A 72,089-nucleotide genomic window follows, 5' to 3' on the forward strand; every position below is an offset into this window, starting at 1 on the left:
TTTGCCTTTTTTCGGCCTGTTTTTCAATTAATTTTTTTTCAAGGAAAATGAATAGTAATGCGCCTAACTCTTTGGGATTCTTGTTTATTGAACATTAAAGTTTACAAATAAATTTTTTTCGACATAAAAAAAGACATTATTGACGTCACAAAATGGTGGCAAACAGACTCCTGTTCGCCGCAAACGCCTGGACGGGCGAAGACTTTTCTCTGGAACAGCTTCATCTGAAACAGATTTCGTGATGAAATTATAATCTGCATAAGATTCTCTGGAGCTTCTCCCGTTGGCAGCAAAAAATCTTGCAAATTAACAAAATGGCGGCCATATGAAAAAACAGGCGATTTTTAGCCCGCTTTTTTGCAGCTTTAAGGTGCTTCAAACAATGTTAAATGTTAATATTTTTGGCTGAAAGTGGGAGAAGCTCCAAAGAATTTAATAAGGAACAAAATGCGCAAAGATTCAAGTCAATATCTCTTATAGTTTCCGAGAAAAATCTTCGCCCGATAAAAAAAATGTGGTTTCGAGAAAAACGCGTTTAAAGTTTTGACTTTAGTTAAAACCATTTGGGGGTTCTTACCATTAGTCAGCTATGCCTGGACACCGAATTCGCTGATCGGAAAACGGCTTGGGGGGATGAAAGTTTATAGTCTAAAGTACAAAAAAACGTGAAAAAAAAAATTTGATTTTTTGAAAAAAAAGATCGGGAATACCCCCTTAAAAGCATTTGGAGCTGGTGGACGACTGTCGAACATGATGCATATATTTGAACATAAATAGTTTCTACGCAAACATATAATAGAACACTCTAAAATTGCTTGGATTTAAGCTTGGAACACAGTTGGTCAACTCCCTATAGGAACTCATATGTCTATCCCTGGGCCAGTTACTCCTGCTTCCACTTGATTGTTAAATCTTAAACCATCTGCATAAATAACAATCGATCCTGGACGAAGAACCGGGCCACCAAATTACCATGAATTACGCCCAGGGTCAAATACTTGAAAAAGTCGATTAAAATTGTATCTTTTCTCCATCCAGTCTTCGTTGTTCCTTACTAGAGAGTTAATACTAACAGTTTTTAGAATCCTAAGATGGCCTCTAAGGCCTCCTTTAAAGAGTTTCACTGACCTTTTAATCCTTAGAGTAGACTTTTCGGCTGTTAATTGTACAAATTGATGCAATGGTTTCATATAAAGCAAAGCATCCAATGCCTTCGATGGTGGCTGATCAGTCCGTATTTTCGTACGAGTTCTTGTTTCGATTTTGATTCGTTTTGTGCTGTCGCGTTAAGCCGTGGAAGTGTCACCACCTTCTCGCGTTCTGGCAAATGTTTACTTGAAACTTGCAAACACGAAACAAATGGTGCGTAAACGTGCCAATGAGACAGCAGCGGGCCCTTCAAAGAAGGTTTTAATCAAGCCCAGCGCGTCGCAGGATGGCGCCGGAAATCGGGTATTTCAAGCCAACCAGTATGCAGTACTCCCGGAAGAAAATGGCGATGGTGACGCCGTTCCCATTGCAAGAAGAGAGCTTTTTTCCTCCGCTTTTCACGCCGGTGAAGGATGTTGCCAAGCTGGGTGCTGAACTGGCAGAACACAAGCTGCTGCCACGCTTCAAACTTTGCAATATTGGTACCAAAATCTTGTGCTCCAGCCTGGATGAGTACAAACAAATAGGATGTTTCCTGAAGGACAACAACGTGGACTTCTTCACGTATCATCTGCCATCGAGCAAACCACTGAGGCGGCTGCGGTGAAATCCGAGCTGGGGCGGCTTGGGTTAAAGCCTGAGGCAGTGTACCCGATGAACCGGCGTTCCAACCACAACATCAGCTTCCGTAACCAGTTGTTCCTGGTGCACGTCACGAAGGAATCCACCAATCTTGCGGCTCTGAGATCCAAAATCCGGAACCTGTTTCAGGTCATCATCAGTTGAGAGCATTACAAACCCCCAACATCGTGATGTTACGCAGTGTATGAGCTGCTTATGGCCATGGCACCAAAAACTACCATATGAAGACAAACTGCGGCAAGTGTGCTGGAACTCACTCAACTGCGTTCTGTGAGCAAGATGATGACATCGAGCCAACGTGTGTCCACTGCGGTGGAAACTATCAAGCCTCCAATCGCGGATGTCCCAAGCGTGAGGAGTTTATGAATATCCGTCGGAAGGCTACAATCAACAATCAGCCCGGTCGCCTCCGTAATCATCGTTCACCTCCTGTACTCATGGAAGTCCAGTACCCAGCTCTCCAGCCCCGTCAACATGTTCCGAACCTAGCCCCGCTTCCGCTCAACAACCAACAAGCCAATCCTGTGAGTATCAAAATGGTTCCCAACAGTCGGACAGTTCAGCATCGTCTCGCTGCTGCTGCGGCCCAGGCAATTCCAGGTTCATCCACCGCCCCTGCTTTATCATACGCTGGTGCTGTCTCAGGTGAGCCTGTCGACGATTCTCCGTTCACCTCGGAGGAACTTTTAACGCTCGTGGCTGAGGTCATCATCATCATGCGCACCTGCAAAACTCGATCTGAACAGCTACATGCTGCCCTATCCCTTGTCACTAAGTATGGACCGTGAAGCCATCAAGATCCTAAATTGGAATGCTTGCTCCTTGAAGAGCAAAAACATCGAGTTTGTTGACTTTCTCAACGAACGGCACATCGACATAGCCGTCATCTCCGAGACTCACTTGATGGCCGAGCTGAACGTCTTTCTTCCTGACTTTAACATCTCTTAACCTTTCGCCTATCAGGAACTGAGACCACTATCCGGTGGTGGCCGAAGTAGGTTCCTCGGCCGATAGGTTTCAAGTTTTCCGGCGAAATTACCATCGTGTGAACTGGCAGCAGTATCAGCGCTGTGTGGCATATAAATCGACTACGACATCCTACCGGAGTCGTTCGAAGAAGTCCATCGGTGTTTGCAAACCATCGAAGAGGCGATATCCCGTGCCAGGGAGCAACACGTACAGGTGAGTCATACTCTGAACCTTGACAGCCCAACCAAAGATCTTATCAGGCTCCGTAACACCATTCGCAGGCAGTTCCAGCGTTCTGGACTGCCCCACTTGAAGACCAATGTCAATAGGCTAACCAAAATGATCCAGGCCAGGATGGTGGAACTCAGAAATGACGATTTTGCCAACAAGATTCGCTCTCTCCCAGATTATGCAAAACAATTGTGGTAGATGACCAAAATTTTGAAAAATAAGTCGAGTCCGATCCCTCCGCTTCCCTCTTTTGACCAGAACTCGGACCCATCCCTACTCATAACCCCAGTTGAAAAAGCCAATGCATGTGATTTCACATAATCTTGGCAAAACAATTGTGAAACCCCATGAGCCTATCGTACTGGAGGCAATGACACCCCCGTAGTAGTGCATGATGATAGTAGAATATCGGCTGATGGGGTGATAGCAGCTGCTAGAAGCACATAAAACTTGAAGGCCAGCACTAAAAACTATGTTTGTTGTAGTCAACCTCGAGTTTAAAAACTTGAGTATTGACTGCTTCAACCATCTTACCGTTTTCTTCAACAAATGTTTGGAGCTTGGCTACTTCCCTGCATGCTGAAAGTTAGCCAAAGTGATTCCAATACGCAAGCCTGGCAAAGATCCTACCAGCACCAAAAGCTATCGCCCCATCAGCCTCTTGTCTTCCATATCGAAGCTATTCGAAAAGTTGATACTCAGCCGGTTGCTGGAGTTCTCCAACGAAAATAACATCTTACTCAAGGAGTAATTCGGGCTTAGAAAAGGTCATTCAACGATCCAACAACTAAGTAGAGTTACTAAAATCATCAGGCAGAACAAGTCCGTTTCAAAGACATCTGCTATGGCATTTTTTGACGTTGAGAAGGCGTTTGACAATGTCTGGCATGATGGCCTAGTGTACAAACTGCACAGATACAACTTTCCGGTCTACCTCGTGAAAAATCTCAAAAACTATTTGTCGGGCAGAGTATTCCAAGTCTACTTGAACAATGTCCCCTCTATACGTTCAACGTTGATGCAGGACTGGAATGTTCTATCCTAGAAGCCCCAGAGCCTTTGATTGGCATCGACACCAATCATCTTGCGTTGGAAGTTTCCATCAACCTATCTGTTCCTGTTCGCTACGATAACCCCCCTGTTGATGTACGTGAGCTCGACTTTCGTAGAGCAGATTTCGTCGCGCTGAGTCACTCGCTTGCCCAGGCAGATTGGCAGTTCCTTGACACGTGTTCATCTATTGATGAAGCCGTTAACTACTTCACTGAGGTCGTCGGCCGGGCAATAACTGATTTTGTCCCATTGAGGAGACCCTCTCCCAAACCCGTATGGTCCAATGCTCGACTACGGAATTTGAAGCGTCTGAGATCGAAGGCCCTCCGTAAATACTGTCGTACTCGTAACCCATTCACCAAACGATTATTTTCAACAGCGAGCAACGAATATCGCACATATAACCGCATTCTTTACAAGAGCTACACAAGGCGTGTGCAGGCTAATTTACGGCTTAATCCAAAGCAGTTCTGGTCATTCGTGAATATCAAACGAAACGATGAGGGGCTACCAGTCGAAATTCACCTGGGTGATAGAATCGCCAGCAATTCCCTTGAGAAATGCAATCTTCTGGCAGAACATTTCAAAATCATTTTCAATTACACTACGGCTTCGTTGTCCCAAGTTGCTGAAGCGGTGAGGGACACTCCCAGTGATGTTTTCAATTTTTCGATTACCTTGGTTACAGTAGACCTCGTCGAATCCGCCATCAAGAAGCTGAAATTTCCTAATGCTGCTGGCCCTGACGGGATCCCCTCAAGCATCCTGAAGCGATGCTGTTAAGAGCTTACAACACCGCTTTCGAAGCTGTTCAATATTTCATTACAGCAGGGGGAGTTCCCTACGCGTTGGAAATCGTCATTCATGTTCCCGATCTACAAGAAAGGAGACAAGAGAAACGTCGAAAATTACCGAGGGATCACATCACTCAGGGCCTGCTCTAAAATTTTCGAAATCATCATCAACGACGTATTATTCTCTAGCTGCAGTAATTACATTTCTTTTACATTTTTATCCCAAGAGATAAGTTTCAACAAATCTAGCTCCGTTCATTTCTTTATGTCTTCGGAGTATGGAAGCTGAAGCGCAGATGGACGTTGTATATACAGATCTTAAGGCTGCATTCGACCGGGTTGACCATTCCATACTGCTAGCTAAACTTTAAAAACTCGGTGTATCCTCGGGTTTAACTCGTTGGTTCAAGTCCTATCTGACCAATCGGGAACTTAGTGTTAGAATCGGATCAGAGCAGTCGGACTATTTTACAAACAGCTCCGGTGTTCCTCAAGGCAGCAACTTGGGACCATTGCTATTCTCGATTTTTGTGAATGAGGCCGGACTGATCCTCCCAACTGGTTGCCGATCGTTCTACGCGGATGATGTGAAGATCTATGTGATTGTTCGTAGCTTCGAATCGATACTTTCGAAGAGTGGTGCTCAAGAAACAATCTCACGTTGAATGTACAAAAATGTAATATTATCTCATTTCATCGCAAGCTGAAACCAGTGGCATTCAACTATACGATAAATCACCAACTTCTGCAACGTGTGGAGAATGTTCGTGACCTAGGAATCACGCTGGACTGCGCCTTAACATTCAAGCTTCATTACTCGGGCATCGTTGCGAAAGCTAACAGGCAACTCGGGTTCATTTTCAAGATCGCTGACGAGTTTCGCGATCCTGCCTGTCTAAAAGCTCTAAACTGCTCTCTAGTGCGATCGATTTTGGAATTCAGCTCAGTAATATGGTGCCCGTATCAAGCAGTTTGGATAACGAGGATTAAATCTGTTCAAAGGAAAATTGTTCGGTATGCCTTTCGTCACCTTCCTTCGAATGACCCTGTGAACCTTCCGCCGTACGAAGATCGTTGTCAACTCCTGGGTCTTGAAACACTAGAACATAGGCGGACGATTTGTCAGGCCGTGTTCGCAGCGAAAGTACTTATTGGTGATATCGACTCTCCAGGAATCTTGGCTGAATTCGAAATCTACGCACCCGAACGAGTTCTTCGGTCGAAGAGTTTCCTGCATCTTGGACCTCGTGCTGCGAACTACAGCTTGCATGACCCAATACGGTTCATGTCTGGGCGTTTCAACGAGTTTTACGAGTTTTTCGACTTCAACTGTACAGCGGAAACCTTTCGTCACCGTATTCAACGCAGACTCCTGAGAAGGTGAGTAGCTGTCCATTTAATGTACACGTGAAGGATTGTGCTACCTGTTTATTTTTTGTTTCCGGTCCAACTGCATGACGAGGACTTCTACCTGATTCACGGACAACTCTATGCCATAGGAGGATAACTTTTTTTATGCTATAGACTTGATTAATGTTCGTTGTAATTGTATTGTATTGTATTATTGTGATTCATGTATTTCGAAAAGATATGGGGTTTTTACGCCTTTTCTAGGCTTTCCCCATCAGGCTTTATTTAGGCACGTTAAGTCCGATGAAAAAAAAACAAAATAAATAAATAAATAAATAAATAGGGGTTCATCAGGACTTGGGCCTATCCTATTCAACATCTTCACGTCAGACGTTCCTCCCCTGCCGGGTGGTGGTATCCTGTCAATTTTTCGCAGATGACACCTCTATCATCTATAAGGGTCGATTGATCCGTGCTCTGGCGAGTAGACTACAATCAGGCCTGGATGTTCTGTCCGACTATTTCAAGAGCTGGAAGATGTGTATCAATGCAGCTAAAACACATACCATTCTGTTTCCACTCGAAATCACCTCGGATTGTTCCGCCTGCTAAGGTCAAGATCCATACATACATACATACATTCTGCCGGCTATTGAGTAGGGTATGCCAATCTGGGATAGTTGTGCTAAGTGCCACCACCTAAAGCTTCAGAGGATCCAAAACAAGATCCTCATAATGATCCTTAACAGTCCACCGCGAACTCGTAATTCTGAGATTCACACTTCAAACACTCGAGGAGCGAAAGACGTCCACGCTGGAAAGGTTCAGAGTCGCCTGTCTGCGATCAAAGCACCAGATCATTCGTGATTTAGCAACCTAGTTTATGTAGTTAGGTTGGTTCCTGTGCTCAAGTATGTAGGTAATCAAATTGTTAAATTCAAACGAAAACAAGCCCTTAAAAGGGTATCCTGTAAATTAGCGCTAAACGCAATCATCATATTAGAATAACCAATTTACTAGTACATAGCTGAAGAGCCAAAGGCTAACCAATTGAAATATTGAAACCACTTTCAAGGATTACTCCAAAATGTTTGACAGCATTAGAAAGTGCCAAAAGTGTGCCTATCCTTCTTATGTTGTCTAATGAACATTTCTTGCTTCGCGTAAATTACACAATAGTAGTTTTCAATCCTTCCCTATCACACCACGATGAGACAAAATGTAAGGCAATTTGCTTTCTGTTAGCGATAATACAATCATATTTTTTTTCTTTGATTTTTTTTTTTTTTTTTTTTTTATTAATTTATTTGTACAGGCTTAATCGAATAAACTTTACAGAGCCGAGTTATCATTTGCATTATACATGATTCATGTCTTAAATCTAGAGTTAAAGGAATTGAACCGATTACTCGCGGTCGTCTCGAGGTTAGTGGAGATTTACAATTTTTTGGATGGGGAAAGGGAGAAGGAGGTTTGAAATATGATTTATTATACAAATATTTAATTAATCCTAAAACATGAACTTATTTCTATTCATCTTGAAGACAAACATAAAAAAAAACTACACGCACAATACACAAACTAAACACAAGGTTAATCAAACTTACAATCTAAGGTTAGTATTCTTAAAGTTAACATATATGAGTTTCATAAACTCCAGATCACGTCTAGCCAAAATATCCCGAACTGGAACATTAGGTTGTCTACCTCGAGCCCGAAGGGAATCGCATAGCTCAGATCTGACTCCACGATGCTCAGCACAAGACCAAAGGATGTGATCGGCGCACAGTGGTTCCTGGCTGGCCAAAACCTCAAAAATTAAAATTGATATTTTTTTATTTCAATATTTTTTTATTATTTTTACATGTTAAGAGTATCTTAAATTGAATGATTTGTGCAGTTATGTTGATTAAATATTTTTTTATGGTTGTTATAGTGTAGAGATATCAAAAAATTTTGAAAGAAATCGTAATGTTTCTTGTTACTGTTTTGCTCAAATATAGCCAAAACTAATGTGTTTATAAACTTGGTTGCTTCAGAAGAAATGTTCCTCGGCTTATTTAACGTCAAATGGATGGCAAAAAAAATGTGTCTTAGTGTTTTTAGAGACAGTTTCTGATATAAAAATTAGCAAAAATATACTTTTTTCGCATTTAGACTAAGCAAAACATATGACGGACACATCCGCCCACTATCATTTAGTAACCAAAAGATAGCTAAAAAAGTTAGCTTTCAGATAGGCTTTAATGTGTTTTGCGATTTTTTGCGAAACATGTTGAAATCAGGAATAAGAAGTAAAGTGTTCTTTGAAAATATCTGTTTCTTAGTTATATAATCTGCGGTGTATACCGTAGCAAGCTTTACAATGCCTTTTTCAAAGCACACCAATACGCACACACATACACACACGCACCATATATCTATCTCTTATGGATCATGAGTTATGATTTTATTAAACAAGCAGGTTAGGGTGGCCCCTAGACAATCGGCATTCTTTAAATATCTTTTTATACGTTAATTTCTCGTGAAATTTTTACAAGACATACTTTAAGAACTTTTTATGACGCATATTTTGCTAAGTTGTTATCTCTTTTATTTGAAAAGTTAAGACTACACGCAAACCAAAAATCTATTACAATGAATGTTAGTTCCGTTTCCTATCATCCTATGTTCATGAACATCGCAGCGAATGTTAGAAGTTGACCTTACAGGCGATGTAATGGTTTTTTGTCTTTTTCATTTCGTGTTGTATCTACGCTTTCGACTATACCAGTAAGCCTGTAGAACGACGCACACACTTGTCTCGAATCTCTCCAGCAGAAAAAGCATACGAAGTCGAGTATGCGAGAAAATGAGCGCTTCATGTTTGCTTTTAGGCTGCCCATATTCAGAAGCAAGGAGAGAGCAGTGGAGAAAGCACAGGTCTGATGGTCGCAACGTCCGTGGTTCGAGTCCAGGTGGCAACCTTTTTTTCTATTTTTTTCGACATAATTAATTTCACTCACTAATACACTCCACATTTTTCGGTCTCCAATTTTCTTACATCGGACCGCAGCTAGGTATATCGCATCTTTGGTTCATGCGGTCTCCACTTACATCCTCTGATGATGAATCCCACATAATTGTAAGCGAATCTTACATCCACCGGTTGGGTGTAGTTTTGTTGAAAAATATTACCTTTTTTTTAATTTAATTAAATGCTTTAAACACAAAAAGCTCTTGCAGTTTTTTTTTACCAAAAATGAAAAAAAAACGATGTTTCCAATGAAGTTAAATGTTTGAAAGTCGGTTTGCTCCATTCTGAGATATTGACAATTGAAAAGAGTCATTTTTTCGAAGAAAATAGCCTTTAACTTTCTAATCAAAAAAGATAGTAACCTAGTTGCTTGACCAAAAATATGCGTTATCAAAAGTTCGAAGTGTAATCACAACAATGTTTTTGCAAGAAATTAACGCCTGAAAAGATATTCAAAGAAAACCGATTTTAGTGGCCACCCTAAACTGCTTGTTTAAAAAATCATAACTCATGAACCATAAGAGATAAAAACGTTGTGTCTTCTACAAAGTTGCTTTGAATTTAATGTTCTACAACTGTTTAGAACACTGCTTTGGTCTATCTCAAATAATAAATAGTTTGTATTTTTAATTCACCAATTTTATGGACCACCCTAATTTTACGAACATAAAAAGATTGAACAAAAAATATGAAGCAACTTTCCCTAAGAAACCATATACCTAAAACTGACAGTTTGGACACAAACATTTTTGTCTTCCTAGGTAAATACGGCTGAGACCATTGTGCATTGGTTTTCGTTCTACTATACTCCTTTTTGTGACGTCTTGATTGTCAAGTTTTCTTCGTACAGCTAAAAAACATCTATTTCAACTGTGTTTTGCCTATTAGCAACAATTTTGAGGTTTTGGCCAACTTTTGTTCTAAGGGGAACCACTGTGCGGCGTCTTGGTAACCTTGTCCACATTCACAGAGATTGCTGTCTCCCAGCCCAACACGAAACAAGTGAGCGTTTAACGAATAGTGATTGGACATGAGGCGAGACATCAGACGAATGAAGTCTCGACCCACATCCAACCCCTTGAACCAAGGACTCTTCGACACCTTAGGGATGATCGAGAATAGCCATCGTCCCAAACTTCCTTCACTCCATTTATTTTGCCAGCTGGCGAGCGACTGTTGACGATAAATGAAGAAAAATTCATTGTAGGCGATTTGTCGATCGTAAATATCGCCTTGCATAGCGCCCACCTTAGCAAGTGAGTCCGCCTTCTCATTGCCCGGAATCGAGCAATGAGATGGGACCCATGCAAAGGTGATGACAAAAGATCTTAAAGATAAAGCACTCAGAAGCTCTCGTATTTTCATGAGAAAATACGAGGAGTGCTTTACCGGCCTCATGGATCGAATAGCCTCGACAGAACTGAGACTATCCGTAAAAATAAAATAATGATCTGGTGCAAGTGAGGCGATCGTTTCTAGCGTATAATGTATTGCCGCCAGCTCAGCAACATATACGGAACAAGGAGCTTGAAGCATTCGAGAGGCGCTATGAAATTCGTTATAAATACCAAAACCAGCGGACGCCTCTATTAATGATCCATCTGTGAAGAACGATCTTGCGGAATCAACTTGGCCAAACTTTGCAGCGTAAATTGACGGAACAATCATGGAACGATGATGTTCTGGGATCCCACGAATCTCCCGCGTCATGGATAAATCAAAACTAACTGAATTGCCGAAGTCGGAGAAGCATACACGATGAGGATTATGCTGTGAAGGGCTGACATCCTGAGTTATGTACACGTAGTACAATGACATAAAACGAGTTTGAGGGTTTAGCTCAAGAAGCTTCTCAAAGTTTTCGATTACCAGTGGGTTCATAACTTCACAACGGGTGAGGAGCCTGAGGGACAATTCCGAAAACCGATCCGATAGTGGCAACATGCCCGCCAACACTTCGAGACTCATCGTATGAGTCGAGTGCATGCATCCTAACGCGATACGAAGACAACGATACTGGATACGTTCCAGTTTGATGATGTGAGTTTTAGCCGCCGACTGGAATTTTTCTTTGATTTGTTTTCCGTCGATCTTGTTTTCCGTACAGAGTACCAATGCTACCAACGCCAGGAAGGCAGCTCCCACACCTGTACACTACCTTTTGACCTATCAACTCATGAACCGGGGACCAACGGCTTTACTTCCCTTCCGAAGGAAGGCGTGATCAGAGATTTTATGCCTCAGAAAATCCCGGCGGCGCCGACTGCGATTGAACCCAGGCCTTTTGGGGTGAGAGGCAATCACGCTTACCACCATACAATTCTTTTTGCCACGTACAATTATGACTATACCACCTGCGAAGCCAATTATTGCGAAGCGTTGTTGTTTATTAATTTATTTGATAAGGCTCAAACGAATTAACTTTACAGAGCCGAGGATTCTTGTTCACTATGCAATACATCTTAAAACCAGGCTTGCAATCGCTCATTTCAGCTAAAATGCTATTTTTCAGTATTATGAAACACTGGGATACTTTAATAATAATTTTTATTTGTAAGATGCAAGAAGAGGTGGTAAAGTTTGTATATGACATATAAAATTTGTCAATTTTGCTTTCAGAAGGTCACAACTAGCGATTTTAAGATCGCTGATTGCTCGCTCATCGCTTTGCTCATCGTTCAGCTAGTCGCTATTGTGACCCTCTGAAAGCTAAAACTTTACCTTCTGTTCTTGCATCTTGTAAATAAGAATTATCATCAAAATATCTCATAGCTTCATAAATCCGAAAAGTAGCATTTTAGCTGTTATGAGCATTTGCAAGTTTGCTTAAAACTATAGTCCACTAGCGTGCACAGGAATATTGTGAAGGAGGGGCAATTGTTTTTTCTATGGTGCATTTAAGCTTGGGATGGAGAGTACTCCAAAGTGTGTGGGAGATGGTGATGTCCACCCACCACTGATACCCTACTGTTCAATTTAGCTAATTTTATTTAGTTAGTGAACAAACAGTATATTGCTCTTGATCAATCCAATCTTGACAAGTGTTGTTAAGTACTTGGCACTGATGAAGTCTGCAAGTAGTAGACGAAATACGCGTATCTGTCAAAAGAAAATAAACCAACACACTCAAAGCTCTTCATAAAAGCATATCGCTGTTTTCGTCCTTGTACTTGGCTTGTACTGCAGCAGTGCTGCCAGCCATAAGGCTGGCACCGTAAAAATATACTGCCAACACCTGCTCCCAAAAAATCTGCATCGCTGTCAGGACCTCAGCAATAACATTGAAGATGGTCGTCGCGTCTGTTTTCGACACCCGTCTCACACCCACGAATGTTCCCGTCGGCCGATCATTATCAATATACCTGATGACAATCGCAACTGCTCATGGTGCCCACAATCGCTCGTCTCATCTGCAATGATTAACAGTGGTTTTCATCGCAAGGATTTCGCAATGTTCCGCAACATTACATTTTGCAACGATGTAATCATGCCATTTTGAATACGGTTACTTGTGTACTGGCAATTTTTGGTGTTTTTCAAGTGTTTTTCCAGCACAGGAACGTAGTTAGCCACCAACTGGGTGGCACACTTTCCGCTCCTTCCGAATGTTCACGAAGTGGTCGGCCACCTTTGCAAAGTATGCGCATAATATCGATGAAACGTTTCATTATATAGCGATTTTGCAGCCGTTTTGCATTACTAGCAGCAATCATACCAGTTCTTCGGCGATACCCTTCCTGATTTTGAAATTCTTCGACGCGTCCATACTATCAACATGGGTATCACTGCGATTGTGTTTGCCCAGAAGCTCGGTCGCTTTCTTCCAAATTCTGAACCCTGAAAGAATCGTTGTAATAATGTTTTGCGGCATGCTCTTCTTTACAGGTTAAAATTATAAACCAAAGAAAATATATTCCTCAAGGTCACCATCTTTTATGCAGTTACCTTTCTGAAATTTTGTGCAGTACGTTTTTGTATATTTTGAAGTTATCGTTACAGTTTATTTCTGACTATTTCAAGGTTTTGTAAGCTTTATATGCTGTTTTGGTTACACTCAACTATTACCGTTACGAGTACGTTGAACTTGGTCATTTTCAGTGAAAATTATAGTTCTAATTTTTTTCAAATTTTGACCTTAATACCAAGGCTAATACGATCCTTAAAAAGGTTTAACAAATATGTAACGACTGGAACAAACGCGCACAAAACTATTTTGACTAGCGAGTACATGATTGTTAACGGAATGACGAATTGTGCGAAGGATTTAGCATGTCAACCCTGTCCCAATGTACCGCCAGTCGGGGTGACAGAAAGTAATGCCGAACATTCAACATATTTTTAATATGATATAAAGGACAAACCCGAATTTATTGCAACGCACATAAACAGCTGTAACTTTTAAACCACGGTAACAAATGACTTTAAATTTTCAGAGAAGATTCTTAGACGAATTTTTAGTAACACAACAATAGACCAAAGTTCAATAGCAAACTAATACCCAAATCCAAAAGATGTATTTAGACTTTGTACAGTTGCGAAAAAGTCCATCCTCAGAATTTCTTGAGGTTCTTTTCGAAATTTTTAGAACTCTATGAGCTTTTTTGAAATTCTTCTTAGAAGTCCTCTGGAATTATTTTTAGAACTCTTCTTGACTTTTACTCAGAACACCTTGGAACTTAAATTCCCTTGGAGTTTCAGAAGAATTTCCTCAGTATTATCCAGCGATTATTCTCGGAATGAGCTAGACATTATCGGTACTCTCTTGAAATTGTCCTCAAAATCCCTTTAGAATTTCACTCAAAATTTAAGTTTCTTGGTATTCTTTTCGGAATTATGTTGGAACTATCTGCAGGATTCACTAGAAATTATTCGCAGAGTTTTCTTGAAATACTCCCCAGAAATTCTTTGGAACTTTCCTCAAAATTCAATATCAAAAGCTCTTTTAATGTTCTTCTCAGAAGTCCACTGGAATTGTGCTTAGAACTCTTCATGATTTTTTCTTCAGAACACCTTGAAACTCCAATTCCTTTAGAGTTTCAGATTTTTTTTTTCCCCGGAATAAGCTGGAAATTATCCTCGGAATAAGCTTGAAATTTTGTTTAAAATCCCTTTGGAATTTCACTCCAAATTTGATTTTCTCGGTATTCTTTTCGAAATTATCTTGGAACTATCTGCAGGAAGCACAAGAAATTATCCGTAGAATTTTCTTGGAATTCTCCCTAGAAATATTTTGGAACTGTCCTAAGAATTCAATATCCTTGAGGTTCTTCTCGGAATATTTTAGAGCATTTTTTTTCTCAGAACACTTCGGAACTGAAATTCCTCAAAAGTTTCAGAAGAATTTCCTCTGTATTCTCCATAAATTCATCTCAGAATTAGCTTGAATTATTCTCGGAATTCTCTTGAAATTTTCCTCAACATCCCTTTGGAATTTCATTCAAAATTTGATTCTCTCGGTATTCTTTTCGAAATTATCTGGGAACTATCTGCATGATTCACTAGAAATTATTCGCAGAACTTTTTGGAACTGTCCTCAGAATTCAATACCCTTTAGGTTCTTCTCGGAAATCAAGTTTAATTTGTCCGTTCATTCACCAAAACGTTGTAGTTTTTCTACCAGAAATGTTCAATAAAGCTTGCCCCTCCATTCACCAGAACTGTGCAATTTTTAGATCAGGAATTTTCAATTCAGCTTGCCCCTCCATGTAGCAGAATGTTGCAAATCTTACACCAGAAATTTTCAATACAAACTTGCCCCCAGGTAATTTTACACCAGTAAATTTCAATTAACCAGAACGATGCAAATTTTCCACCGTTTATGTTCAATAAACATTGCTTCTCCAATGTTCTGATTGGTGCAGATTTCCTTTTTCTATTTTCTACCAGACCCCTATCATCAGAATGTTGCAGGTTTTCCACCAAATAAAGCTTGCCTCTATTTCCAGATTTTTCATCACAAATTTTAAGTAAAGTTGCTTCCCTCCAATCATCAGAATGGTGCAAATTTTACACGAAATATTATTATTAAAATTTGTTTCTCTATTTAGCAGCAGGATCTAAATTTAAGACCAAAATTTGTCTGGAAAGCTTGCCCATTCGTTTACCAGAACGGTCCACCACAAATTTTAAAAATAGCTCAATTTTAAATAAAGCTTGTGCCTTCATTTACCTGACTAGTGCAAGTTTTCCATCAGAAATTTTCTTTTCATTTCATTTATCAGAGCGATGCAAATTTTGCACCAGTTATTTTATTTTCAAAATTGTCATTGAAGTTTGTTTCACCATGCACCTTTGTGGTGAAATTTTCAGGCTTGCCTCTTTATGCAGAATGGTGCAAGTTTTCCACCATAAATTTTCAATGAAGCTTGCATTCATCAGAACTATGCAAAGTATGCACCAGAAAAATGAATAAACCTTGATTCTACATTCACCACAGTGCTGCGAACTTTCCACCAGAAATTTTCAGTTAAATGTGAACCTCCAAATTTTTAGCGTGATTCAATTTTTCCACCAGAGTTATTCATTTTGATTAGTCCCTCCATGCACCACCTTTTCTTTTAATCCTCCATGATTAACCTTAAAAAAAATTACACAAGAATTTTTTTGTATTCACCAATGTGGTGCAAATTTTTGACCAAAAAATTTCAGTGAAGTTTGTCCCTTCATGCACCTTTGTGGTGCAATTTTCAGGCACCATCTCAAAGGAATTGCCGCAATAAAAGGGTTTCAATTTTACCTTCAAATCAAGTTATCAAGAAATCTAGATATTTTTTATCATAACTTTGTAAATGTGGAAATAAAAATCTTATTTATAAAATGTGGGGCAATTGCCCCACCTTGCCCCACCCTGTATACGCCAGTGCTATAGTCAAAAGGTACAACGCAATAAACACTTTATCTTCCGCTATGCAAAAAGCATCCTCCATTAGAACTGGAAACGCATCCAGTGGTTTCATTGTATGGCAGTTACGCCATCGGGGGGCAGAGTGCTTCCATTGCAGCAATGGACGCAAAACGTGGTCAGCATTCACACATTCATCACGAAACGGTTGCTTTCCACGCATCGACGACGCATGGATTGAAAGAACTGCTGATGAAGAACAATGAGGAGGACCACACAATGGTTGCTGCCGAGAAAACAGACGATCGCGTGACACACATCGAGAGTGGCCTGCTTTTTTCGACAGCCGAATGAACACCATTTCGAAGCGTGGAGCTATTAAATTTTTGAGAAGATCATCAACTATTGAAGACCACAATAGAAGTGATAACACGCCTCCTAGCGGGCGTCCTTTGGTTGCTCTTACACTGAGTAGCGAGCTTCGAAGGCTTGCTGATATTTCTCCTTTTTGATAACATCTCATTGATTCAATTTACAATGCTTTGTTCGAAACCCCGTTTTATCATAGCTGTAGTCATTGATTCGTGAGATAAATTGTCGAATGCACCTTCAATGTCAAGGAATGCAGCAATTGAAATTTCTTTGGCTTCAAAAGATCTTTCTAGTTTTGTAACAACCGTAGGGAGTGCTGTTACTGATGAAGATTTGCATAGGTGACCATCGCTTTCTTTTCCAGATCCATTGATGTATTTTACGACGTCTTTATATATATGTAACTTCTTGAACAATTGTAAAGAGGCGCATACTGTAAAAGGATAAGAAATACAATCTTAGCAGAAGGAACCATAAGAAAAATAAGAAGCTCAAAACGATAAGTGTAAGCCCGAAGTAAGAGTTTCCATCATCCTTATTCCCATGTAGCTATGTAGGAGATACTGCGAAGCAGGAAGGGATCAGGCAAACGGCAAACTGAGGAGAACAACTGAGTGTGTGCAACCACATAAATATTTTTATCTCGCTGGAGTGTGAAATTTTAATAAGACCGAGTTTTTCAACAGTTTTTTTTTCTTTTGGTTTAGCTTTCTTCATTCAGCTGTGGCTGATGGTATGTAGGTGCCTACCATCGAGTGTTCGGTTCTGCGCATGCATCAGTAGCAAACAAAAGCATAAATTATGTTGGGTCGGGAGTCGTTGCTGTTGTGGGGTGTGATTTTTTTGCCGTAGTTTTTCGGATGTTCTAGTCTGCTGGCAGCATCTTGTTATCTCTTGTTTGTTTCTGTTTCGCCTATATCTGTCAGAGAGCTAAGAAAAGCCAAATTTGTTTCAATTTTCCTCCGCTCCTTCCGACTGCGACTGCGAGCTGACGACGACGACGACGACGACGACGAGCATGGTGGCATTCTAGTGGTAGGTTGAAGGTATCTTTCGGTTGCCGTTTTTTGCTGACACTTTCGTTTCGATTGTTATTCGGTGAGTGATGTGGAGTGTGAGCGAACGGGAGGGAGTGGTGAGATGTTATTTTTTCTACGGGACACGGATGCTGCCAGCGTCAGAGTTGAAAGATATCGTTATGGCACTTTTGACAGTTATTTTCATGTAAATTAGGCAGCAAACTAAAAATATGTGCCTGACGGTGGGTGGGTTGCGGAACTACACGCGCGTTTTTGTTTTGGGACAGGGTGAGGAAAACGAGGAAGTGATAAATGGGAGATTGATTCATTTATTTGGGACTTAATTAAGCTATAAACATGTGACTAAAGTCAAGCGGAACGGCGGATTCCAGACCACCAATTATGATTTTTCTAGTGTTATTTTTTCAAAGCTAGTCTAACATGTGTGAGTTGAGATTTCGCACGTTCAACCAAAGTGGGTACAATGTCTTTATTTTTTCGAAAATTTAGAAGAAAACAAACAAATGAAAAAAGTAACACCCACAGTTTTCGGGTTCCCGTATTCCACAAACTCGGGAAAAAAGGAAGTGATGCTTCGTTTCCCCTTAATCCCTGATCTCTCGGGGTGACACCTCGTGCAATGAGGTTGCCACACTTGAACCGATATAGGATCCCTGTTTGTCGTACGCACGCACGCACGCTTGTCTGCCAGTCTGCAATCCGATGCCTATCCCAAAAGCAAGCACCCTTAATCTTCACCCTCACCGAAACAGAAATCCGTTTCAATCCCAATCGTCGTCGTCGTCGTCGTCATCGTGGTGGGTCCTTATGGGAAGGAAATGAGCAACCGCCACCTTAACAAAAAAAAGATACAGAAACGCAGGCGAAAGGTTGGCTCGACACATTTTACCCAATTTCGGGCTGGGCGACGATTCGCGAAAATAACACCAGAAGTGGGGACGGGACGAGGTCACAGCGAGAGCGCCATAATTTATGGGCTTTTTTCGCACTCTACCGTATCGATTTATGATTGCGAGACGCAAGGTTTTATGCTCTGCCTGGGATGGGACGACGACGACGACGACGACGAGGAAGCCGCTATCTGTTATTTGCAGGGGTGGTGATGCTGCGAAAAAAGGTCTTATGGCGCTCTCGCACTCTCGGCTGATTGTAAGTCTTGGGGTCGCGGGATATTGAAATGCTAAGCGCCGCCACCGTGAAGAAGAGCATCACCAGAAGGAGGGACGATGGTGATGGAGATTTGCGCAAAGTAGCTGTGAAGATCTCATTAGAGAGGGATTACAGCTCCTTCTTCGGCAAATCGGAACAAAGTGTGTGAGATTGTTACGGATTCATGTTGAATTGGAGATTGGTGGAGATTATCCCAATGCTTTGTAAAATTTTCAAGGGAACGCATCTTCATAGATTCCATAATTGAAGCTATAAGTTCAGTTGTTTTACTACAATACCCATTTAAGTCCAACATAAAACAATGCATAATTTTTTTAAACTCTTTATTTGCTGCAAGTTCAAAATTAATTACATTCCATCTCAACCTAAGTGCTCCAGCTACTACAGTAACTTACCAGTCTAAATTGTTATGATATATCTAAGTGTTTTTACATTATTTCTGCCTCGGTAATTCAGTATTTTAAACAGGCTTTTTAAACCTGCATGTCAGAGTAACAATTGACATCCTAAAAATTAAAACTAAAACTAAATATTATCTAAGTATAAAGGTTGATACGGTCAAAATTTGGTCAAGGGAAAACGCGTGTAAATCGGTGAAATCGTTTATTTAAAAAATCAAATTAAATTTCTTTTTCAAGTTCAATTAGTATAAAATTCAGGAAAAATATTCAGTTAGGCTTCCACTTTTCCAAATCCGAATTGCCGGGCCTTACGCTTGACCCCTGCCATCAGATTTTGTACAGCCACCTTGTCCACCTTCTTCGCCGCAGAAAGCCAGTTTGCCTTGAACTGCTGCTCGCCCTTAGCAGTTTTTTTGGTCTTCTTTAGGTTCCGCTTGACAATAGCCCAGTATTTCTCAATTGGGCGGAGCTCTGGCGTGTTGAGAGGGTTCTTGTCCTTGGGAACCACCTGCACGTTGTTGGCGGCGTACCACTCCATGGCCTTTTAACCGTAATGGCAAGATGCCAAATCCGGCCAAAACAGTACGGAACAACCGTGTTTCTTCAGGAAAGGCAGCAGACGTTTATTCAAACACTCTTTCACGTAAATTTCTTGGTTGACAGTCCCGGAAGCTATGAAAATGCTGCTTTTCAAGCCACAGGTACAGATGGCTTGCCAAACCAGATATTTCTTTGCGAACTTTGACAGTTTCATGTGCTTGAAAACATCTGCTACCTTTCCCCTTCCTTTTGCCGTATAAAACTCCTGTCCTGGAAGCTGCTTGTAGTCGGCTTTGACGTAGGTTTCGTCGCAGTCAAACTTCGTCAGCATCGTCGTGTACAGCCTCCGGGATCGCGCTTTGGCCGTCGTATTTTGTTTATCATAGCGATTTGGAGTCACTACCTTCTTGTAAGTCGATAGTCCGGCTCGTTTTTTGGCTCGATGCACGGTTGTAGACGATACACCCAGCTTATTTGCGGCATCTCGGAGAGAGAGGTTAGGGTTTCGCTTGAAACTACCGGCAACTCTCTTTGTCGTCTCAGCGGCTTCCGGTTTTCGATTTCCCCCCGATCCAGACTTCCTGGCTGTCGACAAACGTTCCCCAAACACTTTAATTACATTTGTAACGGTTGATTTGGCAACTTTTAGCGATTTTGCCAACTTTGCGTGCGAGTAGCTCGGATTTTCGCGATGCGCGAGCAAAATTTTGATACGCTGCTCTTCTTGCTTGGACGGCATTTTGACAACTGAAGAGTGAATTCCAAAATCAAAATAAGAGCAACATTCTACACACACACACACCTTCAAAATGAGGGATGTTCAGGTTTTTTAAATGCAAAATTGAAAGAAATACGTCAAGTTGATATTGACCAAATTTTGACCGTATCACCACAGGAGTGGAACTTCGGATCAGAAAGTGGCTCCACTTGTCATTTGCGAACACTAGCGCACCTAGCGGTAGAAGGCATCTTCTGCCTGCAGTTAAGATAGGCAGCATGCTATGATAGTGTGAGTGCACATAGAAAGCCCGTGTGGAACGCTACCACAACACATCGCTAGTTAAGCAGAAAAACGAACCACTTTTGATTCACCGATTTGTTTGCACTTCCCCTTCTGTTCTGTGGTATCACCCTTTAAAGGGAAATAATCGTTGCAATTGAGGATTGCAACGATTTTTGCCTGACATCATTGATTATTTTGTTGGCTATTTGTTCTAAAGTCTCAACATTTGAAATTCTATGGACCGCGTTAGTACTGTACCAGTGAGGCATCTTCAAAATCATTTTCAGAACTTTGTTCTGAATCCTTTGAAGAGCTTTTTTTCTGGTAGTGCAACAAATAGACCATACTGGCATGGCATGGTATGGCCGGTCTGAAAACTTATATAAATATTAGAAATCTATTCGTCAAGCAAAGTTATTTATATATTTGTTACATTTGGCTTGAATGCCCTGAATGTGATCTTTAAAAGATAATTTTTGTCCAGGAAATTGGAACGTTTATAGTGACTATGTGACTACTACTATTGAAAAAATCTAAACTTTTCTGAAGTCTGCTGCAAATAACACGAAGACTTCTTCCTTTAGCGGAAATGCCTGTGTCATCGGCGAACAAAGATTGTTGGCAACCCTGAGGCAAATCAGGGAGGTCCGAAGTGAAAATGTTATACAACATAGGCCCAAGAATGCTACTCTGAGGAACTCTTTCTCTAACAAGTAGTCGTTCCGATTTGGAACTTTTGTTATTTTACCTGCAGAGTTCTGACAGTGAAATAATTTTAATTAATTTAATAATATAGAGAGGAAAATTAAATTTTTCAATTTAGCTATCAAACCTTCATGCCAAACACTGTTGAACGCTTTTTATATGTCTAGAAAAGCAGCTTTCAGTTGAGTTGCCTTCAAATTTGTTTGAACGAATAAAATTGGTTACCCTTTAGAGTTGATGAGCAGTTGAATGTACATGGCGAAAATCAAACTGCTCATCTGCAAAAATCAAGTTCTTATTGGTGTGAAGCATCGAAAAAGATTACTTATTGAAGAAAGCAAACTTATTGGACGGTAGTTAGAAACTTCGGCTGGATTTTTTTACCCTGCTTCAAAATTGGAACAGCTTTTTTTTCCATTGAGCAGGAATGTATGCCAAATGAAAACATCTATTGAATATTTTTTTCCAAGAAAGAAAATGTACGCTCTGGGAGTTTTTTGATGAGAATATAAAAAATTCCATCATCATCAGGAGCATTCACAGGAATCATAAACCATATTTTCTCAAGAGAATAATTCAGATAATCCCGAGCAACCCGATTCTCAATAGGACTAATAAGACCCAAACTGAAATTATGGGAACTCTCAAATTGCTTAGAAAGTTCCTGAACTTTTTCCGAATTTGTGATCAAAAGAAGGTAGTAAAGGGTGTCCACGATGAAATTGCCACACTATGAAATTGCTCTAACTTTTTAACCGTTGGGTAGAATTTAATGAAAATTTGGGTGGATTTAGTTCATAGTGCATTATTTACATCCTGCAAGTTTTAAAGTCCTGTGATCAAAACTCGCGGAAATGGAGTCGAAAGAACAGCTCGTGCGTGATAAAATCTTGCGCATTCATCACGAGAACAAGGATCTCTCGCATCGTTCCATCGCTAAAACGTTGGGAATGGCGAATTCCACGGTGTCGCGAGTGATTAAGCGGTTCGAGGAACGGTTGACCACCGATCGGAAGCCCAGAAGTGAAGGAAAAAGTATTCCGTACAACACCAAAAATCACAACCGCGTAGTTGGGACCTTCAACCGAAATCCGAACGCCTCCGTTAGGGATGTGGCTGAAAAGCTGCACCTAAGCCGAAGTTTTGTCCAGAAAGCCAAAACTAAGGCTGGGCTTCGAACGTTCAAGGTACAAAAGGCCCCTAATCGCGACGAGAAGCAGAACAAGTCCGCCAAAACCCGTGCCAGGAAATTGTACCTCAACATGCTGACGAAAGTTGAATGCTGCATCATGGACGACGAAACATATGTGAAGGCCGACTTCAAACAGATCCCCGGCAACCTGTTTTTCACGGCCAAGGATAAGTTCAGCGTTCCGGAGCATGTCCGCACTCAGAAGATGTCCAAATTTGCGAAGAAATTCCTGGTTTGGCAAGCCATCTGCACGTGCGGGAAGCGGAGTGCACCTTTCGTGACCCAGGACACGATGAACGGACAGGTGTACATAAAAGAGTGCCTCCAGAAGCGGCTGCTTCTTCTCCTGAAGGCCCACAACGTCCCAACAATCTTCTGGCTGGATTTGGCCTCATGCCACTACTCCAAGGACGTGCTGAAGTGGTATGCGGACAATAAGGTCAAATTCGTGCCGAAAATGTTCAACCCTCCCAACACTCCGGAGCTCCGCCCCAACGAGAAGTAATGGGCGATTATGAAGCAGCACCTTCTTAAACGACCTAAGGTAGTGAAGACAGTCGAGGAACTGAAGAAAGTATGGGTTTACATGCAAAAAACGGTTGATTCACAGGTTGTGCAGAATCTTATGGCCGGGGTTAAGGCCAAGGTGCGGGCATTTGCGTATGGACTGTAAATAAAATACGAGTAAAATGGTAAAATGAAGTTTAATAGTTATTTCTCAATCCCTGAAAATTTGATGGCAATCGGATGAAAACTCGAATTTTGCGAATCAATTTTGTGTGTGGCAATTTCATCGTGGACTGGACACCCTTTAATTCTTTAAGCACTGGAATGGGCTTTTGAGGGTTTTTTTTTCTTCAAAATGTGTGTGAGCTCCCAAAGTGCTTGGGACTTGGATCTCATTTTGAAACCTTTTTTTATACTCTTGCTCCTCACAGAGACTCGCTTTCTAATTTGTTTTTGAAAATCACGTCAGATAACTTTCATGGCAGGATCGCGTGTTCTTTGATGTTGCCTCCTACGGACATTTTTTAGAAGCATCAAGAGCTGAAGATCGTCGTCTTTTATAATCGAATTGAATTTAACCTCGCATTTTGGTACTGAGGTAGTTCTTGCTTCAACTATAGAAGTAGTAAGAGACTCAAGAGCAAAACTAACATTATTTTTGGTATGCAAAGCAATATTGTGATTGTGATTGTGATTTTGTAGTAAAGAAGGGGGTCAAGGGCCAGGTCGCCGATACTTTTATGCACCGTACATGCTATACCAGTAGACAGGGGGTGGCATCACAGCATCTTTACCAGCAGGTTAAATAAGTTCTGTGTAATCCACGAATGTGAAACAGGGCGAGCCATAGTAACATCACCGGTAGGTTAACGTATCGGAAAGACCCCATCTCAACATTAATGTATTAGCTGCCATCAGGTTTTGTGTTGATTCATATATAGCTGTAATTTAAGGTGGTTAATTCGGGTATAAGTAAAATATAGGTAAAACTAGTAAGAAATTACCTGATTGTTTATGATGCCTGACTTTACCGTGATGTTGTTGTTGGCGCAGGTCATCGCTCCTGCTATCGTCTGATACTATTCCATCGCTCGCTTCGTTCGCAGATTCAACCATTGTAGTGGCGTTGTAGGTGGAATTTTGAAATTGTTTTCTGTTATTTGTCAGCTCTTTTCAGAACTTCAAAATTTGTTTCACCCTAGTTTTCCAGGTGTAATACACCGATCAACTTTTTTTTCTTCCCTGTGATTTATGATCGTTGTCTTCTTCAAAACTTCATCGTCTTGATCTAAAGAAAAAACAGTGGCGCCGGTGGTATAGTGGTAAGCGTGATTACCTCTCACCCCAGCAGGCCTGGGTTCAATCCCAGTCGGCGTCGCCGGGATGTTCTGAGGCATAACATCTCTGATCACACCTTCCTTCGGAAGGGAAGTAAAGCCGTTGGTCCCCAGTTCATGAGTTGATGGGTTGATATGTGGGTCCAGGTGTGGGCGCTGCCTCCTTCGCGTCGGTAGCATTGGTGCTCAGCACGGAAAACAAGATCGACGGAAAACAAAAAAAAAATCTAAAGAAAAGAAAATCGCCACTCGATCAAGCCAAATTCAAAGTTAGTACTTGTGTGATGTCGCATTCCAAAAGGGTTGAACCAAATGAATAATAATAATAATAATAATAATAGAAATAAATATTTTTGCACAAACAGTTCTTTGTGTAATTCTAAACTACACAATTATTTAATTTTGGTATGTAGTTGAATTCCAACAAACTTTTGGTCTGCTACATCAAAACAGTTTTACAGTTACTGGCATCACTAGTGTGCATACACATAAGCCCTGGGACCTGGTTGCAGTTAAGCATTCCTCAAGGTTATGCCAAAGCCCAGGGCCTAATATTCAATAGAAATTTTATGGCCAAACCCACGACCAGGGTGTCTACTATCTGGAAAAATCGCTAAAAACAGAATTGAATTAAATTTATGCATATTTCCTAGAAATTTTAAATTTTAGCATGGTATATAATATAAATAATATAAAGATACTTTCAAAAATCTGCAGTCAAATTCCATGCACAGTTTAAAAGGCTCATGGAATTTTATTATAATTTTTAAGAATCTCATTCCAAGGGAGCTCTGGGAAAAAAAAATCTTTGAGAAAAACATCAAGTGCAATCTGCTTTCAATGTAGTTCTGAGGAATTTAAGATTCCATGTGAAGCTTGAGAACTACAGAGGAAAATTCCAAGGGCATTCTGAGGATAATTGCATGAAGTTTGTGGGAGAAAATGAATCCGGAGAGTAAGTCCATGTAAATTTTTGGCGATACTTAGGGGTGAGAGGGGTGCTAAAACGAGGATTACAATTATATCTGAGAATAACTCCAGGAGATCTTCAGAGGAATTCGACAAAGAATTCTAGGAGAGTTTGCCAAATAAATTATGAGGAGAAATCTAAGGAATATGTGAGGAGAAATGCGAATGAATTTTTAAGAGACTTTCAATGTTAGTAGAATTCTAAGGGAAGGAGTGAGATTCAAAAGAAAATCTGAAATTAGTTCTATGCCAATTATGAGCAACTTACCAAGGTGTATCTTTCTGAGAAGGAATTCAAGGTTATTCCGACGAAAATTGAATTCGGAGGATAGTTCCAGCGACGTTTTGAGGAATATTCCAATGGAATTGCGAGAGGTATTCGATGTATATTCTAGTGATATTATATAGAGAATTCATAAAAGCGTTTCAAGTTTACACTTTACAATACAACGCTTCTGAGGAGAACTCTAAATGAATTTTCATGAGAAATCTCCGTTGAATATGGAATGGACTATTCTGAGGATTTCAGAACTGCCTGAAAGCTCCCAAAATATTCCTAAAGTAAATGAAACTGCCTTGAAGATCGTAGTTTGAGGGAATAGACTGATGCTCACAATACTTCTCATCAAATTTTTATGCTTCATTGAACTTTTTTGGACTTCCTAAAGTTTCATACATTTACCTAACGATCATGGATCATCTCCAATTTGCTTAAGTTCTCGAAACTGCTTTAAAATTTATGCAATTTTTCCAATGTTAACAGAACTGTTCTGAGATTCTATGGTTTTTCCTGAAGTTCTCAAAACTTCTCTAAAGTTTTTGCAGTTCTCATGAAGCTGCATGAAGTTGTTGAATTTGATTGAAGCGTCCTAAACATTTTTAAGCTTTCATGAGCTTCCGAATTTATGTGAAGACCTCAAGAATTTTCTAAACGTCTCTGAGATTCTTTAAAGATCTGTGAACTTCTTTAAATTTCTCGCAAATTTCTATAACTAAGGGATCTGAATTCCCTGAAATACCTCCTACTTTTGGAGCTTACTAGTTTTCTTTGAAATGCTCCCACATTTAACTAATGTTTATTTGTTCCCAAAGTTCTTGGATTTTCCCTTAAGTTCATTGACTTCTAGGAAGTTCTCGAAATGTTTCTGGAGATCTCTGCACTTCTGTGACATTTTCAAAGTGGCGTTTCCTGCAATTTCTAAAACTTCTTTAAGATCTCACAATTTTTCAGGCAGAACTTGTTACTGTTTTTCAGTAAATGTAAAATACATTCACTGAAAAACAGTAGTGGCTTCTGTTCGCTCTGGTTTGTCATGCATAAAAGATACGGATTTAAGTTGTTAACAGAAGTTGTAGTTAATAACAAAGCCTATAAAAACTTCATACTTTATTTTGCGGAATTCTGTTGTTGAAAAAAGTTAGAGACAAATGAATGTAAATGAATGCACGGAATGAATGCAAATGATTTTCCATGCCTGATACTACATAAGCTCAAAACACTTTTGGCAAGCTCTACCGAATTGCGAGTCACTTCTGCGTAAGCTCCGTAGACGTAGGCGAAAAGTTAAACATGGATCGATGCGTCAATACCACATAAGGAAAGATCGATTTTACAGTCACGTAGGATTTAGTTCATAGATTAACATTGACTGCTGTTTACAAATGTAAGTACTTGAACACTAAGAAATAAGTTAACTCAAATGCTTTATTGTCTTTATTGTTTATCAGTCAACAGGTAAAATGTTTACCTCAATGACACTTGTTCTACAACTAAATACAAAACTAACGAATAACATAAATTAACATAAAACTCGTTTAAAACTACGCTTATTTGTTTCTCGTGACACGTTGAAATCGTACACATAACAACACCGGTTGAATACACGGGACATGCTTCGCAAAGGTTCGTGTAAGCCATAATAATTTTTTGCCGGAGGGATGGTGATAAACGAGTGCGACCGAAGATTGCGACGACGTGTGTTGATGTCCAAGAGACTAAGAAGCGTAGGACTGTCAATGTTGCCTTGCAAAAGATTCCCAACAAAGCACGCTTTTGCCACGTTGCGTCTTGCTTCTAGTAATTCCAGATTTATAAGTAGACAACGGCTTTCATAACTGGGCAGGTTGAATTGATCTCTGCATCTAAGATGACGTAGAGCGTATATATCAGAGAAACAATACTTACAAAAGATTAAAAGTAATTAACTGTCACACCTCTACTTTTACTTTTATCCTACACTATTCCTCTCCTTGTTAATCTGCTTTGTGCTATTGGTCTGCTTGCGTTTTCTTATTGAAGTTCAAGACTAAATAGGAAGATTTATTCTACAACTTTAAAGGTTAGTTGCCTCCCTTAGGAGACCCCCCGCATCCTAATTCTTTTGTTAATTTACTTAATGTTATTAGACTTTCTGAAGTTTCTTATTTAAGTTCGTTTGATGATTATGATATCTCATTAGTCTAATTTAATAAATTATTGAAATCTCTAATTCACCTAATCAATCTTAACGCATGCATTATTAAGTACCTGCACTTTTGATTGTAATATAAAATTAAACGTGTTTCAAGTACTTTTGATTTTGACCTATGCCTATTTATTATATCTTAGTTCGTCCAAAGTGACACCTTCAAGTAGCTAAAATGCTTCACTTGGAAGTTAGTTCCCTAGCTGATTTTTAAATTATATAGGGTATATGCTTCAACTATGCTCACACGCCACAGTGGAAATCCAGAGCCATAGTTCAAACACTTATCCCAAATCAAAATGAAGCAAATATAAGATTAGTTACAATACCATGTACACAAATGATACCTCAATGAAAACAACAATGAAAGCTTGTCACGCAAATAGAAGGAGCACCGTTGGGCACTATCTGAAATATTTCAATAGTATAATTCCCTTGCAAACCCAAATAAATCTATCTACGTTAAAAAAAATAGTGTTTTGCGGCAAAACCCGCCAGTATCGCACCCAACGTCAGTGCCTATACGTAAGCGTACTACAACGCGGCTCTCAAACAAAAGAGTAACAAGTGTGATACTATGACTGCTAGACTATATTTTTGGTTTTCTCATGCAGGGGTTCATCAGAGAGGGGAAGCTTAGCAATCCACATCGCCTGCCTATGGCGCCATTCTATCACGGCATGAGCCAGCAACGCCGGCCATGAACCTACCGTCTCCAACACTCCACTATATAGCATGAATTTAAGCCCGTCCACCAACAGCAAGGTGCAAAAACTAGCCAAGGGGAAGGGGTATGCAAAGCAATATTTGGATCAAACTTATATGCCATAAATGTTTGATTTTCTATGGTAATTGAAAGAAGAGCTGTTGGGATTAGACATTATTTCTTGGGATATTTCAAAAGCTACTGGTATGTGATTATTCTCATCATCCGTGAGCATATCAAATTGATTGTTCAAGTTAATTTCATCGGAAGGAGGATCAAGAGATTGCCCTTTTCTTTTGCATTTAGGTATCATGTCGACAGTAGAAAGTTTCTCCAAATAGATTTCCAAGCAGATTACTATAAGAATCCGAAGGATCGAAGTGGATTTTTTCCAAATCAATATCCAAACAGGATTATCTCGGGCAAGGTTCAAACAAGGATCCAAGAGGAATAAGAATATAACAATGTAGAACATTTGCAGGTAAATTTCTTGTACTATAGCTTAAGGTAGCAGTAACACTTCCTTCAGCAAAAATCAAATAGATCCGCACGGCAAGAGAGCAGGATGCAGACTCGAGTCTTCTATTGCTACTTTTGCATTTTCAGTTGCAACTTTCAGTTTATTGTTGTTTCTATTGCAGCTTCTTAATTTCGAATTCATACTTACCACTAGCATTTTGCTCATTTTCAATAGTTAAATGCTTCTAATTAACAAGTGTATTGTCAATTATGATCATTTTATGAGCAAGGTGTGAATTCTTTAGGTGTCGTATAATTTTTTTGCCGCTAGATAAATGGTGTTAACTGTAAAGTTGCATTTTTTTGTTGTTGTTGTTCTTTATTTAAGACATTTTACATCCAGGGATGCATTCGTGTCTGTTTCAGTGTTTGAGTGGTATAGTGTGTGGGTGTGAGTGTTAGTGTTTATAACACAACTCAAATTTCACTTAGCTTTTGTCTCCTTCACTCGTTTCCTCTCCTTCTGGTTCTGGTTCATCGTCTGCTTGATAATTGCATTTCATCTCTAGTTTTCACGTCTTCTTCTCTATCAATTTCACCTTTACTTCTTCTATCTTTTCTTTATCTTTTTTTTTCATCATATTTGTTTTCTCCGTAGCCATGTTTTCGATTTGCTCCAATTGCGGCTCCGCTTCGCTTCGTCTGTATCCTTATAATCCTCTTCTCGTCTTCTTTTGCTTGTTTTTCTTCAATTATTTATCACTTCTTTACACTTCCTTCGTAATTTTCTTGCTTTGCTTTGAATCCGTGTCTTTTTCTTTCCTTCTGCGGACATTCTTCTGGTTCGCCTTTATCTTCCGCATCTTTGCCTTTTTTCATTGATTTTCGCTCAGTTACATTTCCATTAATCTTCTTCTGCTCAGTCTTCTTATGTTTCCTCTCCATCATCTTCTCAGTTTCTACATTTTCTTTTGCCATCTTCTTCGTCAGCTTCCATCCTGTTTTCCATTTCATCTTCTTCCGTCTTCTTCACCACGTTTCATCCGTTCCGTCTTCTTTTGTTTTCTCTCCATCGTCTTCTCAGTTACTGTCTCTAGATTATTTGATACATATAACATCTTCATGCATAACGCCACATGTAGGCTGGTTGATTCAATATAGTATTTCACTATGGCTGTTTCAAACTTCCTGCAGTGTAAAATTGCGTGGCGGACACCCACGACAGTCCTACAGCATTCGCAAACCAGTGGTGATATTTTTTTCAGCAAAAACTCGTGTGTAAGCCTTGAATGGCCGATGTGAGCACTCGCTGGTCAGTGGAACTTTGCTGGTCAGTCCACTTTTTGGTTTCGCGTTGAACCTGCTTCAACTTGACTTCCGTTAATTGCGCTCAGCGTTCTTCCCATAGCAGACGAATACCTTGATGGTGTGGCGGACTGTTGTTTGCTTCCCCGGCGAGTCGATCTGCTTCTTCGTTGCCATTTATGAACAGCCCTTCGATCTCTTGGTTCCAGGGATTCTGTGACTTTCCGCTTTCTACGGCCAAAAGGTAACTTTCCGAGTCAGACAGGATTACCAATTCGTTCGATGTAGCCGTGTTGAGAACCGATTTGATAGCAAAGGCCTCCGCCGAAAAAACGCTACACTGTTACGAAAGGCCTATTGCTCTATGCAGACTGCCACAGAATACCCCTGCACCTACTGCGTTGTCACACTTTGATCCGTCAGTGTTTACAACCAAAGCACGATTGAACCGGTTTGAAAGTAATTCCTGCACAATAGGACGCACTATATCCGGGGTATCTCCAGCTTTCACCTGCCGTCTCACGTCCCATGCAATACGTGGCTTGGGTTCATGGCACCTTCGGTTGGTGAAACGCGTCCGCTCAGCGATGTTCGGGATTCGTTGATCAACCAGCATAAGACGGTCGATTGCTCGTTGTACAACTGGAAGGTCGATATTTCTGTGTTCCTTCTCCAGCATACGAATGGCAACACGAGCCAAAGCCTCAAGAACCAGGAGGTCAAACGGTAAGGTCCCCGCTTCAGCCATAATCGCTGGAATCGGGCTGGTGACCTACGCTCCAGAGGCGAACCGGACCATCCGGTTGTAAACCAAAACCAAACCCAAATTCACCAGAGATTCGTCCGGTGGAAAGATTTTGGGCCATAATGAAGGCCAAAGTTTGAAAATCGTCCAAGGTGTTAAAGAACGAGCTGGAGTTGAAGAAAGAATGGATGAAAGTGACCAAAAAGGTCGGCTCCACCATTGCACAAAATGTAATGAGGGGTCTTAAGGGAAAAGTGCGGGCTTTCTGCGATGGAAAGGAAATTGAATAAAGTAATTATGCCGAAGCATAATCCATATTTTTTAGTTTATTCCCTGAAAGTTTCAAGAACACTTTTGTCTGGTGCATTTTTTTTTCGAGTACAGGCCTTAGAAAGGTACACGATTTTGAATTACGAAGTCCTTTGCTCGGCTGACGAGTACAATGATGATTGCCGAACCGATGCACAACAAAGAGTCACGTTGCCATCGCGGAATCTTAGCCCCGATCATTTCAGAATTCGTAGTCTACAGTCGCATGTAGTTTTAACTGTCTTGCAATGTTGTTTGAAAGTCAGTGTCCAGTCGAGAGCAACACCGATGATCTTCAGTCGAGTAAGATATCGTTGCTGCAATAGAAAATGTTGGATTTTGTTACGGAGATTTTTAAACCGACGCTTCTAGCTCACTTGTCGACAGTTCTCACCGCACGGTTCAACCAGCTCACGCACGGTTACCAGAAACAGGGTGACCGAAAGTACTGACCCTTGAGGAACGCCGTTCTCTAATGGCATTTCACGTGATGAATATCCTTCCACAATCACCCGGAATGATATGTCGGCTAGGAAACTGTTCAGTATGTTGAAAATTCACCTCCCCCGATCTACCAGTTCAGTAAAGAACGCAAAACGCCGAATCTCCATGTGGTGTCGTACGCCTTTGAGAGATCTAGAGATGTTATCCAGTAATGTTCATCTCTGTTTGGCAGAGATCTATCCAACTCCGCCAAGTAAGTATCTATGCCCCGGCCAGCTCTGAAGGCCTATTGTCGAGTCGTCCTTTCGACTCTAGTTCGGTTGTTAATCTCCGGTTCACGATACGCTCGAACACCTTTGCAATACAGTCGGTTAGTGTGATGGGTCGGTAAGCGGCAGGACGAGACTCTGTAGAATTTGGTTTCAGGATTCGTAATATTATTCCAGTGCACCAGCTGGTCGGAAAAACACCACTATGCCATACTCTATTGAGCAGCTGTAGTAGCGCAGTCTTGACGGATAGAGGAAGTCGTCGGAGCATCGGATACTCTATGTAGTCGGGATCTGTAGAAACACTACGTCCTTTGTCGAGTGCCCACAGAAGCTCGTTCAGGATGAAGTCCGAGTTTTATGCATCGTTGGTGTCTGGTAGAAAATCAACGCGATCCCGTTCCGCTTTTTCCTTCGCCATTTGGAGCAATGGAGAATAGCTAGGGGTCGCTGATCTCTCACAGCAGTGCTTAGCCAGTTCCAAGTGTGCGATCCATCATTCAGGATAATAAGCTGTTCAGTCAGCGATTTATCGGCGATGAAGCGGCCAAGTGCATTCAAAGATGTGGAGCCCCAGGCGGGATGGTGCGCATTGAAATTGCAATCAAGATGCCTAGCTCGGTATGACATTGCCGTGAACTGGGAGGGATGTACATCGACACCACCGTTATTGGCATCGGAAGATGGATCCGAACTGCAATAGCTTGGAGGCCGCAGTCGATTTTGATGCGTTCAAAGGGTACTCTTTCGCGAATTGCAAGATCCACTCCCTGTTGCCGATACCGACGGCTACCGGTTTCAAGGAGCAAAGTGTAGTTCTTGCCGGAGAAGTCCGGTGCGATAACGCGGTTGTCCACTTTAGTCTCCTGCAAAGCTATTGCGGATGGTTCATGCTGGCTGATGTGCAGCTTGAGCTCGCTGATATTGGCGCGTAAGCCACGTATGTTCCACTGCAATGCAAAGCATTTTGTGGCATCACGGTGGCTTCCCAAGCAACACAATGTGTCATAAACGGGTTTACATAACTTATTTATGACAATATCAGCGGTAAACATTTACGTCTAGTCACTTATATACAACTTATTTATACCAAAAAAAGGGCAAGAGGTGGGATCTATATATAACATATGCTTGACTTGCGCAACTTATTTATGACTATAACGCAACCTACTGTATTGGACATGTTGTAAATTAATTTCATCCTTCCTACGAATGGAATTTGTTTCTCATCAATTTACACAACTTATTCTTCTGAGGAATTTTATCGTGCGAATAAAGTGCCTAAACTGAGATTCCGTACTGCAAACATTTATGCGGTTACAAAATTTATGGTAAATCTATACATTCTACTTCTAAAAAACTCATTGGCTCTTAGAAAAAGCTTAATATAATAAATTGAATTGCATAAAAAATCCTGGATAAAATTCCCCAACTTTGCAAAAAACAAAACCTAAAAAATAAATATAATGTTTTTTTTTTTATTCTATACATTGCTTCATTGGTCAGCCATATTGTAGTGCAGTTTGTAGAATGCATTGAGAAATTTCATAATTGTTATCAAAACATGTTTATAACACGACAAACAAGAACATTACTTGTATCGTATATTGAAGTTATAATTAAGTATGGAAACTCTCAATAGCCTATTTATAATACTTTTATAACTGATTATGTTTGATGAAAACTTGCTAGCCTTATATACAACATGTTTTCATATGTCATTTTTGGAAACATGAGTACAACTGAAATATAACTTATTAATAACATGTTATAAATAAGTTATATCTCAGATGTATTCATGTTTCTAATAATGACTTATGAAAACATGTTGTATATAATGCTAGCCAGTTTTCACCAAATACAATCAGTTATAAATGTGTTATAAACTGGTAATTGAGACATGCAATATCACATTATAACTTCATGAAAACAAGTGCTTGTCAGAAAGGTTGAATACTTCACAAACAATAATACAACGCGTCTAAAACAGGATGTTTTAGAAGCAATTAATATATAACTTATTTACAACTGGAATTTTTTATTTTTCATGCAAGATGTTGCAAGCGTTACTTGGGTTGTCGTAGACGATGATGATAATCTGTGTGTTCGTGCAGGGTAAGTTGCATGAAATCATATTTTTACCAGCTTGCTGAAGAATACAATCATTTATATTGATTATACTTCTTGAATTGAAAAAGTTTAATTTCGGATTCAAATTTGAAAGGGGACCACCTTAATCAAATTATGCAACAAAAAAAACCCCGTTTGGTTTTGAACGTGCAATGTTTGCTGTATATTTTTTCCACCTGGTACCACATGGGTTAGTAAAAATGTACCATAATCTCAAAACATCTTATGAACCCAATTCCTGGACAACCCAATCAAACATAATGTTTTACAAATGACCCAAATGTTCGCTAGTGCCAACCAACCAAGCTTCAGTGAGTACCTGCAACGTGCAAGACAATACCAAATCAATTATCATCAACCAAGCGAGAGCACAGTCACGAAACAAACGCAGAGAACCATTTAACGGGGTACAATTCGAATAAAAAAAAAGGCAAAATAAATGTGTAAAACAATATCCGCGAAAGCCGGTTGTGAATAATTACGTGTAAATGAGCGTGAATAACACTCATTTGTCAAGTTTGAGCAAGGAATGTGATATAGGTACGCTTCACACCGCACCAGCTCTGCCAACAACGATTTGGTAGATGATTTCAAGAGTCCGTCCATCGTCCGTTAGCTCCGGAGACTTGCTTGAGGTAGGTTTGTTCGAGTATTCCGTGCAGCGATCGTTTTTGCCAGCCATTCAATCAAAGTCAGTCCGGTCAGTCCCTCGCATCGAAGGTGGATGGGTTGCGACGATGAGGACGTTTGTCTGGAGGGGCGTTCAGGTTCACTGCGAGTGATAAAATAATTAGCAAACAAGTCAATGCGAAAGAACAATGAGATGGTATTTTCCTACAAAGAATTCAATTCCAGGTCAATTTCCTCCTGTTTGTTCTTACAACGGATGAGTTTTGTTTTAACTATTGCAGCTGAAGCACATCAAACCTCACCGCATGTAGAACGTATGCTAGACAACATTTTCTGCTGATTAAGACATTTCACTACACGAAACAAGTCTTGGAAAACGAAAAGAAGAAACTGTTATACGCAAGCAATAACAACCACTACCAGCCAGTATCAAAGAGGCACCCGAAAAACTGCTGATGAATTAAAATTTCATAATAAAAAACTTCATAAAAAATCATAAAAACAAAACATCAAGAGAAGGAATAACAATAAAGTGAAACATATTTTTACGATTTGGTGCGCGCTCATTCCATCCCACATCAACCGATCTTGTTACCCACAATCACAAACACACATACAGATGCACACATACGTCGAAGCTCGCCAGCGGAACTACAACGATTACATTCAACCAGCTCACGCATAACGGAAGAAGGGTGGGGAGGGTGGTTCAGTTCTGTTCCGTTCAGCTCTGTCCCATTCATACGTGGGTGGTTGCGAAGCAGAAGGGCAACCTTTCCTTTCAAAAAAGCCGACTGGTTTGTTTTTATTGAGGCGCGAGAGAAAAACAAAATAGAAACCCCTTTCAGTAGCTCCATGGTTATCTATACTGGCTTGTTTGAGGAGTAGTTCTCTTCTTTTTCACACAACCGTTGGTTTGTCGAGTCGAAAATTGCTTGGATATATTCGATGTAATGCTGGTTTATGTTCTCAATTTAAGAATCTCTGAGCATCGCTCATTCATATGTATGATTCGGTTTGGGAAATGGGTGTAACCCAAGGTGTAACCCTTTAACATAAGAGGGGATAATTTATCTTCGATGAATTTAAATTGAGTGAATGTTTGAGGCAAGTTACGTTATCAAATGGAGTGTTTTAATTTTTTTTTAATTTTAATCAAAGCTGTGCAAACGGGAATGGTGTCACATTAGTATGAGGAATATTTTTTTCAAATCGTTCTGGGACATGTTTTCCAAAGTGTAATTGCGATTAATTATATAACATATATAATAAGATGGGACAAAAATCAAATTCCAGTTCCAGTATGATTTCCGGGCGCCTTTTGGGTCCTAGAATAACTGTGTAAAATTTCAGGTCGGTCGGTGGAACTATATTTTAGCGCCAGCGGTTTTAATTTTACATAGGATTTTCTATGGGAAAACTTACTTTTTCAAATAAAAATCTGGTGAGGTCACCCATTGTCCTCTAAAAATAAGTCAACCCAATTTTTAACTAGAAAATTTTACAAGGAAACTTTTCTTCCAACACTGCAAAACGATCCGACGCTTGTGGAAAAAGTTATTTAGCCATTACTGATTGCTAACCAAACGAACTGCTCTTTTTTCTTTTTTTCTAGCAGCACTGCCAGCCCACTATCAGATATCAGGCGGTCAAAAAATCAAAAAATCGACTTTCACTAATCCTTATTTCGTTATTTTTGGTCGATAGTAAACATTTCAACTAAGAGAATCTGAAAGTTTCAAGCTTCTAGCAGTTTTTGTGTCTGAGATATCGGATGTCGAAGTCAAAAAAGAGTAAGAAAAGTACAAATTTTGCCGCAAAAATACACTATCACTCAAATAAAATTTCATCCACTATTTATCATATAACTACCACATCATCATACATCGTTGGAAAGGTAATTTAATAAGCTTTTCGAAAATAAAATTCATTTGGAAATTTGATGGAGACAAAAAAATTTGAAAATAAAAATAGAAAAAAAAATAATTGAAAATTAATGAAAATTTAACTTTATTGATCACAAACTTTCGAGTCTCGCACATTCCCAGGCTAATTCTCAGCTCTGGATGAAATTTTGAGTGTACTCTAACAAGTACTGAAGAGTTTGCCTGCCCCAACCTGCCCCATTGGAAATATAAGCGATTTGAAAAATTTCGGTTATTATGGGAGATTTCAAATTGTACAAGAGCCGGCTTGGAAACAAACTTTTTCAACAATTATTTTGCAACTTTTGGAGTTATATTCGGTTGGTATAGTCGAAATATATTGTTAAAGAACATTTTCTAATATTTCATGACCAACTTTTAAAAAGGGCTTAAGCTTTTGTACAAAAAGAAGTCTTCATAATCATAAAGTTCACTGTTGGATGAACGTAAAACTACATTCGTTTATGCTTTATTCTAAAGTAAGTACCTGTGTTATGACGATTATAGAAGCATATGCGTAAGTATGTACCTACGCATATGCGCGGATGAGTTTAATTTATACCTAAGTCTGTACTTAACCTACTGTAGTGTCAATTTGAAGCCATAGTGTATTTTGTGTAGTTTTTATTTAAACTACTACAGTGTAATTCAAATTTACGGTTGAGACCAAGTGTGAGCATCAGTGTTCACTCGGCTGTCGACAAAAGCAGGCCACTCTCGATGTGTGCTACGCGATCGTCTGTTTTCTCGGCAGCAACCATTGTGTGGTCCTCCTCATTGTTCTTCATCAGCAGTTCTTTTGGTCGATGCGTCGTCGACTTTGGAAAGCAACCGTTTCGTGATGAGTGTGTGAGTGCTGATCACGTTTTGCGTCCATTGCTGCAATGGACGCGCTCTGACCCTCGTTGGCGTACAGCAATTTGCCATACAATGAAACTACTTGAAGCGGCTCCAGTTCTGATGGAGGAGGCTTTTTGGATAGCAGAAGATAAAGTGTTTATTGTGTTGTACCTTTTGACTATAGTTTTAAGATGTATTTTATAGTGACCAAGAATCCTCGGCTCTGTAAAGTTAATTCGGTTGAGCCTTATCAAATAAATTAATAAACAACAACCAAGTGTGAGCATGGATAATAGAACCATTATTAATCTATTAGACGCAACATTAAGCCATAGTGACAATGTTCACAGAGCCATTGAATTCATTTGTGAAAATTATAACATCTCGGTGGAAAACCCGTAAACGTCTCGATGAAAAGATCCATAAAATCGTTACTAATGGCATGAAGCTAATCGCACGAAAGAGCGATTTGAGTCGTATTTTCGGAATTGGCTTGATGGAGAATTTGGCATCGAGGAATTCATCGAACAGGAGCAATGTGTTGCCTCAACCTCGGCCTCGGGAACAAAACGTGGACGACCTTCAAAACCTTTCTTGGATGTGAGTGAAAGAGGAAAACGTCGCGTCATCGATAAAGAAACAGTTGATCCAAAATTCGATACCATCGAGAAAGCTTTGTTATTTGCAAGACGGACCGCTTATAATCGAAAGGATTTTAATTTAGTTAAAGTTATTGGGCATATTTTAAAAAACCAAAAAAGCTCTAAAACCATGCTGGCTCAACTAACTGATCAACGAGGAATGATGTCACCATAAGAGGCTTTTAGTGTACTTATCGAGGCTGGATTGTGCAGATTTCAATACGAAGTAATACATAGTGAAGCACCTTCAAGATTTCCACCTTACTATGTGATCGGAGCAGTGAAAAAAATATGCGCCCCTCCTAGTGAATTCATCGAAGAAAGTGCATTGAAAATAAGAGTGAAACTCCAGGCGCTGATGGAAAATACAGTGAAACGAATCGTCCAAATAATTGATGCAGAGCTCAACGAGTATATGGATAGCAACGATCTAGTTTCTACAGAACTGGTTCTTCTATGTAGCTGGGGTATGGACGGATCAACTGGATATTCGCAATATCATCAAGTGCTACCAGAAGGATGTCAGGACGATTCAGATGTATTTTCGTCCACTTTAACACCAATTCAGTTGTTCATGTACAATGATCGAAAGGAAATTATGTGGTTTAATCCCATGCCTCAAAGTATTCGATTTTGTAGGCCATTCATTTTTTTTTTTTTTTTTTTTTTTTTTTTTTTTTTTATTATAGTCACTTTAACACTCTTGGGTTATTCGTGACTTGTCCGGGGGTGAGATTTGAACTCGTGACTTTGGCGTGAGAGGCATGGATGTTAACCACTACGCCGGGGTTGCCCCCAGGCCATTCATCCTTTAATTCATTAAAGAGAGTAAAGAAGTTATTCTGGCTACAAAACAGGATGTAGAAAAAGAAATGAGTGAACTAACGCCAGTGAAAATTGAACTCTCAAACGACAAGTTTATACTTGTTGATTTTGATTTTGTCCTCAGTATGATAGACGGAAAAGTCTTAACTTAAATCACTGGAAATTCGTCGATGCAGAATTTTACAATATGTGGGGCAACACCAAATGTAATGAATGATGCAGAGAAATTCGAGGAAGGATTATATCAAACGAAGAAGCCTTGCATTACGGCATATCTCCACTTCATGCTTGGATAAGATTTTTCGAATGCCTTTTGCATATTGCATACAGAATGAATATCAAAAAATGGAAGGTAACGAAACCGTTCAAAGAACTATGTGAACAAAGAAAAAAACATGTGACGACACAGCTTTACGAAAAAATTGGAGTAAGAGTAGATCAACCACGATCGGGTGGAGCAGGTACCAGTACTACAGGAAACGTTTGTCGAAGAGCATTTGGAAATCCCAAGCTTTTAAGCTCCGTGATGAACATTGATGAAGAATTAATTTTCAGATTCCGGAATATATTAATTGCTATTAACTGCCAAGAGCCAATAAACCCGTAAAAATTTGATGCATATTGCAAGGAAACATATAGGCTCTATCTTAAATTGTATGATTGGTACAAAATTCCTGCAACCGTGCATAAAGTTCTCGCTCATGCCGGAGAAATAACCATACATTCACCAGCACCACTTGGTTCATTAGCGGAAGAGGCAGCAGAAAGTCAACATAAACAATTGAAAAAATATCGAACCCATCATGCAAGAAAACGATCAAGAGTAGAAAATTTACATGATGTCTTTATTCGTGCCATTAATGAATCGGACCCACTGATCATTTGCCATTTGGATGGCAAAAAGACGACAGAAAAAAGTATCCCTGGATCACAGACAAATAGACATAACACATTGAATATTTCTCTTTGTAAAACATCGTCGCTAAGACATTACCGCCATCTGTTGAGTACACTGTGGTGGGCACTACACTGAACAGATGGCGGTAGTGTGTAAACGTCAAACACAAGGGAATTGACTATGCGCGCCACAGGTGGCGGTACTACCAACTACGATACTTTTAAATTGTCCGTTAAATGCTTGTTCTATGAACAATAGAGTGATGCAAATTTTGAAATTTTCGCTCCACAATACTTAAACGATTCCAAATCGGATCCTGACTAACCTCTCAAAATTTGAACCCATTTGGTGAGAAACTGAGATGGCACAAACCATTTGAAGTTTGTATGGGAATTACTATGGTAAAACCAAGATTTTTGTTCATGTCTATCTAATAATTCACCATATCGGTCTGCTTCAAAAGCTTTCAACTTTACTTGTAGGAAATTTTCCCAGCTACAACTTTGCTCAAGACCACTTTTTGATTAAATGCAAGGATCGAAAGTTATTAATGGTTCAATGCACTAATGTCTTATGATCACGCTCAATCAACTGCACAGCAGGCAACATTGGTGTTTCAGGGGCGTTGAATAGGACACAAAAATTATGGCTACTATGTCACACTGCAAAATACAGTGTTGCCTACAGAGCAGCTGCTTGATCATGTCATAAGTTTACCAATATCTTAAATAATTAATAACTTTTTCCTGTCTCGTTTTACATAGAAACGATCTTCAGCAAAGTTGTAGCTGAGAAAATTTTCTATAAGAATAGCTATCGAGCTGTTTTGCAGCTCAATATGGAAAAAGACTAGAAGGCAATGAACAAAAAGTTGAGATTTCCCATAGTAATTTACATGTAAACTTCAAATGGTTTGTGCGAAGTTTGTTTCTAACCAAATGAGTTGTAACTTTTGGAGGCTAATCACGACCCGATTTGAAACCATTTAAGCACTGTGGAGCGAAAAAGTCAAATTTTGCATCAGTCTAATGAACAACTTGCGAGTGTTATGTCTGTTTGTCTGTGCCTGGATTATCCCGACATCGTGAAAAGTTTCATGATGTTTGAAAATTCTGTAAGTGATTCAGTAGTCGATACTAATAACTTCAATGCCTTGGATGAACTTATGAATGCAGTCGATGAAATTGAAGAAGAATTTGTTCATGATGATATTGTAACAGAGGAATAAAAAGAAATTCGTTGAAACATATTTGATTTTGATTATTGTATCATGGCTTTTTGAATTTTTTTAACAGAAGGTTTGTTGAAAAAAATAAACATATTTCCAAAAAAAAAAAGATTTTTTTTTACGGTGTTCCCCCCAATAAAACCATGGTAGGATGTCTTTGTTCAATAGATTTTATTCTCTAAAAAAAAGCTTGAAACTGTAACCGTTATAAAATCGTCAAAATTAAATTTTAATTAATCAAAAGTTAGGCCCTTTTCAAAATTTGGTCGTGAAAATGTTGAAAAGTGATAACGCACACCTTAAATTGATGAAACAAAGCAAGAATAATAGCAGAAATTGTGAAAAAATGATAGAAATATTTTTGACCGCCTGGTTGTATGAAAATGCCCCATAGTGCAGCTGCCGCCTGCTGCAGTCTGCGCAGGCAGTCACGTTGTGTGGGGGTTCACTCAGCATGGAGGAAAGCCGATATGATGCGCAAAGAATCTTCGATTTTGATGAAACTTTACACAGGTTTCCGGTAAAGTACAACAATTATGTTTCACGGGGGTCATTTGGAAACAAGCGTGATTTTTCTCAAGGGTGTCTTTGCTTTGGCGCACAATTTATTCAAATTTTATCAGTCGATGTGCTGCTGCTCAGACTTCAATATTTCATCGGCTTCATTTTTAGGTGGTACTCCACAACTTGCAGTAGGTATTCATGTTGTTCGGGATTCTTGGTTACCGAGTTGTTGAGGTCGTTTCCTTTACGGCCCTTTCCACGACATCATTCACAACCCCAAGAGCTTGAACTCGCTGCTGCGCTGTTAAGTAGAAAAGAACCGCCGTCACTTTCAAAAATTTTAAAGCACATTTTTTGTTCGAAATCGAAACAATGTTTATGAAAATATATCACTCTCTTTCCGTTGGTAACAGTGAATACATTTTCATGAACCATCAACAAAAAATAACTTTGATCTTGATGATTTGTTATATTTACTTACCTCTCAGATAATCTTGATTTAAATCCCAACGACGGTCGCGTAATAAACACGATCACAGCACCTTATCACCTTATTGGATTATAAAATAGATTCAGAGATAGATTTTGAGCATCTACACTTGACTGTCCCATTTTCAGCAAAGTTCTGAAATGTTTGCTCTCCATCCATAATTCATTTTCTGTAAACCTCAGCTCATTTGCTCAACACAGGTCCTGGCCCAAAGCAGTGGGTTTTAACTAAATTTTCGCATTGACTCAATATAGTACCTCGAACATATTTAGGGCTAGTGTAAACTGGCCGCACGAAGGGTGCATGACAAATTTCTTAAAACTGTTGTTTTCAACTTATATACAATTTAGTTGTCCAAAGATATCGCTGCAGTGAACCTGTACGTATTGCCGAAAGGTTTCACATTTCGTCTTTTCCTCACCAGTTTTCGTTGATCAACTCTCAAAGCAAAATAAAGACATCCAATTCTATTTTAATTTTGCTGAGGAATCGATTTCAAACGCTCTAGCGAAATACGAACGGATCACATCCCATCAACCGTTAGCACCGGTCATCGTGCGACATCGTTAAAACAGATGATTTGCTGACTGAAAGATCCACTCAATTAGCATCCATCCCGTCCGGCAGACCATTTGTCAAACGTCACTCCCTTCGCAGTTCGCAGTGACATGAACGCATTACAGACCCGTTTCCCAGCTTCATACATCAGAGGACATTTGGTGACTTGTGAAATGACGGTCTGCAGCATTAATCAAGCGACGACTTTGGAAGAAATGTCCTACCTACATATCGCCGCGATGGTGGTTGTCTCTTGCCCGTAGTTTTTTTTTTTAAATCTTATTCCCGTTTCGAAGATTTCCCTCGAAAGAAAGCTGCCCGAATCCTGCTGCCACAGCAGATCGCTACAAAGACTAATTAATTACTCAACGGCCATGTCGCGAAAAGGAACATCATTTTCTCGACCGTGAGTGTTGTGTTCTGCGTATGATTCGCTAAACGTCTAGGGAGTTCAAAAATAGAACGGGTGAAAATTTGAAAAATCGTTTGCGGAATTTAATTAGCGAAATATTTTCCTGTTTCGCTGACAGGGACGAATGAATCTTCCTCTGCCGGTTCGAGTTGACGGTAGAAGACGTGAAAATGACATTACGACCTTCTGTTCCGTCCGCCGAAAGTTGCCAACATGGGTTTTCCACTCCGTCTTGACTCTCGGGCACGTTTGCGTCAATTTTACACGTGATGTGTCAAAGCTCGGGGGAAGAAAAATCGAGGAATAATGGCTTGGAAAGGAAAGAGTGGGGGAGGGGTGGTGGGGAGCACCCGGCAATGGCAGGAAGGAATTTGCTCCGAGGTCTTAATTAGAGTGCAATTTGATGTTTGATGAGACGTTTAAATTCCTTTTGATCTGCTGTGGTGGTGCATTCGGTCGGGGCAAGGTTGATTGAGTGAGTGTGGCAGTCGGCCGCATTTTGGGAAAAGTGCAAGAGAAATGGATGATGGATTCCGAAGACACTCCCGCTTTTGCCAAGATCGTTCATTAAATTCGAATTTACGCCCAGGGAAAACATTATCGTGTGGATGCTTTTTCTGACCTTACAGATTTAATGGAAATAATTGGTACCGGCAAAACAGCCGAAAAGGTGAAAAACTGCTGATTGAACTCATTTGTTACTGCGAAGATGCGATTTTTGTTTGTGCCGTGTGCAATGAAAAATGCACGGTTTGATCGATGGTGCTCAGAGGGTTAGAGCTTAATTTATAGAAGTCCACATGGTCATTTGTAATTTCTACTTGAGATAAACACTTGCTGTCTTCGGCAGCTTTGCGCTACACGTAAACCTATTTCTAGGGACACGACATGGCTTAGTTAAGATACGCGATGCCACTGAGGAAGTGTTCAATGAGCAGGACCGTACTCAGAAGGGGGCGGAAAAATTGCTTGAATTTGATTTGGAGAGATGTTTTATACTTAACGATGAGATCGAAAATAAAGTCTGGCAAGCATGACGAATTTCAAAACCAAAATCGTTTTACAGTCGAGTATTATTATAACACACGCGTATCTGTCAAGGATACGCAAATAAGGTAGTGTAATTAAATGGAAATGGAAATGAATAATCCTTCTCTCTCTCTCTGTTTATAAAGGTATTCCACTAAGACGCCCACATTCATCATAAATCATTTGATACGATAATACATTTGTTTGTTAGGAGCAATGAACCAAATTTTTGCAGGAATTTGTCCAATTTGACCCATGCCTGATTTTTAAAAATAGCTTGTTCGATATTTTTCAATAAATCATAGCACGTCAACGGAAGAAGTTAAATTTTAACGTAAAATTACGTTTTTGTCGACTATAGTGGGGTGCAAATCAAAAAATATGTGTGGTGGAATAGTGTTAGGGTTTGAACGCTTGTAGCTTTGCCATTTATAGATGATATTAAAATCGAAATACGCCAATCGATAGGATATAACAATACAAACCTGCTGAAATATTTTTTCTTCAATTTGCATTAAGACACATTTGAAAAATGTACAAATGAAAATTGTATCTCTGATTTCATGAAATAATCGTTTTTTTCCAAACCCAGTCGTTATAATCGAGTACCACTTGGTTGCACATCGTTTTGCTTAAACCTGAAAATATATAAAACAGCTCATTACCACTTCAGACGGCGTGGCACTTGGTACTGCAGCAAGCAGGAGCAAGTCAGCGGATATAGGTGGATCACGGCGTGATTACCTTCTCACAATCAGTGATGGGCTGGAATGAGACTTGGTTCCCGTTTAGCTAAAACGAAACGCGGAAAAGTTATATATGCAAAACACCCCCTTCCCCCTGAGTGGATTCTGTTTATGTTTGGTCAAATGAAAATCTTGTGGAATTTCACATGGAAATTTGTCAATAAAAATGTGTAAATTTTTATTGAGTGAACCCTAACCGAAACATTGAAATACTTGAAAAATTTAAGATAAAGTATAATAGTCAAAAATGCATGACATACATCTGCGAGGTTCTACGTCATACTGCGGTCGTGTCTAGGACACAACCCTTCAATTGTTTTACATATTTTGAAGTGTCCGTTTTGTCCATTTCAGAAAATTTGTCATTTGTAAAAAACATAATTTTAAAAATCTTAGAAGTGCTCTTTTTTTATATTCTTGAAGCTTTTAACATAAAAATTGTGTGATCTTTTTTCAGCGTGTATTTCTTTCTGTAAAGCAATCCAGATCTTATACTTTGTCTCAGACGACATTTGGATTAGATGGTCCGTATTCGTGCTATGATTTATCGAAAAATATTGAATTCGCAATATAAAAAATTTGTCATGAGCCAAAATGGCCGAACTCCTGCACAAACTTGGTTGATTGCTCCTAGCCAACAGTTATGTCAAGTTTCATGGAATTCTGAGAGTTAAAATCTAAATTTGTTCATTTTTCGCTATTTGGTCTGGCACTGCTTAGTTCCCATATTTTGTCCAAGGAAGCTTTCAGGAAAGTTCTGCGACTTTCAAGGAAGTTCTGCAAACTTTGGAGAAGTTCATCGAACCTCAGGGAATTGCAGTGAACTTTAGGAATGTTCTGCAAACTTAAAAGCCGTTCTGCGAAATTCATCGCAGTTTTGTGAACTTCAACGAGAACTTTCAAACTTAATTTCTGCACAAATCTGCGAGCTTTTGGGACATATTGCGAACTCCAGGTAAGTTATGCAAATTCCAGTAAAGTTTGGCGAACTTCAAAAAAGTTCTGATAATTTAAAGAACTGCTCTAAGCTTTGTATTTTTTCGGCATTGCACTGAATTTCAGTAAAGTTCTACAAACTTTAGGGGCTTTCTAAAACCTTCAGGATATTTTTGGGAACTTCACAGAAATTCTGCAAACTTGAGAAAACCTCTGCGAAGACATAAGTTTTTCGAACTCCAGAAAAACTTTAAGTTTTAAGATCTCGGAGGTCAAGAACAATTTTATGAACCTCATCAAAGTTTGGCGAATTCTTGCAAACTCCAGAGAAACAGGGAAGTTCATCGAGCTGCATGGAAGTTCTATAAACTTCAGCAAAGTACTAAAATCTTCAAGGAAGTGCTGCAAACTTTCAAGCTACGCTTCAAACATCATATTTTAGGAAATGTACTGCGATCTTCAGAGAAGTTCAATGATTTTCAGGAATGTTCTGCGAACTTGAAACGGTTGACGATTTTTATCACACTTGCTTTGTTGTCGTGCGCGACAGTCTGTTTGTATTCGTACACTCATGCTCTACCGTCGTCTCTCTCACACAACACACGCAGTTGAATAAATTCGAGAAAAAAAAATACCAAATAACTATCATATGACATGTGTGATTTCGTTCTAATTCCCCAAATTGGTGTAAAGTAAACCATTTCTGATCCAAAATGTCATTATGAGGAGCTTGCTATTTTCAGAAATCACACAAGCACAACAACAGCAGCTCTTATTATGAGAAAAAAAAAACTAATATACATACATTCGTGACTGTCTTCGGCGACATTATCGTATGACAGAGCCTGTCATATGACATATCAGTTTGGTACTGTACTAGCTGTACTGCCTATAATCGCATATCAGTCCCATATGGATTTTCGTCAATTTTAAGATAACAACGCTTCCCACTATCAATTGGCATCGACTTTCATATTATGTGATAAAACTATGGACTTTGATCGTGTAAAATAAGAAAACAACACCAAGTCAGTTTGTCCAATCAAGCAAAATAATCGCATATCAGTATCCTGAAATTCAACCGTCCATTTTTCAAGATAAAAGCCTGCTTTTCGAATTGCCATATTTTTCGCTGATATAACAAACATGCAAGCTTCATTGCAACAGATTTTAACTTGAAAAAAATATATCAATAAATTTACTATGATTTTTCAAACATTTGCATGGAAATTGCACTTCGTAACATCGACTACCATTTTTTCAATGCCTACTTTTTTTTTCATATAGGACTGATATGCGATTAAAGGCAGTGTATAGCTTGTGTTGCAAGTGTCGGAGGCAAAGGCAGTCGATTATTACAGATAATGTGTCGACTACCGTGACCGCTTACAAGGCTGCTTCAGAGACGTTTCGCGAGCTTCAGGGAAGTTCAATCTACGAACTTAAAGAGTGTTCTGTGAACTCTAGCCAAATTATACGATCTTCAATGTTTCAAAAATTTCTTCAAATGTCAGGAAAGTGAACTTTAAGAAATATCTGTAAGTTTTAGGAAAAACTCAAAAAAGTTCTAAGAACACCAGGAAAGTTTGAAGAACTTCATCAAAGATCTACGAAATCCAGGTGTTTTATGGTATATTTAATCTGATTTTTCGTTCATATGTGCGCCCATAATTATTATTTAAGATTGGACGCACAATTTAGTTCTCCCTGATTAAAAGGGAACTAGCAGTCGTGCTGACGATTACAACCACTGGATTGAAACGTTTGCGAAGTCAAAATGACATATTCTTCAAGATATTTAAATTTCTCCGCAAATCCAGACTCTTTTTTTTAAGTTTTCGGTGCTTACTTGAATTAATTTGAACTTCCAGATATCTTTGAACCCCAACACTTTCCTTGCAGTTCACTTCCTTTGACAACTTAGTTGGAATTCCCAAGATTTTGAAGAAATTCTCGGAACTAATCTTACGTTCACACCATTCTCCTGATATTTTAAGAACATTCCTGAAGACTCTGGAACATTCATAAAATTCTTGGAATGTTTCTTAATTCTTGGAATTCTTGCAAATTTCTGCAATTAACTGTTGGAACTACTCTGCAGTTCTCTGATCTACATTTTGGAACATCTCTGTAAATCATGAAACTGCTTAAAGATCTTTAAACTTCTCTGCAGTTCTGTGGACTTCCCTAAAGATCTCATTACTTTGTTGAACCTCCGGAAGTTCTCTGAGTGTCTTCGAACTTCTTTGCTATGAGTTTCTGCAATTTTCGTGAAGTTTAATGAACTGATGTTCTGGACCATGAAGTTCTTGGTACTGCCCTGAAATTAATAGGAATGTCTTAATAATCTTTTAACTTCAACGCTGGACATCTGTAGAGTTCCCAAAATGTGTCTATAGTTTTTTTTTTTAAATTTTCAGTGGTGTGTTCTCTGGACTTCCCTGAAATGCCTGGAACTTCTTAAAGAAGATTAGAAGATTAGACTAAAGTATCAATAATTTTCCTAATGTTTTCTGGAGTTTTCTTAAATTTCTTAAAATTTTCTGGATATCCCTGAAGATCCAATTGCTCTCAAGCAACCAAAAGTTCCACATTCCTCGATTAAATCCACTTTCAAGTTCCAACATAACTTTCTGGCTGCTTTAGAAGCTAAATATAGGGTATACGTCCCTAACCTCGGTCTAATATGCAGCCATCGATTACGTTTTTAATCATAACTCATCAATGAATTTACCTGCAAACGATATTCTACTGCTAAATGGTATGCTTAGATATGCTTATCATGTCGTTTGCTATCAGAAACCACGAAAAGTTGAAAAACTTACTTTTTTTAAGACAATAACTCACGAGGGAAATGTATGTAATATGGGTCTATTGTCCCCAAATTGGGTCTATTTATGGATGCAACTTCGTCCTATCTTGTTTGATCCTCAAAAAAACGCTCTTGGTAACGTTTTCTGATGTATTTTTTTTTATCACTATCACTGTTAACTTAATGCTCTTCATTCCTCAAAACATTTCTTAGAGAAAATTTTACGAAAACTACATTAAATCACTCAATTTAAAAATTAAAAATTAAAAATTTCGCTTATCGTCTTTTGACCGCAGAATATCTAAATCAGAACATTGTGATGTTCATTATACAGGTTTGGCAGAAAAAATCTCCCTTCCTGTTCGTTCCTTATCATCCAAATGCAAAACAACATTGTTGACGTTACTCTTATTGCTATATGCTGTCAAATGAATTTCATGGGCCATAGTTAGGAACATAGAAAAGAAATGTGTCCCTAAAGTTGGGTCCATGTTTTACTTGTGAAAACGTTGTTAAACAATTAAAATAAACATAAAATATTCAAACAGCAACTGTAAGTTTTACGTCTAGTGTGTATTATCAGGTAATTCCAATCAATAAATGCCATAATCAGGCCATTTGATGATCGTCAGTCAACCTTCCCATCTTAACCTTATAAGTCATGGCGGCTAAAAACTCCGAACATTGTGATATTCTCAACCAGTTTTATTACTTACGAGAGCTGAAAATGTATTGAAATGTTGTGATATAAATTGATTTGTGTGTGGTACACATTTATCAACCATCAGTGATCAATATTTTCCTTATTTTTTGTGTAATATTCCTTAATTAATTATTTATTTGCGTGATAGGCCGAATGAAAGGACTAGACCCACATTACATACCGTAACCCTAGCACACGAGAAACTTCAGGCTGCAAAAAGTAACGATGCGTACGCTTAGCAACTTGAAGTTCAATACAAAGTTCCAAAAAGCACTCCTAAGCACTTCTTAGGAACTGTTGCGTAAATTTGCGCTTCTCAGAATTGAGCAGTTTAAAAAGTGATCATTCCTAATATATGTTGACCGATAATCTAATAATGAATACTGAGTACAATCGTGAAGATATTATTGTGAAGAGGTGCCGGTTGGAATCAATTGTTTTCCAATAACCAGTTACCGAATTTGTAAGTTATATTATAAAGGGTGTCCACGATGAAATTGCCACACACAAAATTGATTCGCAAAATTCGAGTTTTCATCCGATTGCCATCAAATTTTCAGGGATTGAGAAATAACTATTAAACTTCATTTTACCATTTTACTCGTATTTTATTTACAGTCCATACGCAAATGCCCGCACCTTGGCCTTAACCCCGGCCATAAGATTCTGCACAACCTGTGAATCAACCGTTTTTTGCATGTAAACCCATACTTTCTTCAGTTCCTCGACTGTCTTCACTACCTTAGGTCGTTTAAGAAGGTGCTGTTTCATAATCGCTCAGTACTTCTCGATGGGGCGGAGCTCCGGAGTGTTGGGAGGGTTGAACATTTTCGGCACGAAATTGACCTTATTGTCCGCATACCACTTCAGCACGTCCTTGGAGTAGTGGCATGAGGCCAAATCCGGCCAGAAGATTGTTGGGACGTTGTGGGCCTTCAGGAGAGGAAGCAGCCGCTTCTGGAGGCACTCTTTTATGTACACCTGTCCGTTCATCGTGTCCTGGGTCATGAAAGGTGCACTCCGCTTCCCGCACGTGCAGATGGCTTGCCAAACCAGGAATTTCTTCGCGAATTTGGACATCTTCTGAGTGCGGACATGCTCCGGAACGCTGAACTTATCCTTGGCCGTGAAAAACAGGTTGCCGGGGATCTGTTTGAAGTCGGCCTTCACATATGTTTCGTCGTCCATGATGCAGCATTCAACTTTCGTCAGTATGTTGAGGTACAACTTCCTGGCACGGGTTTTGGCGGACTTGTTCTGCTTCTCGTCGCGATTAGGGGCCTTTTGTACCTTGAACGTTCGAAGCCCAGCCTTAGTTTTGGCCTTCTGGACAAAACTTCGGCTTAGGTGCAGCTTCTTAGCCACATCCCTAACGGAGGCGTTCGGATTTCGGTTGAAGGCCCCAACTACGCGGTTGTGATTTTTGGTGTTGTACGGAATACTTTTTCCTTCACTTCTGGGCTTCCGACCGGTGGTCAACCGTTCCTCGAACCGCTTAATCACTCGCGACACCGTGGAATTCGCGATTCCCAACGTTTTAGCGATGGAACGATGCGAGAGATCCTTGTTCTCGTGATGAATGCGCAAGATTTTATCACGCACGAGCTGTTCTTTCGACTCCATTTCCGCGAGTTTTGATCACAGGACTTTAAAACTTGCAGGATGTAAATAATGCACTATGAACTAAATCCACCCAAATTTTCATTAAATTCTACCCAACGGTTAAAAAGTTAGAGCAATTTCATAGTGTGGCAATTTCATCGTGGACACCCTTTATAATTTTTACATAGAATAATAAATCTATTATTATAGCTTTGTAGCTGAATCACCTCTCCGCAATAGGAACTTCAGGCAAGGCTGCAAACGTAGCTGCAACTAAGTTCCAAACAAGTCCCCTGTGGAACTTTTAAGCTACTTTGAAGTTTCTAAAAAGTTCAGACGAAGCTCACATGGAACAATTCTTTATTTGCAACAGTATTTCATGTACCTAAATATGCAAGGATCAATGGCTCAAATAAATCATAATTCTTATATATTTGCCGTGCTTAATTATTAAATTGAAAAAAAAAAAAATTAACAATTTTTCCTTAGAATTTGAAATTTATAACACGGCTCTTATTCTGAGTATCACTTCCTTATCGCCGTGTAGTGACACCCGTAATAAGGCCCAATGTCTCCAATGTTACGACTTTGAATATGACACAAGAAAACTTGAAATCTTCATGATTCAGTCGTGAAACTCCTAGTTCAGTTGATTTTCCACCTGCAGCCGCTTGCTTTCATATTTCCACATTGTTCAGGTTAATTTGATCAAAACTATTAGGAATATTTTGTAAATTTAAACGATCCGAGCGAAAAAATTGGCAGCGAAAAATAAACACGTCCAGTCGTGACCAAAGCATACTTTGATCCTGATGCTGCTTAGAATGCTATAGACCACCTTAAGCCTTAAATATCCTTTTATCAGCACTTTTGGTTACTTGGCTTTCCTGTACGATCTCTAAACTTCTCCTCATTTTCTGCAGTTTCTTAAATTCCTTCCTAAATCACCGCCTGTTTCAATCGACTACAGAAAGTGGAACGTAAACTGCCAAGAAGAAGCGCTTTCTAAGTCTCGTGACTCTTCTGAGCGGCAATCAATTACATGACACTGATGGCCGAATTTAATCCAACACCATGACGGCACCACCTTCAAGCAGGTGTGAAAAGGCTCTTCCCATCAAACATTCACCCACCAAAGCAGAGCTAATCCTTTGTTTAAACTTTTACCTTTTCCTAGTTCCAAGTCATGCAACTGCACAACAATCGACGGAGTCGCGTCAAATTTTGAAATTGATCGAACACCTCGCAACCGATCAACCGGATTTGACCGGTCCCTGATCGTATCGTGCGGCAGCTCAAGAACCTTGTAAAGTGTAATCGAGATCCACTCCTAGGGATTAGGGGTGAAAGTGACAGTTTTATGTTCCTTTTCGATGATGGATTAGATCAAGGACATCTCCCGAAAAAAACAAAACTCCGTAGGAAGATGAAAAGGAGTTTCGCTTTGATGGAGTGTGAGAAAATCGAACGTAGGAAGGTGGACTTCACCGAGCTGTCAGCGTTGAACTTGAAAGGGACGCTTCTCCTGGTGAATGGCCGTTCAGGGGGGGGGGGGGGGTGAGAGAGATCATTCAAAAGGGATTTTTATGACTATTTTTCCTGTGTTTTCGAGCTATAAAAGCATCATTATGCGCGAGTGCGGGGCATTGAAAAGTCAGGAAAGGAAGTGCAGCGCAGTTTATGCGTGCCAGTGCCGATGATGTCTCTGCTGTTGCTGCTGCTGGTCTCTGGCGAGTGGAGTACAAATTACCATAAAGTCGATTTTTATCTGTTCCTTTGAAGGGCATTAAAAATGTCGTAAATAATGAGGAAATGTGGCTTTTGGAGCATGGCCATTGAGAGCTGAGGCGGTGGCGGCACACAGCCAGCAACCGACGACGACGACGACGCCGCCGACGACGGTAGAAATGCACAGAAAAGAACCCAGATCTGGGAAACTACTTGCTAATTAAAACTTGTCGCTGCCTCTGGGCGTCCGCCGGGGGAGGAGAAAATATGATTTACGGCCGGTGTTTCACGACAGTTGTGATATAGTTTCGTCATCGGATATAGTGTGGTGGATTTTTTCTTCGCTCTCTCACTGTCGGCCGTGCTCCGATGGAGTGCAGATTCTGAAAAATGGTTAATGGCTTGCAAATTAGTGACACAAAGTAGTCGATATCGGACCGGAAATGAGGCGATGAATGTGCGTTTGCAGACTTCGCTGGAAATGTTTGAAATCAATAGATATCCAAGTCTGACACGCTGATGTCTGCAGAATAATTGTATTAATCACAAGCATTTGGAACATTTGAGTAGCTATGCTTCTACATTAACATCTTCTTACTTTAGGCCAGCCCCTAAATAAATAAAAAATCAAACCCTGCAAAGTTCCAGCAAGTCAACAATGTCGATTTCAGTCCTCATCCAGATATTACAGCTTCAGGAAACGTCTGGAACCATCTACAAATAAACCCCCCTCTCCTCCTTTCGTGGCATCATTAATTGAAATCAAAACACTCGAGATGCATAAAAATGCTTCTTGTGCTTGAATCTTTCTCCCCTTTCAATCACGCATGACCGTAGCCGGAACGATGGATGTGGCCTCTGATGGATGGCGAAAGTGTGAGGTTCACTTTGAAATGGCGATAATTTGGTGAAACTGGAGAGAAGAAATCCAGATGAGTCCCTAAAAATAGACGTCTTTCAGACTCTCCGACTGGTCGGTAATTAAGCTTCTGGTTTTCCTTCGAACTCTCGCCGTAGGTCTGTGCGAGCGAGGGTGGCCTGCTAGAGTACCGAGAAACAGGCCTCCCTCTACAAGTGAATGGTAAGAAATTTATCGCTTCTCAGCACTTGAGGCAATTATCATCAAATCTGCCTTCGGACCCCGGCCAGCCCAGCTAGCGCTCGACTTTGGCGCGATCCGGGCATGAAAAATTGCAATCACATGTTTGTTAGCACATTTTCAGTGCAATTATCGTGTGTTACAAATTATTCCTTTCCCATCGCTGCTTCGTCAATCTTTGGGTGAGCGGATTGCATGGAGTTTGAGTAGCTCTTCGGTGTGACTGTGGGTGTGTATGTGAATGTGCATGACACTTGAATACCGGGAGTCATCATCTGTGACTGCTGCTCTTTGGTCGTAGCGTTTCATTTTAATGACTTCCCGTCCCAGACGGTTTCGTTGCAATTTTGTTGTTTTATGGTGTTTGAAGCTGGAATGCTTTTCTGGACAGAACTTGAAATATATGGTTCTGAAATGGAGCTAGCGAATGGGCTATCTTCGTGACAACCAACATGGATGGTACGGTGCCAGAGGAATTTTTTTCTCTTCTAATGAACTTTAATAGTTCTCTTTTGCAAGACTTCTAAAGCGTCGAGCGTGAATTCAAGTAGGTTGGGTTGAACTTTCCCGAAAATCGAGTTCTCCTTAGACTTGCGATAGAGCTCTGCTCAGAACTATCTTATAGTGCTTCGCAGTATTCTCCTGAAGACTCCCTAGGAACTCTCCTAAACAATATTTCGAAATTCACATCTTCCCAGAGGCTCATATAATTTCTTCTCAAAACTTTATTTGCCAAAGTCCGAAGTAGGTTGTGTGTGACGTTTGTTTTTTTCCGTGGAGTTTTTGTTTCTATAATCAATTGCTGAGCTGGTCAAAAACAAGGCCAGGATACGATTTCTAGTTCCTCAGTGAACTTTATCATTCATCTCATCGTTGAGTCGCAGCGCTGAACCTGACTATTGGCCACCAAAAGGCGTACCATTGGTCATCAAGAATCAACTACATCGGAACATCTTTTATCTCAAATCGAGGGAAGGCATTCCCTGCAAGCTCTACCACAAACCAGACTAGTTCATGTTGGTCTTCGTCAAGCGGACCGTCTACAATTTGGACTTCTACATCAACACATGTCAAGCTACCGTTAGGTCCGATGGCCTTAACTTAGTGAGTTCGTTCCTTTTTGTCCATTTTTTTTACAAGCCACTAACACTGGTAAATCACCTTTTCGTGGTACTGGTATAAAATCTATCGCCAAACCCTAGTCCCGACAACTTCAAACTAGGGGAACAGGATTTTTTAATAATCAAGGGAACACAGTTTGGTTCTTGTTGCTTTTGTTAATAGTGACAAGACTCGCGTAGTGACCTCCTCCGTTATGAATTTTTATATTGTATATTTCAAAAAAAAATTTTTTTTTTGTTAATAGAATACATATAATCATATTCCCTTTGTCCTTATTTTTTTTTCTATTCTCTAATATCTTTTCGAAATGAGAGTAATGGCGCTATAACCATAAGACATAAAAGGTTAGGACAAGAGTGAATGATCATGTCCCAACCGGAAGAGGCAAATGGAACATCACTTAGCGTTTCTAGCTTAGATGCTTCCAACGACCTACCAATCATATAATTTCCAGAAACGGTACGTACATGTCCACGTTTCATCCATTTATTGGATTCTGAAGCATCCACAGTAAGCAAAAATTGACAAACCCGCGACTAAATGGAATATTTCGGCTGCCAAACGGTTTCAGTCAACATGTTCTACATATTCTTCCTCCGGGGATCCTTGCGGGGATCAAACCGAGTTCCCGCTAAAGTAGGAAATGCCACTATCTAACGACATAATTTTACATCTTACTTTGAGTATGTTACTGTAAGTTGATAGTATAAAGTATATATGGTGAAACGATACCATACACGCCCTCAGGGAACCTACACTGGCCCAAAGAAGAATCCTGGTAACTTTTATACGATAGGAGGGGAGTTTGGTAAAGAGAGATGATCAAACCGATTTGTACCTTCTTTCATAAAAGTTGTCCTTGCTCACTTTCGACTCTCTATATAAACAATTTCACACTGCCGTACTCTAATGGAACTATCAACTCAATACTTTCATCTCCTCATCTCTCGTATAAAAATTACCACTCCAGTCTGTTATTTGAAATTAGCATCTTCAACTATGTAAAGAGTTTTTCAATTTAGTCGCAGTTTTCTCAATTTTTGCCCACTGTGTATCATGTTTAAATTCTTGATTTAAATAGGCCGTATGTTTTCTGAATCATTTTGCCCCTTAAATCTCGCTCAGTAAGCCGGGCCGTTTTTGGTATGTGTAACGCATCTTCGATGTTGAACTTATATTAGATAGACAAGAAAGATTATAGGTAGAGGTCATTTTTCAGGATGTTTTCAAGAACTGGCTGTGTTGGTGTTAGATTAGATTAGACAGGATTAGAAAACTTTCTTTGTAATGCTCCTAGAAATTTGCTTTTGTTATTCTGCTCCTTTGAAATTTTTCTCAAAAAAAAATTTCAGCATCATCTTTAAAATACCTTGGAAATTATCTTCAAAATTTCAATATAATGTGTCTCAAGTTTATCTTTACAATAATTCTCACAAAGGTATTAATTACTTTAAAGGGTGCAGTCCGCATCGTGCTCTCTATTTACTTTTTACTGAAGGAAGTTTTACCACTACCTAAAGCTACAACAAATTTAGACAGCACTTTTCAGTGCTCAACCTGTAAAATTTCTACCGGTTTTCAACTCTTATTCCTCTTCGATCCTTGTTTGGACCCTAGCCGAGGTAATCCTTCTTGGATATTGATTTGGAAAATTCCTCTTCGATCCTTCAGATTCTTATAGTAATCTGCTTGGAAGTCGATTTGGATAAAAATTTACTGCCGCCATGGCGCCTAAGCGCAAAAGAAAGGGGCAAACTCTTAATCCCCCCTCTGATGAAATTAATTTGAGTAATCAATTTGAATTGCTCACGGATGATGAGAATGATCCATCATCCAGGAAAAATTCTAGTAAACTTTTCCGGCTTAATGCCAAGAAGGAATAGATTCCCCCTATTGTGATAACCACAACCGATTTCCATGCTCTTCGCATGGAACTTTTGAACTTCGTGAAAGTTAAGATTTCACTACTGATTTGACGTCGGAGTGAATGCCGTGTATTGGCTGAAACCTTGGACGGATTTAAATGTCTTCTCAAGTATCTTACTGAGAAGCAGCATAACTTTTTCACTTACGACACCAAAACTGAACATGTGTTCAAGGTGGTGAATCCCTGGATCAGATCAAAGATGAACTGGCAAAATTACTTAGAGTTGTGCCGTAAGTGCCAGGGATGGGTTCATGGAACTAACAATTGCTACATGCCAGGTACAAATGCTTCATTCCTACATGAATTGTGGTGATTCCTCTCACGCAAAGGACGACTGTCCTGTGAAGGAAGATCCTAAGAAATTTAAATGTTAAAATTGTGGTGAAAACCACAAATCTAATTTTTGGGAATGTTAGACTCGCAAAGCGATCCTACAATATCGTTCTAAGCGACAGGTAGGAAACGCTCCACGTTCTCGAACAGGTACAAATTCCTCTGCTGTTAACCCGTAGGTACAAATATCACCCCTGCTTCAAATTTTTCATCTATACCTACTCCCCTCGCTGCTAACAATGTTCAGCGAGTTAATGGAGCTAGCTATGCTGCCATTGCAGCGTGTAGAGATCAAAATACTAACAATCTCAAAAGTCATAAGTGCAGGGTTGTCAAACTCATGGGCTATTGAGACTAATACCATAGAGGTAACTCTAAGACCAGAAGGTCCCGAAATAACGTGTTCAACTTTTTGGCTAAGCTCTCTTCAGCCCCAAGCTAATCGATTCACCCCTCGAAACATAGGAAAATCCACTAACCCCTCATTTTATCTGTCAAACTTTCATAGCGAATCAAAACAAACATTGTGTAGTACTAGAATTTCGACTAGAATGGGGTACGTTAATCGTTTGCTTGGGACCAATAGGCTAGTCAAGTAGTGAGCCAATTTAAAATCGTAAGTTTCGTATTGATTGTTGCTGATACCTTGATTGCCACATTTCAGTACGTTCTTCACAACGCTTGACCTAGATTTCGACACAGATAAAGTACTCGGGGATGTGCAGACCTGAACACCCCTTGTCGTCTTGTCAGTTGAAACTTTGTTTGCTCTTTTTAGAGCAGCTCTACTTTTGACGGATATGAGTAGATCCTACTCAAATTTGGGTTGTTTAGAAATAGCGTGCAGACAATCCTCCCGGCAAGGTTGCAAAGACTCATTTCAGCTAAAATAATGTTTTTCGGAATAATAAAACCAAAAGATGGTATGATGGCATATTTTACTTGTAACTTACAAGAAGAGGTTACAAAGTATGCGTTGGAAACATAAAACCTGTAAATTTTTCTTTCTATGAGTCACAATCAGCGATTTGCTGATCGCTGAGTGAGTGAGTGAGTGAGTGAGTGAGTTTGTGAAAAATCGCTGATTGTGACTCTCATGAAGTGAAATAAATAGGTTTAATATGTCAAACACATTCTTTGCAACCTCTTCTTGTATCCTACCAATTCAAAATTTGATCATGGCATCTAATTATTTCATAATTTAGAAAAACATTGTTTTAGCTGAAATGAGTCTTTGCAACCTTGCCTCCCGGCAAAACAGAATTCACAGCACCGTGAGTACCGTTCACTCAAATTCACATAAGCGTAGATCACTCGTAGAATGAGTAATATCAAATATGAGTAAATGTCATTTAATCATATTTGAGTAAATATTTACTCATTCTATGAGTGACTTACGGTTTTGCGAATTTGAGTTAATGGAATTCAAATCGGAGACATATTAATTTACCGTGTAGGCCCTTCGAAAAACCATCAAGCCAAACAATGCATTATGTCCTAAGTAACATTGATTGATTCTCCTCGTGGACTTTCTCTTTCGTTAATAACTTGTCTACAAATCCGTTTCTAGCCGTGTTTGCCGTATTAGGTACTAGATAATAGCTTCTTTTATCGAACTATGTGTTGAAAATAGCATGGAGCTAATGCATTGTTCGACTTGCTATCACTTGACATGACAATTCCTTATATGTGTGGTCTTAAGATGATGGCTTTTATTTTTATTCTAAAAGCATCGAGGTTCATCTTCGATAGGACGAAGTTGCATCCATTTAAAGACCCAATTTGAGTACAGTAGGCCGACATTACATCCACGTACCTGGAATGTTTTCATGTTAAAATGGTGAGATTAAACCATTTTCAGTCGTGCCTAATCAATATCCAAATAATAAGAATATCTAAGCTTACATGTTGACAGTGAGATATCGACTACAGCTCAATTATTACATAAGATACGGCATAAAATTTAATGGAAGCCTTCCTATACACTACTGATCATAAGTTTAAGGACACCTCAAAAAAACCATGCAAATATGTTTTGTTCATTGATCTCTGACATTCAATTTTCGATCTCCAAAGGTTATTTGAATGGTATGAATGGTATAGCATAAGTGTTCTACTACTAGTTTTATTTCAAAATTTGGCCAACCCAATTCTGAGAAAATCAACCACGATTCTTCAGAGTAAATTTTGAAAAATATTGTAGCTTTGGGTGAACTTTTAGCCTACAAAATTTGAAAATTATATTGAACAATCAATTTGCTTACGAAGAAAGTTCCTTTCAATACCTTTCAAATGATCTAAAGAGAACGAAAATTGGACGTAACATGACAGAGATATGAACATAACAAATTTGTCATGTTTTTTGGGGGTGTCTTTAAACTTATGATCGGGAGTGTATATATAATGGTTTTCTAATATTTTTTTTTTTATTTTGCCTAGAAATGTTTAAAAGATTTTTTTGAATATTTTTTCGATAAAAGCATTATTATTCTCTACACCTTACTATGGGAAATTTCCATACAAGCAACCGGACAAAAATATTTTCTTCATTTTTGCTTCAATGTAAGATGTTGAATGGTTGTAATTATTAACTCAGGGACGAAGAACACATTTTGATGATTCACGAACAAGTTTTGTTACGGGCTTAGTTTTTAATTGATCTTTATTGATAATATTTTCAAGTCTTTTTCTGCAACTGTGCTTACTCACGGACAAAATATTGTGAATTTTACAACATAGCTTCCATTTCAAATAATGGTTTTATTCGTTCTTCTTAGTTTATTTCAGTTATAAGATAGGTAACAGAATGAATGAAAACTGGAGGGATTAAAATTAACTTTTACGGGTACGACTCCGGCGTAGTGGCTAACATCCGTACCTCTCACGCCAAAGTTACGAGTTCAAATCTCTCTCCGGACAAGTCACGAATAAATTTTCGACTCTGGATCGTTTTCTAGCATGGTGAATTCGATATTTTTCAGCTGTTTATGCTGACTTTCTGCTGCTTCTTCTGCTAATATTCCAAGAGGAACTGGCGAATGAATTGTTATTTCTCCAGCATGAGCAAGTACTTATGTACGGTTGCAGGAATTTTATACCAATCATATAAATAAATATAAAGTCGGTATGTGTCTTTGCAATAGGCATCAATTTTTTCTGGATTCATTGGCTCCTGACTGTTGATAGTAATTAAAATGTTTCGAAACCTCACAATTAATTCTTCGTCGATATTTAAAACGCTGCTTAAAAGATGAGGATTGGCCAATCCTCGTCGACAAACGTTACCTGTAGTCAGTCTTGTAAGCGGTCACGGTAGTCGACACATTTTCTGTGATAATCGACTGGTTTTGCCTCCGACACTTGGAAAACAAGCTATTATATTACAGTACCAAACTCAAATGTCATACGACAGGCTCTGTCATATGACACTGTCACCGAAGACCGTCACGAATGTATGTATTTTAGTTTTTTCTCATAATAAGAGCTGCTGATGTTGTGCTTGTGTTAAATTCTGAAATTAGCAAGCAATGATGTCATAGGAATAAAATTTCTGACCAGAAATGGTTTAATTTATACCAAATTGAGGAATTAGAACGAAATTACTTATGTCATATGATAGTTATTTGATAATTTTCTTTTCTCTCGAATGTTATTCTCTCGGTTGTGTTGTGTGAGAGAGACGACGGTAGAGCATGAGTGTAGGAATAAAAACAGACTGTCGTGCACGACAACGAAGCGAGTGTAGTAAAAAACGTCAACAGTTTCAACCCCTGCCTGTAGTACTCGTACCTGCTCCTCCCGATCTTGGTTGATCAACTCTAACTCCAAATTTTTCATAAATGCTTCTTCCGGTTATATCATTCCACGTTCATCTGTTAACTGCGCGTATATTTCTTATAATGTTCTTGGTTTTTAATAAGGTGTCCAATGACCTTAACTAGATTAAAGTCCCGTCCTTTATAGGCAGTCCGTCGCACAATAAATAAGGCCTTCTCGATGCTGTCCACCTTTGGATTTACTTCCTCGTTGTCGATGAGACGACGCTTGCTTCTTTCACTCAGCTCATCAAACTCCTTTGAATGTCTCCCTCTTTTTGATGTTGAAGGAACGTTCTGCTCCTCTTCGATGAATTCCTTGATGGCAAACTAGATTCGAGCCAACTCCGATGATCATAATCAAATCTCTCTTTTTTTCGTTGAGGTTGACTCCACTTCTCCTTGTATTTATTGACAAGTTAGTAAATTTTATCCTGCAGTCGTGTTTGCTTTTCCACGTGGATATGATATTTTTCACAAATATACTTGAAGGGTTTTTGAACGTTTTCGCTATGCGTTAGCTTTACGTCAAAAAGTGAAATAATAGTTTTATTATCCATGTGCACACTTGTGTTTAACCGTCTTCAATGAAACTAGAAACGGCCCATAACAATTTATATACGATTCTGAACGCAATGAGAAATATAGGTAGCTTCAAGAAGTCTTGAACGATAGGTAGGAATAGTGGGAATCAGATGCTTTATTCTACCTTTGATATATAATAAAGCCCACAAATAACAGGTATAAATATAAATGATCATATAAGCACCATCACAATACATTCTTAATACGTCATGTTGTTTTGCTTTTTATATCAAAAATTAAATTAAGTATGTTGTTCAACAACAAATTTCAATATAACTAGGGTAAATGTTGGCTTCGGCATCTACGACTATTCTCGGCAACCAATTTTCAAGCGGTAATTGCACAGCAGAACATCTTGTTGGATGTATTCAAACGATTCCTTGGTTAATCAGCTACCCAGACAACCAGAATGCACGTATATTCAAAGTTGTTTTCGTGATATACAAACAGACAAGTCGTATAGAATAGAAAGAAATGGCTTATACGTACAAAAGTGGAGGCCATATACGTGCATATTTTTGTTTAATTTTAAACGAGTTGATTTAACATCATATGCAATTTGATCTTTAATAACAAATCCATTTTGAAAAGTCTTACGATGTAATCCGATTAAATTTGTGATACTGTACGACGGAAAAATGAGTCATCGCATATAAGTCGGAAATTTGCATTCTATACGATTTAACTTAAACATAATGCGAGGTATGCCATTCTAATATGCGATTTTGACTTAAACTGTAGCAATTTACGATACTGTCTGTACATTGTTATACGACTTCTGGTTGTCTGGGTACAAACTGATTTTGATGTCTGAACAAATTTGTCATGCCAGATGCAGCTAATTTAGAGATGCCGATAATAGGACAACCGGTTAACACGTAAATCAAATAGAAAGGCTGCCGAAGAAAAAGAAGCTGCCAATAATTGTCACACTCACCTGCAAAGTTACGAGCGTTGTAAAAACGATTATAGACAATTTTGGACAGTTAGGTCGATTTAAATACATAAATCAGCAGGCAGCAAAATAATGTAAACAAACAAGGTCTTCAGTTGTGTGCATGAGAACGAGACAATGTAAAAATAAGCATGCACGCTGCTTAGACTGACGAGAATATGTAACACGAAAATAATGTTGTTACACGAAAATCAGACAATCTAATCAAATTTTTGAAAACGCTCTATTTCCAAATGGCGCAAATTTGCGCAAGAAAACTCGATCATGGAGCATCAAATTACCTGGGAATGTTTGGGAATAAAAAATGGCTGACCAACAAAACATAAATTTTGATGTGTTTCTCGTTATTTTCATCATTTTTTTTAATATTTATTATATTTTAATATTAGTCCATCATATTATATTGCATTTTCATTGAAAGCTCTCTTCATAAGCTTTATAATGGTATGTAAAAACATATGAATAACTGTTAAATGTATTATAAAATGATATTTTAATGTGGGCTTGTTTTAAAGCAAAAAGTGTATGATTTCAGCATTTTTTCAACTTTCAAGTTGAATATCTCTGAAACTAAAAATCGTAGACACCTAAAATTTTGGGAACTTCTTAGTCAAAGTGTTTACTATTGATGGAGTACTCCAGAATCTGAGTAAGAAAAAGCATAATTTATTATTTTTATCCGTCTGATTTCCTATAGTGCACCTTTGTGTCAGACGTCATTTCGATCAGAAATGAAATGATCCTATCGTATAAAACTTCAAGGACGCTTTTTTAAAATTAAAGTCAAATCAGACTCGTCACTAGGTGTGAAACTGCCCTTTGGCTGAATTCTGGCACAAACTTGGTTGAATGCCTCTAGTCAACAATCATTCCTAGAGGGAAAAATAGAATCGATTCGTCAGTTGGCGTGGAACTGCTCTTTTGGATTTTCCAGAAGTCCTTATGAAGCTTCTACCGAAATCTGGCAGAAGTTTTATGGACTCCCTCTAGACGCCCTGTACACTTTCTTATGATGTTCCGTGTTCTTGTGTTCTGAAAAATCTACAAGTGCATATTATTCTGCCTGGCGTTGACGCTCTTAACCCTCCGTTACTCGCGTTTTCCATTGCCATTTTGTTGCTGATTTACCAATCGATCTGAAACCAACGAGTATTCCTCAAAAAACTTTTTTTGATCTAATCAAGCTAAACTTTGATTACAGTAAACACCTATAAAATGCGGATAATAGGGAAAATGTAAATGGAAACCGCGTAAACTGTGACCAACTACGTGGGATTTGACATAATTGATTACAACATGGAATATATAGAGATCCTGACCAGATAGAAAGTTACTGTCTCCGACAAAGTTATTAAGGAGATCATAGCCTTGTCGCTGGAGGACAGTAGTTCAGAATTTTCTCAATACGTAGCTCTAGTATACATGTGAAATTGTCGCATGTGATATATCTCGAGATTCTGACCAGATAGAAATTTATTGTTTTTCACAAAGTTTTTCAGGAAGTCAACAGTTCAGAATTTTCTCACTACGCGACGCTAGTATACACGTGAAATTCTCATATAAAATATCTCGAGTTCCCAACCAGGTAGAAAGGTACTGTCTTCGGCATAGTTGTTCAGGAGGTCAAGGCTATTTCGCAGGTGGACAATAGTTCAGAGTTTTCTCACTTTGCGACGCTACTATACATGTGAAACTCTTGCATATAAAATATCTCTAAATCCTGACCAGATAGAAAGTAAATGTATTCGGCAAAGTTTTTCAGGAAGTCAAGATCTTTTTTTTTGGGTGACAATAGTTCATAATTGTCTTCCTATGCGGCGCTAGTATATACGTGCCTTTCTCGCATATTCAATAGCTCGAGATCTTGATCAGCCAGAAAATTGCTGTCTTCGGTAAAGTTGTTTATGGGGTCAAGATTTTTTGGCTGGTAAACAGTAGTTAAGAATTTTCTCACCACGTGGCGTTAGTATACATGTACACTCCTCGCATATGCTTTATCTCGAGATTCTGATCAGATAGAAAGTTACTGTCTACGACAAAGTTGTTCAGGAGGTTAAGGTCTTTTGGCTGGTGGACAGTAGTTCAGAATTTCCTCACTTCATGGTGCTAGTATACATGTGAAATTCTCGCATATAAAATATCTCAAGCTCTTGACCAGATAGAAAATTACTGTCGTCAGCAGAGTTGTTCAGGATATCACAAAATTTTTGCTCGTGGACAGTTGTTCAAAATTTTCACACTACGTAGCGCTAGTGAAATGTGAAATTCTCGCCTGTGATATATCTCAAGATCCTGACCAAATAGAAAGTTACTGTCTCCGGCAAAGTTGTTCAGGAGGTCAAGGTCTTTTCGCTGGTGGACAGTAGTTCAGAATTTTCTCACTACGCTGCGCTAGTACAGACGTGAAATCCTCATCTATGCTACAGCTCGAGATCTCGAAAAGCTAGAAAATTACTGTCTTCGGCAAAGTTGTTTAGGAGAACAAAGCATTTATGCTGATGAACATTAAATAGTTCATCGGGTATGGTATGATCGGTATGATCGGGAGTGTGCGGTTTTATAAATTTCTCCATTCAACTGCGCAAAAGTGCCTCACTCTCTGAGTTAGTCCCGTTGTCCGTGCACATGTAAATACAGGTTTTTTTTTTGTTTTAGACCCCTCGATAAGACATCTTGAAATGAGCCTTAAATGAAAACGAGACTCTAAACGAAGTTTAAGCGATATTAATCTTTTAAGATAACTAATTTATCAGAGGTTTACAAGTGGAACGACTCAACCCAATTTATGTCTCCACAAATCTGCATGAAAATCTTCACCAGTAGAATATATTTGTCTCATCCCACTAAGGCTGATGTAAATTGCAATTTTATTTTATGATATTTGATATGCGAGAATTGTCCGCCAAGTTTTGAAAAATTTCTGAACTACTGTTCATCAGCCAAAAGACCTTTATCTCCTTAACAGCTTTGCCAAATACAATAAATTACTAGCTGTGCAGGATCTCAAAATATTGTATATGCGAAGATTTCACGTATATCCTAGCGCCGCGTAGTGAGAAAATTCTGTACTATCGACCAACGAAAAAGTTTTGATCTCCTGGACAGCTTTGCCGATGACAGTTTAGCTGGTCTCAAAATACATCTAATGCGAGCATTGCACGTGTATACAAGCGCAATGATGTGGAAAAAATGAATTTATGTCCACCAGCCAAAAGGCCTTAGCTCCCTGAACAACTTTGCCCAAGACAGTAAGATTCTATTTGGTCAGGATCTTGTGATATTTTATATGTAAAAATTTTACGTGTATAATAGCGCAGCTTAAGAAATTCTCAAATATTGTACACCAAGCAATAGTCTTTGACCTTCTGAACAACTTTGTCCAAGATAGCAACTTTCTGTCTGGTCAGGATCTCGAGATATTTTATATGAGAATTTGACGTGTATACTAGCGCTGCGTATTGATTTTTTTTGAACTATTGTGCACCAAGCAATAGGCTTTGATCTCCTGAACAACTTTGTCGACGACAGTATCTTTCTATCTGGTCACGATCTCGAGATATATCACATGCGATCATTTCACATGTATTCTAGCACTACGTAGTGAGAAAATTCTAAACTACTCTCCACCAGCAAAAAGGTTATGATCTATAAAAAAAACTTTGCCGAAAACAGTAACTTTCTATCTGGTCAGGATCTCGAGATTTTCCATGTTGTAACCAATTAAGTCAAATCCCACGTAGTACGGACACCGTTTACGCGGTTTCCATTCACATTTTCTCCATTGTCCGCATTTTTTGGGGGCTAACTGTTTAGTTAAAAACAAAATTTTAAGGAATACCCGTTGGTTTCATATCGATTGGTAGCTCGGCTGCAAATTGGCAATGGAAAACTCACACTGTTGTACAAATTACAACGCGCGAGTCCTCGTGTTACAAAAGTTGGCGCGAGTAACGGAGGGTTAATGAGCTTGTGCCTGCTATCAACTTTGCGATCTTGAAGCACTTCCCAAGTAACAATTTAGGTTTTGTGAGGGTTCTGTTGACTATGATTTAGACTTGCGTTCCATATTTATTAATATAGAGCATTCTATGCCAACCAATGCATGACGTTCTATATTTAGTGGCAATCAGTCAAGCACAATGATGCTCTATGCCCAAGTAACATGAGAAAATGTCCAACCGGAAAGATTTTCTAAACCAGACCGGGAAACGAACGTGCCACCTCCGGCTTGATTACACTGACTTGACTCTCTGAAACGTTGTAGGTACCCGTATAAATTAACCGATTTATCCAAAAACTATACAAAAGATTATTCATTCATTCTACGAATCACTTAAAGCATCATTAATCATCACCCAACAAGACGAACTTCTTGACAAGTTAATAGAAATATCAGAAAAGCTTTACAGCAAACCATTACTAACATAAAACGTCCAAGAATCCTTCTCTCAGTTAGACAAATCAAACACGAAACCAACCTGATTGATCTCCCAATTCTAAGCTGCTGGCTTTCTGGCTCTTTTTCGTCGAAACCGACTGCATGAAAAATCGTATCGATTGAATCTCCTCAATTCGGGTCAATTTGTTTTCTTTGATTTTCGTTTATTTTTTTTATTTTCCAGAGGATGGGTTTCATTGTTCTGTTTGTGAGATCGGATGCTGTTTATTGCTCGCTTTGTTGTGTCGTATCAATCATCGATTGATTTCCTTCATCTCAGAAGAGTTCTAGAAACTATCGCAACATTTTCAACGGAATGCATAAATCTCTTCCATCAAACCGATAGCAATCAGTCGCTTTGACTCGTAAACTACGCTGCATTGTTATTGAAACACTCAACGAAATCATCCCCTCTATCATCGGCAGCCAAGGGACGAACGCTGAAAACGGCTGTATCACCCTTTCCGCCGACCAAGAAGGAGGGTGGTAAAAGTTAATTGTAATTACAACAGTTACACAAATTGTACTTGTTTCCTTTTCCGTCACCAGCGGGACGCCACGGTGCTACACGAGGAAATCACGAACACACGATCGGAAACCGTCAAGTGATTTTATTATTTACTCTAATCTGTTTAATTCTTTAACCCCCTACTGCTGCTAGTGCTGCTGCCGGACGGAGCTAGTAGGTAGCTGGTGTTGCAATTTGTGAAACCAACACTGGAACTGTGATAACATCATCAGCAACCGAAACTATAGCAGCGGGAGATCTGCCGGGTTGTCCGGGTTAGGCGAGGGAAAATCCTCTTATTGTTCAATATCACTTCATCCCCTAAGGATTCGGCTAATAATGTTGTTTTTATTAGTTAGACGGGTGGTTGCAAGCAGCAGCAGTATGGAGGGTGGTAGCAATGAAGAGTCAAACGGATGCTACTCTGGAGAGTGCTTCAGCCGAGGGGTTACCAGATGCTCGGAAAGAGAAGACATAGTCTTCTAGTCAGCCCAAAGCACATGGTAACCCTGTCGTTCCCATTAGTAGCTCGGAAACGAGAAAAGATTGAGACCATGCGTTTGGGATTGCATCGTCCCTAACGAGAGCTGGCAATTGCATCCACCGAAATAAGTGTGATTTTGTTTAATTTTATTACCTTTCGAAGTTATAAATTGAAATCGGATTCTCTGTGCCAGGGGCTAGGGAACGCAAGTTTCCGGGGAAAACTACGACGATTCAATCGAGCAAGGATAACAAGTGCGTGTGCGTGCTTGGCACTTGTTCGTCTATCTTCTTGCCATGGCACACAGACGGTAAAATCCACAGGCAAACACACAAATAAAATGCTCGTTAGGTCCGGAGGACAAATAAAACCAGCTACTGCAGCAAACTGCAATTTCCACTTTCATCCAATCCATCCTCCGGGCAAGAAGAGAGAGCGGACTGCCTGCAGCACAATCGTAGCACATCGGGCGAGGGAAGGATCGAAGTGGTCCCGAATCTTATATGGCTTAAGGATAATAGAATGTCGAAATTTATTATCAATTATTTTGCTTTGATAAACCCTGGAACAAGTGTAACTAATTTTATTGCCCCTGTTGTTGATCCGTTCGCACTGCAGGGGGTTTGCAGTTTGCATTATACCATCGGGAAATCTGGAATACGCTGCGGTCGCTGGAGCCTCAGAAAGCCTAGTCAGTATAGGAGGCACGGTATTATCATGCCGGAGGCGGCGGCTTCGATTCCCGGTCCGGTTGAAGGACTCTTTCGGCTAGGAAATTTTGTGGACTCATGTTGGCATAACAAGCACTCAATTAATAACTGTGGCAGTGCATCTAGAACACTAAGTTGAGATAGCAAGCTGAGAAGCGTAAAAATCTAGAAGAAGAAAAAGCCTGCGATCGCTGCAAGCTGGGATCAGATGAAGATGTTCTTGTTATTGATTAAATGTAGGTTTGGTAAAGGTCCCGCGATACCATACCGAAGGCAAAGAGTTCAAATCCCAGCCTGAGCAAAAAATAAATAAAATCTTTGTAAGTCTGCTACTGGAAGAGATATTGAAGGAAAATTGAGCAGCAATAATAATAATAATAATAAAGAAAACAATAAGACTAAAGCTGAAGACAGTAAACTTGAGTGTGTGTGTCCTCAAGAGGATTTCTCGTAGTGTGTTATTGTTTTGAAGATCATCGAAATGAGAGTAAACAAACTATTGTTTAGCAACCACTTGTTGACCCAGCAACGACTGGACATTAGACTGATGCAAAATTTGAAACTTCCTCTCCACAGTGCTCAAACGGTTCCAAATTGGGCCCTGTTTAGCCTCCCTAAATTTGAGCTCATTTAGTGAGAAACTGACTTGGCACAAACCATTTGAAATTTATATGGAGATTACTATGGAAAAACCATAATTTAGGTTCATATCTATCTCAAAATTCACCAGTTCACTCTACTTTAAAAAGTGATAGCGGAGCTTGTTGAAAATTTTGTCAGCTACAACTTTGTTGAAGACCACTTTTCAATCAAATTTAAGGAACAAAAATTATTAATGATTCAAGTCACTGATGTCTTATGATTATGCTCATTCAGCTGTTCTGCAGGCAACATTGGTGTTTGTGGCGCGTAGAATAGAGCACTAAAATCATGGCTACTATGTCACACGGCAGAATACAGTGTTGCCCACAATTCAGCCTCTGAATCTTGTCATAAGATTATCAATCTCTAAAACAATTAATAGCTATTTAATTTGACGTTTGGCTGAAAAACGATTTTGTGCAAAGTTATAGCTGTTAAAAATTCTCATAAGAATAGCAATAGCCCTAGTAGCACGCTTGTCACAAATCAATTGTAGAAACTTATATACGACTTATTTCAGTCATAAACAAGTTGCTGTAACTAATTGTGATGAAAGTGTGCTACTCGGGAGAATTTGTTAGATGTACAATATGTAAAAAGGTTAGAAGACAATGAACAAAAAGTTTTGTTTTCCCTTAGTAATTTCCATATAAACTTCAAATGGTTTGTGCCAAGGCATTTTCTTATCAAATGAGTTTAAACTTTCAGAGGCTAATCAGGGCCCGATTTGAAACCGTTTGAACACTGTGGAGCGAAAATTTCAAATTTTTCATCAGTCTACTGGACATATATTATTTCTCGAGTAATATTTGAAATGGGCCTTTGTCCAAAACGTAAACAAATCGGGTTTTGATACCATTCTTTAGCACCGTTTGATAGCTACTAATCGTGTAGGAAAGTTCCGCATAATCGAGAAAAATCATTAAAAATAACTCGATTTTCGAAACGGCCGATCAATGAAATTTTTCGATTCAATAATAGGCCCGCATGCTAAAACGGCCAACCATTCATTTATTTCATTTCATTGATAAGCCTAGTGATGTAGAAGGGCCGATGATTAAATTTTTTCAAACCAAAGCTAGATTTATTTCTATGCAATTCCGTAGACTTATTTAAATCTACGGATTTCTACGGATTTTTTTGTTAGTCGAAGGTGATATTTATTTTTTAGTTCTAAGGTGATATTTTACGTTAAATGATAAATCGGTGAAAGAACTTTTGTAAAACTACTAGGGACAGTCCTCTTGTGCTGTACTCAATGGTGACGTCGGACTACGTGGTCTTATATAATAAATGTTATTTGTTAACTGCAGCAGGACTTGTGTTTTGTGTAGGAATAGGAATTTTAGCGGGGTTCTCTCTGTTTATACTCTTTACCCAAGTAGCATTTCTTGTTTTATTGCACTCTATTAGTGGTTATTGAGATCAATTTCATAAAACCACCAATAAAATTAATAGCTCCAGCACAACCTTTTGATAACCGCTATAAGATCGTCATACAGCTTAGTGGACCACTCTTGATAAGGTTTATAAAGCATGTTTGAGAATCACAATAAAGCTGTCTTAAAACCTTTTGTCAGGAAGCCTCGTACTCTACAAAAGGTTCTCATAGCCTCTATAAGAGTAATATTGTATCCAAGCAGTTTTATTACGCTTTGGTGAAAATCAGTTATAAAGCCAATTTAATTTTTATTGGCTTCAAAGCAACCGCCATAAATTAGCTTGTTGTTGTTATGTTCTGCTGAAACTTTTTTTTTCCAAATGGAAATCTTTAGCGGTAAAAATAGGTTTGAGTGTTGGTGTCAAGATCACCATGCAATCTATTTTGTTTCATGGCGACATTAGTGAAAATCTTAGAGAAAATATACGACTTTTTTGAAGTTCCAAAACATATGCGCTTGAAATTTTATCGTTTATATTGGGATAATATGAGCGTTAAATAAATGCGCCTCCAAAATAATTCAAGTTAACAAAAAAGATTGTTTCAGAAATCAAATGAATTTGATGAAATCACCTTAATTTTACAGAAAATAGATCTCAATACATAAATTCATACCAATGCACACTGGAAATCATTTCGGATCTCTTATTTAGCCATTATTTTATTGAAATTTCTTGGATTTTATTCCAGGGCTAATGGCATTTTCATAATGACAATATGGCGACAGAGGACAGCAGGCAAGAAAAACACCAAGCGCAATTTCTTAAAATGTCTAATGCTTACATTGCACAGTAGGCTGTGAAGTTTTAACGTATTAAGAAAAGTTGTTTATTTCATCAAGATAAACAACTTTGCCAAAGTCGTGAAGTCTTCGAAACACAAATTCAATGCATTAAAGTTATAGAAAAAAATCATGTTCCACTAAAATGAAGAAATCTAAAAAAAAACACCAAAATATACCTCTCTCAAATTTTGATATTTTGTTTATCGAGTATTGCTTAATTTTTGCTGAAAATGTCAGGTTGCGAATTTTTGCGCTTTGAGAGATATTAATGTTCAAAAATTGTGTTTTTTTTTTCTCGTTTTTCAACAATATCTTTGAAATTTGAAGCTTAATCCAGTATGTTTCTTCACAAAAGTTATTTATTTAATGTATTATGTAAGCAAAAAAAAAAAACGAAACAGAAAAAAAAACCATACGTTCGACATTTTTTCTTTAACTCCATATAACTTGGAACCAGTAGACAGTGGAAATTTAACGTCTTTGAAAAAGCTGTTCATTTTGTCAAGATAAACAACTTTGCCCAAGACATCAAGTCTCCAAAACGTCAGAGAAAGAAGTTAGATTGTGGCACCATCTTTGCGGAAGATTTTTGAACTATTTGTTAATGTCAATAGATGGTCCTTATT

Source organism: Ochlerotatus camptorhynchus, unplaced genomic scaffold (genome assembly GCF_037179485.1).
Source record: "Ochlerotatus camptorhynchus isolate MF236.1 unplaced genomic scaffold, CSIRO-AGI_Acam_v1.1 ptg000316l, whole genome shotgun sequence".
NCBI lineage: Eukaryota > Metazoa > Arthropoda > Insecta > Diptera > Culicidae > Ochlerotatus > Ochlerotatus camptorhynchus.